Genomic DNA, 72089 nt, shown 5'->3' with positions numbered 1-72089 from the left:
TGTGTCTAGCCTCCTCTATAACTGTGTCTATCCTCATCTATAACTGTGTCTAGCCTCCTCTATAACTGTGTCTATCCTCATCTATAACTGTGTCTAGCCTCCTCTATAACTGTGTCTATCCTCTATAACTGTGTCTATCCTCCTCTATAACTGTGTCTAGCCTCCTCTATAACTGTGTCTATCCTCATAACTGTGTCTATAAACTGTGTCTATCCTCCTCTATAACTGTGTCTATCCTCCTCTATAACTGTGTCTATCCTCCTCTATAACTGTGTCTATCCTCCTCTATAACTGTGTCTATCCTCCTCTATAACTGTGTCTATCCTCCTCTATAACTGTGTCTATCCTCCTCTATAACTGTGTCTATCCTCCTCTATAACTGTGTCTATCCTCCTCTATAACTGTGTCTATCCTCCTCTATAACTAACCTGTGTCTATCCTCTATAACTGTGTCTATCCTCCTCTATAATGATGTCTATCCTCCTCTATAACTGTATCCTCCTTAACTGTGTCTAGCCTCCTCTATAACTGTGTCTATCCTCCTCTATAACTGTGTCTAGCCTCCTCTATAACTGTGTCTATCCTCCTCTATAACTGTGTCTATCCTCCTCTATAACTGTGTCTAGCCTCCTCTATAACTGTGTCTAACGGTGAAGATTCACTTGAACTACTGTGTAATAATGATACAAAGTAGCTTGTTCCTTTGCTGATGTCGGGAGCCGGTCTGCAGTCAACATGATGTCCGGTCTGCTGTTACGGAGAATATTCCTGACTGTGGCCGACGCCAGCAGCCGGGGTTTGCTCAATACGAAAGGACCATGGTCTGGTTTCATGTCAACAGCCAGATTCAGTGAGTCCTCCTCGCCCAACCCTGGTAGGCAAAGCTGCCACCTGACACGGTCACCAGTCCTCTTGCGGCCTATCAATTTGGTTCATTATTGTTCAACCTGAATCAAACTTAGTTGTTGTTCAGTGTGACTGCTCTAATTTTTTTATATTTGAATTGAACCTTTATTTAACTTGGCAAGTCAGTTCTTATTTAAATTCTTATTTACAATGACGGCCTAACCCGGTCAAACCCCGGACGATGCTGAGCCAATTGTGCGCTGCCCTATGGGACTCCCAATCACGGCCGGATGTGATACAGCCTGGATTCGAACCAGGGACTGTAGTGGCACTTCTTGCACTGAGATGCAGTGCCTTAGACCCCTGTATTAACTAATTAACATATGTGCTACCACCATATAGCCCATAGCACATTTTGAATATGAAAAAGGAAACTAATGAAAGGCTATATAATTGTAGTGTTTTTGCTGGAGCCATATGGTGGCATGCTCCATAACATGCTCCATAACATTCTCCATATGGCTCCATAACATGCTCCATAACATTCTCCATATGGCTCCATAACATGCTCCATAACATTCTCCATAGGGCTCTATACAATGCTCCATAACATTCTCCATAGGGCTCTATACAATGCTCCATAACATGCTCCATAATATGCTCCATAACATTCTCCATATGGCTCCATAACATGCTCCATAACATTCTCCATATGGCTCTATAACTCCATAACATGCTCCATAACATTCTCCATATGGCTCCATAACATTCTCGATATCGCTCCATAACATTCTCCATATGGCTCCATAACACTCTCCATATGGCTCCATAACATTCTCCATAATGCTCCATAACATTCTCCATATGGCTCCATAACATGCTACATAACATTCTCCACATGGCTCCATAACATGCATCATACCATTCTCTTGGTTTTAAATGCTCACATAGAATAGCAAAAATTATAACATAGGCTGATGAAGATTGGCTGGTTAGCCTAATTGTTATGACTGACTTAAACAAAGGTCACCAGCACCTTCCATCAAAATGTACTGTGTGTGTGTGTGTGTGTGTGTGTGTGTGTGTGTGTGTGTGTGTGTGTGTGTGTGTGTGTGTGTGTGTGTGTGTGTGTGTGTGTGTGTGTGTGTGTGTGTGTGTGTGTGTGTGTGTGTGTGTGTGTGTGAAAGTGTGTGTGTGTGAAAGTGTGCGTTTTCGTTTTTACTTGTCTTCCTTGTGGGGACCAGAAGTGCTCACTAGGATAGTTAAAGAAGGAGAGCATGGCGCCGAAGGAGATGGCCGCCGTTTTACGATCCCGTAACCAATTGTACTCTTGTGTATGTTTCTTTGCGTTATTTGTAACTTACTTTGTACGTAATGTTTCTGCCACCATGTCTTATGACCGAAAAGAGCTTCTAGATATCAGGACAGTGATTACTCATCCCGTACTGGATGAATACTTTTTCTTTAACGAGTAGGAAGGGAAGGATTTACTTCAGATGACCAACAAGGCCCTCATCCCCGTCATTCGCAGTAGAAAGAGACGGAGATATCGGGGACGAAGTTCGGGGTGCCTTGTAAGGATCCGTCGCCGAGAGGATAATCTACCTTTACCATCGGTCCTATTAGCCATCGTACAATCAATAGATAATAAAATAGACAAACTACGGTCACGTATATACTACCAACGGGACATTAAAAACTGTAATGTCTTATGTTTCACCGAGTCGTGGCTGAACGATGACATGAATAACATACAGCAGGCAGGTTTGAAGCTTTTTTGGCAGGATAGAACAGCAGCATCTGGTAAGACAAGGGGTGTCTATGTATATTAGTAAACAACAGCTGGTAAACAAAATCTAAGGAAGTCTCAAGGTTTTGCTCACCTGAGGTAGAGTATCTCATGATAAGCTGTAGAACACACTATTTACCAAGAGTTTTCATTTGTATATTTTGTAGCTGTCTATATACCACCACAAACCAATGCTGGCACTAAGACCTCACTCAATGAGATGTATACGGCCATAAACAAACAGGAAAACGCTCATCCAGAGGAGGCGCTACTAGTGGCTGGGGACTTTAATGCAGGGAAAATCAAATCCATTTTACCTCATTTCTACCAGCATGTTAATTTTGCAACCAGAGGAAAAAAACTCTAGACCATCTTTACTCCACACACAGAGACGCATAAATGAGTACACCACTCATAAATGAGTACATCATTGATGAGTACACCACTCACTGGCTACATCTATAAGTGCATCGATGACGTCGTCCCCACAGTGACTGTACGTAATACCCCAACCAGAAGCCATGGATTACAGGCAACATCCGCACTGAGCTAAAGGGTAGAGCTGCCACTTTCAAGGAGCGGGACTCTAACCTAGAAGCTTACTAGGAATCTCGCTATGTCCTCTGACAAACCATCAAACAGGCAAAGCGTCAATACAGGACTAAAATTGAATCGTACTACACCTGCTCCAACGCTCGTAGGATGTACCAGGGCCTGCAAACTATTACAGTCTACAAAGGGAAGCACAGCCGAGAGCTGCCCAGTGACATGAGCCTACCAAACGATCTAAATTACTTCTATGCTCGTTCCGAGGCAAGTTACACTGAAGCCTGCATGTAAGCATCAGCTGTTCCGAATGACTGTGTGATCATCCTCTCTGTAGCCAATGTGAGTAAGACCTGTAAACAGGTCAATATTCACAAGGCCTCAGGGCCAGACGGATTACCAGGATGTGTACTCTGAGCATGCGCTGACCAACTGGCAAAGTGTCTTCACTGACATTTTCAACCTGTCCCTGACTGAGTCTATAATAGTAATATGTTTCAAGCAGACCACCATAGTTCCTGTGCCCAAGAACACTAAGGTAATCTGCCTAAATGACTACCTACCCGTAGCACTCACATCTGTAGCCATGAATTGCTTTGAAAGGCTGGTCATGGCTCACATCAACACCATTATCCCAGAAACCCTAGACCCACTCCAATTTGTATACCACCCCAACATATCCACAGATGATGCAATCTCTATTGCACTCAACACTGCCCTTTCCCACCTGGACAAAAGGAACACCTATGAGAGAATGCTATTCATTAACTGCAGCTCAGCGTTCAACACCATAGTGCCCTCAAAACTCATCACTAAGCTAAGGACCCTGGGACTAAACACCTCCCTCTACAACTGAATCCTGGACTTCCTGACGGGCCGCCCCCAGTGGTAAGGGTAGGTAACGACACATCCGCTACACTGATCCTCAACACGGGGGCCCCTCAGGGGTGCGTGCTCAGTCCCCTCCTGTACTCCCGGTTCACTCAAGACTGCATGGCCAGGCATGACTCCAACACCATCATCAACAGTGGTAGGCCTGATCACCAGTAACGATGACACAGCCTATACGGAGGAGGTCAGTGACCTGGCCGTGTGGTGCCAGGACAACAACCTCTCCCTCAACGTGATCAAGACAAAGGAGATGATTGTGGACTACAGGAAAAGGAGGACCGAGCATGCCCCCATTCTCATCCATGGGGCTGTAGTGGAGCAGGTTGAGAGCTTCAAGTTCCTTGGTGTCCACATCACCAACAAACTATCATGGTTCAAACACACTAAGACAGTCGTGAAGAGGGCACGACAAAGTCTATTCCCCCTCAGGAGACTGAAAAGATTTGGCATGGGTCCTCAGATCCTTAAAAGGTTCTACAGCCACACCATCGAAGGCTGTATGGCAACTGATCAGCCTCCAACAGCACGGCACTACAGAGGGTAGTGAGTACGGCCCAGTACATCACTGGGGCCAAGCTTCCTGCCATCCAGGATCTCTATACCAGGCAGTGTCAGAGGAAGGCCTTAAAAATTGTCAAAGACCCCAGCCACCCTAGTCATGGACTATTCTCTCTGCTACCGCATGCAAGCGGTACCGGAGCGCCAAGTCTAGGTCCAAAAGGCTTCTTAACAGCTTCTACCCCCAAGCTATAAGACTCCTGAACAGCTAATCAAAGGGCTACCCACATCCCTCTTTTACGCTGCTGCTAATCTCTGTTTATTATCTATGTATAGTCACTTTAACTCTCCCTACATGTACATATTACCTCAATTATTTCGCACGTTGACTCTGTACCGGTACCCCCTGTATATAGCCTCACTCCTGTTATTTTACTGCTGCTTTTTAATTATTTGATACTTAAATTTTATATTTTTTACTTAACACTTTTTTTCTTAAAACTTCTTCAAGCTTTGTTGGTTAAGGGCTTGCAAGTAAGCATTTCACTGTAATGCTTCATGGTTGTATTCTGAGCATGTGACAAATTTGATTTGAATTGACAATTCATACAAGTTGGGACATTTCACTGGTTCTTTTAAGGAAAAATACTATTTTAGGCTTGGGGGTTAGGTTAAGGGTTCAATTTAAGGTTAGGTTTAGAATTAGGGTTAACGTTAAGGTTGAGGTGTTTGGGGTTATGGTTACGGTTAAGGGTTAAGGTTATGTTTAGCCCTGGCCATCGTCCGACAATTGAGCTTCAACATGTATAACACACCTCCACCTACCTGGTTTACCTTAATGGGGTACATTAATGTGGACATATTCTCATGTACACACTGAAAGACACCTGAAAGATCCCCATCTCCCTCTCTCACCTCCATTTTTATCTCCCCCTCCCTCGCTCCTCCTCCCTCTCTCCTCCTCCACTCTCTCCTAGGGCTCAGACCTACCAAGGGGGAGGGGGGTACAGTGATTGGGCCGCACATGAGGGAAAGTGAGTCGTTTCACATCCATAACATGAAGCCTCAATCTGAGTTCTGATATAGCCCCCTATAACTCCTCAAGTCTGAGTACAGTACCAGAAAACCAAAAGGCATATGGAAACACATCTACACAGAAATATTATTTTGAGTATTCCATTACTGTTCCTGAATGATTGACCTCAGTTATCTATGAAATTCACTTACTTGAAATTGTTTTTTCAGTATCCATACCTCATATCGGCTGAAATAGAAGTGAAATATTTGGTTGAAATGCACTCTGGTTTCACAGACCTGTGATAGGCATGATCATGAGACTTTTAATTAAATATGAATTATTTTTATGGTTGTATTACCATTTTTTTATTATAGGCTTTTTACACTTGATACGCAACATAAACAATTAACAGTGGCGCAGGTGCACAAATATAGTGTGCACCTACCATCATCAAAACAATGAAGTGAAACGGTTTGCAATTCACCTGTTCAGCCACAAGATGGCAGCAGTGTTTTATGTAGCCCATAGCTTTTAGCATACTACATGGCCAAAAGTATGTGGACACCTGCTCGTCAAACATTTCATTCCAAAATCATGAGCATTAATATGAACTTGATCCTACCCCTTTTCTACTATAACAGCCTCCACTCTTATGGGAAGGCTTTCCACTAGATATTGGCGCATTGCTGCAGGGACTTGCTTCCATTAAAATTTCCCTTCACTGGAACTAAGGGGCCTAGCCTGAAGCATGAAAACAGCCCTAGACCATTATTCCTCCTGTACCAAACTTTACAGTTGGCACTATACATTCGGGCAGGTAGCGTTCTCCGGGCATCCGGCAAACCCACATTCGTCCATCGGACTGCCAGATGGTGAAGCGTGATTCTTCACTCTAAAGAACGGATTTCCACTGCTCCACTAAAGAACGTATTTCCACTGGATTTCCACTGCTGTTGTTGGGGTATGCCCACACCATTAATTCTGTTGTTGGGGTACGCCCACACCATTAATTCTGTTGTTGGGGTATGCCCACACCATTAATTCTGTTGTTGGGGTACGCCCACACCATTAATTCGGTTGTTGGGGTATGCCCACACCATTAATTCTGTTGTTGGGGTACGCCCACACCATTAATTCGGTTGTTGGGGTATGCCCACACCATTAATTCTGTTGTTGGGGTACGGCCCACACCATTCTGTTGTTGGGGTATGCCCACACCATTAATTATGTTGTTGGGGTACGCCCACACCATTAATTATATTGTTGGGGTACGCCCCCACACCATTCTGTTGTTGGGGTATGCCCACACCATTCTGTTGTTGGGGTATGCCCACACCATTCTGTTGTTGGGGTATGCCCACACCATTAATTCTGTTGTTGGGGTACGGCCCACACCATTCTGTTGTTGGGGTACGCCCACACCATTGATTCTGTTGTTGGGGTACGCCCACACCATTAATTATGTTGTTTGGGTACGCCCACACCATTAATTCTGGTGTTGGGGTACGCCCACACCATTCATTCTGGTGTTGGGGTATGCCCACACCATTAATTATGTTGTTGGGGTACGCCCACACCATTCATTCTGTTGTTGGGGTACGCCCACACCATTAATTCTGTTGTTGGGGTATGCCCACACCATTAATTCTGTTGTTGGGGTATGCCCACACCATTAAATATGTTGTTGGGGTATGCCCACACCATGAATTCTGTTGTTGGGGTATGCCCACACCATTAATTCTGTTGTTGGGGTACGCCCACGCCATTAATTCTGTTGTTGGGGTATGCCCACACCATTAATTCTGTTGTTGGAGTATGCCCACACCATTAATTCTGTTGTTGGGGTATGCCCACACCATTAAATATGTTGTTGGGGCATGCCCACACCATTCATTCTGTTGTTGGGGTATGCCCACACCATTAATTATGTTGTTGGGGTATGCCTACACCATTAAATATGTTGTTGGGGTACGTCCACACCATTAATTATGTTGTTGGGGTATGCCCACACCATTAATTCTGTAGTTGGGGTATGCCCACACCATTAGTTCTGTTGTTGGGGTACACCCACACCATTAATTCTGTTGTTGGGGTATGCCCACACCATTAATTCTGTTGTTGGGGTACGGCCCACATCATTCTGTTGTTGGGGTACGCCCACACCATTAATTATGTTGTTGGGGTATGCCCACACCATTAATTATGTTGTTGGGGTACGCCCACACCATTAATTATGTTGTTGAGGTACGCCCACACCATTGATTCTGTTGTTGGGGTACGCCCACACCATTAATTCTGGTGTTGGGGTACGCCCACACCATTCATTATGGTGTTGGGGTATGCCCACACCATTAATTATGTTGTTGGGGTACGCCCACACCATTCATTCTGTTGTTGGGGTACGCCCACACCATTAAATATGTTGTTGGGGTACGCCCACACCATTAATTCTGTTGTTGAGGTACGCCCACACCATTAATTCTGTTGTTGGGGTACGCCCACACCATTAATTTGGTTGTTGGGGTACGCCCACACCATTAATTCTGTTGTTGGGGTATGCCCACACCATTAATTCTGTTGTTGGGGTATGCCCACACCATTAATTCTGTTGTTGGGGTACGCCCACACCATTAATTCTGTTGTTGGGGTATGCCCACACCATTAATTATGTTGTTGGGGTATGCCCACACTATTAATTATGTTGTTGGGGTATGCCCACACCATTAATTCTGTTGTTGGGGTATGCCCACACCATTAAATATGTTGTTGGGGTATGCCCACACCATTAATTCTGTTGTTGGGGTATGCCCACACCATTAATTCTGTTGTTGGGGTACGCCCACACCATTAATTCTGTTGTTGGGGTACGCCCACACCATTAATTCTGTTGTTGGGGTATGCCCACACCATTAATTCTGTTGTTGGGGTATGCCCACACCATTAAATATGTTGTTGGGGTACGTCCACACCATTAATTATGTTGTTGGGGTATGCCCACACCATTAATTCTGTAGTTGGGGTATGCCCACACCATTAGTTCTGTTGTTGGGGTACGCCCACACCATTAATTCTGTTGTTGGGGTACGCCCACACCATTAATTATGTTGTTGGGGTATGCCCACACCATTAATTCTGTTGTTGGGGTACGCCCACACCATTAATTCTGTTGTTGGGGTACGCCCACACCATTAATTCTGTTGTTGGGGTACGCCCACACCATTAATTCTGTTGTTGGGGTACGCCCACACCATTAATTCTGTTGTTGGGGTACGCCCACACCATTAATTCTGTTGTTGGGGTATGCCCACACCATTAATTCTGTAGTTGGGGTATGCCCACACCATTAGTTCTGTTGTTGGGGTACGCCCACACCATTAATTCTGTTGTTGGGGTACGCCCACACCATTAATTATGTTGTTGGGGTATGCCCACACCATTAATTCTGTTGTTGGGGTACGCCCACACCATTAATTCTGTTGTTGGGGTACGCCCACACCATTAATTCTGTTGTTGGGGTACGCCCACACCATTAATTCTGTTGTTGGGGTACGCCCACACCATTCCAACACAGAAAAGCTGCTTTAAAAAAAAAATCATTCCCCATTTGTGGAGGGGAAAAGTATTTAACATATTGTAATGAATTATAGCTCATATTTGATAGAAATCTGGAAAGACTGGACAGTTACTTTATCATCTCCACTAATAACAATGTTCTTCTTAATGAATTATATTGTTGCTGTTTATGATGGTCCCTGAGGTGAGTGTTTTACGGCCATTGATGCTGTTCAAACTTACATTATGTTGACAGGCATGGCGCCTGTGAGTAACAGCCAGATATCTAAACAGCTGCCAAGCACAGGGTCAGCTCAAGGTCTCTGCATCCCTCATTCAGTAGGAAAGCTGCTCCCAGCTCTTTCTCTCTCTCCCCCATATAATTTCATGTCTGCCAGCCAGTGACAGTACAGTAGAAAGTATGACCCCCCTCCCCTTATAATGTTTACTAACTACACTGCTGAAAAAGAGAGTTGAGTGTGATTTTTACTGGGGGGCTAGAACAGGGTGTATAGGGAGGTCATAATCCACCATTTCAAGGGCATGGTAGTAGTCTGTCCCCGCTGGAAGGGGCTGGTGACAGTTCTGTCTGTGGATTGAGCCTTTCATTCCCACACAGTCCCCTGCTAATCTGTACAAGTGCTAGTTGACACAGAGCTGCTGCAATGGTCCACAGTTCCACAGAGTCTATAACACAATGTTTGAGGAGATCCTCTCTCTCTTTGCCTCTCTTTCTCTCTCTTTGCATTGGGAGCTGATAGTCTACAGTACGTGTCTTGGATTTTAATAAGGTGCAAATCAGTGGTGGCTGGTGGCACATTAAATGGGGAGGACAGGCTCAGTAATGGCTGGAACAGAATGAACGGAATGGTATCAAACACATCAAACACCTGGTTTTCCACGTGTTGGATACCATTCCATCCATGATTATGAGCTTTCCACACCTCACCAGCCTCTTCTGGTGCAAATATCAATACTTTCTCTTTCCAAGTGTGTATATGGCTCTAGACCCTAAAATGCCTTTTCCAATTATCTCTCTCCTCCTTTCCTTTGCTCCTTTTTCTCTCACATTGCCTCCCCCTCATAGACCACTGGTGTGCAGCAGGAGGCTATAGAAGAGTACATCTGGAGTAAGACAAACGGCCTCTGAAAATAATTACATTCTGCCAATCTTTCCCATTAATTTGTGTTTAAAGCCTGCTGATTTTTTACAATGCATAGCGAGATTTACTGGACAGATGGTGTGTATTAAGGAATCTGGTTCGATTGAGATCATTGACTGTAAGAGCCATGGAAACATCTGACATACTTATGATAAAAGCGGTTTTGGGGTGAGTTATCTGCTCCATAAAGTAATACTGTTGCTAGGTACTTTGTTCTGTATGACCTGAACAGACCTTGGCCTTTACACACTGGGACTGTCTGGTCATATTAATGGGTTGGCCACTTCTCTCTCGTGTTCCCAGCGCTGACAGTCGGGAAGCAAGTTCAAGGAGTTTCAATAAATAAAAGAAACAATGAACACGAAACACAAACAATGCACCCACATGAAAAGTCAATAACACCTGAAGAAAGAGCCAAGGGGAGGGACAGATATAGGGGAGATAATCAAGGAGGTGATGGAGTCCAGGTGAGTGTCATAAGACGATGGCGATAGGTGTGCGGGATAATCAGCAGCCTGATGACCTAGAGGCCGGAGAGGGAGTATACGTGACACCGTTGCCTATATGGATCAGGTATTATCCTAAATGTATGGTTATGGTAGGCAGGGGTGTAGTGCTCTTGCAGCACTTTTTCAATTTGAGAACACACAAAGCTGATAAAAAATATTTCCGGAAAATGATTTCTGAAGGTGAATCAATGTCCTGCACGATCACATAATGACTAATCAGTATATACAAAGTAGTGACCCGTCAATGTCCTACACGATCACATAATGACTAATCAGTATATACAAAGTAGCGACCCGTCATTTTGAGCCCCACATTTCTTGCAAAAAAAACAACATGCCTGTTTTGCATGTTATTTTGCCATTAATAGGTGTCACATATCAGTTTGCAAACAATGTAAAAAAAAGTTATATCATTGAGATAATAAAGCTGCATACAAACATGGTCTCTTTTTTGATTTCTTCGGTAAGGGAGCTCCAAAATGCAGGTGTTTCAGCCTAGCTCAGTGCTTTCTGTGGTGGTGGGGCAAGCCAGCAGAAAATTGCATTGCGCTGTGATTGGCTCAGTGTTCTGTCACTCATGGGGACACTACGTCACCGCCAAGTCTTAGGGTAGAGCTAGAAAATTCAAGCCCCTTTGGTGATGTCATAGAGTTACATTGGAACTTCCCATCCAAGAAGGTTCAAAACGTATTTTCCCAGTCGTAGCTCGTTTTCCCAGAGTTCCCACTTGTCTTGAACTCACTAAAGTCAGATCTACAGTAGCTTTGATTGGACTGATCATGTCAAAATCAGACTTTCAAAATCTTAGCTAGCAGTCATCATCATGAATCAGAGTCGACAATCTACTGGCAAATCCTTTTTAATCCTTGCCATATGAAGAGAAATAATGAAAATAAATTATAGATAAAACGTATTGGTGCTCATTGGCCATTGGACAAAAACATTAAACAACAAGTTGGAAATCATAAATTCTACAATGAGTGGTTTGTAGGGAATTAGTGGCTAACTGCAAGCATTGAAAAGCAATCATTAGCCTGCTATTCTGTGGAGTGGCAATGTGGTCCCAAGTCTAAGATGAAGGGTCTCTTTTCCTAGTTTAAAATGATAAACATTCAAGATTGGCCATGCTGTCAATGAAGCATGATTTGTGCCACGCTCAAAACAACTGTTAACTCAGAACTGCAAACGTTGACTTTTGTGAGTTCAAGACAACTGGGAACTCTGGAAAAAGAGCTACAACTGGGAACTCTGGAAAAAGAGCTACAACTGGGAACTCTGGAAAAAGAGCTACAACTGGGAACTCTGGAAAAAGAGCTACAACTGGGAACTCTGGAAAAAGAGCTACAACTGGGAACTCTGGAAAAAGAGCTACAACTGGGAAAATAAGTTTTGAACTTTCATCCAACTTGGAATTGTAAATCCGGAACTCGAGGACTCTTTCTAGAGCTACCACCTCAAGATCACTGACATCTTCATGATTCAACCTGTAAAAAGTAAAGAATTATTCACGATTGACAGTGATGATAGCTTATTTTGAAATTAGGTATGCATAATTATCTGTCTGAGGTTATTAAACATACACAATTTATTTGAGGCAATATGTGTGGGCATAGGCAAATGTTGCAATTGGAGGATGTATTTTATGCATATTTTATAATCTAATAATAAACTACATCTGTCGGTACTGTAACGGTTTTCTAGTGGTGATGAAGGAGAGTCGGACCAAACTGCAGCGTGTCGATTGCGATCCATATTTATTAAACAAAACGTAAACACGACTAAACACTAAACACGACTAAACACTAAACACGACAAAACAATAAACGTAATGAAAACCGAAAACAGCCTATCTAGTGCAAACTAACAGAGAGTACAAGTAAGACACTAAGGACAATCACCCACGACAAACTCAAAGAATATGGCTGCCTAAATATGGTTCCCAATCAGAGACAACGATAAGCACCTGCCTCTGATTGAGAACCACTCCAGACAGCCATAGACCTTGCTAGACAACCCACTAAGCTACAATCCCAATACCACCACCAAAACCCCAAGACAAACACACCACAATTACAAAAACCCCATGCCACACCCTGGCCTGACCAAATACATAAAGATAAACACAAAATACTTTGACCAGGGCGTGACAGAACCCCCCTAAGGTGCGGACTCCCGAACGCACCTCAAAACAATAGGGAGGGTCCGGGTGGGCGTCTGTCCATGGTGGCGGCTCCGGCGCGGGACGTGGACCCCACTCCTTTAATGTCTTAGTCCCCTCTCCCTTCGTCCCTGGATAGTCCACCCTGCCGCCGACCATGGCCTAGTAGTCCCCACCCAGAATCCCACTGGACTGAGGAGCAGATCGGGACTGAAGGACAGCTCGGGACCGAGGCAGCTCGGGAGTGAGAGAAAGCTCGGGAGTGAGAGAAAGCTCGGGAGTGAGAGGAAGCTCGGGAGTGAGAGAAAGCTCAGGAGTGAGAGGAAGCTCAGGAGTGAGAGGAAGCTCAGGAGTGAGAGGAAGCTCAGGAGTGAGAGGAAGCTCAGGAGTGAGAGGAAGCTCAGGAGTGAGAGGAAGCTCAGGAGTGAGAGGAAGCTCAGGAGTGAGAGGAAGCTCAGGCAGGTAGATAGATCTACCAGCTCCTGGCTGGCTGGTGGTTTCAGCAGATCCTGGCTGACTGGCAGATCCTGGCTGACTGGCAGATCCTGGCTGACTGGCAGATCTGGAAGAGTCTTGTTGACTGGCAGATCTGGAAGAGTCTGGTTGACTGGCAGATCTGGAAGAGTCTGGTTGACTGGCAGATCTGGAAGAGTCTGGTTGACTGGCAGATCTGGAAGAGTCTGGTTGACTGGCAGATCTGGAAGAGTCTGGTTGACTGGCAGATCTGGAAGAGTCTGGCTGACTGGCGGCGCTGGGCAGACTGGCGGCGCTGGGCAGACTGGCGGCGCTGGGCAGACTGGCGTTGCTGGGCAGACTGGCGGCGCTGGGCATACTGGCGGTGCTGGGCAGACTGGCGGTGCTGGGCAGACTGGTCTGGGCAGACTGAAGACTGACGACGCTGGGCAGACTGGCGATGCTGGGCAGACTGGCGATGCTGGGCAGACTGACGGCGCTGGGCAGACTGGCGACGCTGGGCAGACTGGCGATGCTGGGCAGACTGGCGATGCTGGGCAAACTGACGGCGCTGGGCAGACTGGCGACGCTGGGCAGACTGGGGGCACTGGCGGCGCTGGGCAGACTGGCGGCACTAGCTGCTCCATATAGGCTGACAGCTCTGGCGGCTTCTTACAGACTGACCGCTCTGGCGGCTCCGGGCTGACTGGCAGCTCCTTGCAGACTGGCAGCTCCTTACAGACTGGCAGCTCCGTGCAGACTGACAGCTCCGTGCAGACTGACAGCTCCTTGCAGACTGGCAGCTCCATGCAGACTGGCAGCTCCATGCAGACTGGCAGCTCCATGCAGACTGGCTGCTCTATGCAGACTGACAGCTCTGGCTGCTTCATGCAGACTGACATCTCTGGCTGCTCCATGTAGACTGGCTGCTTCATGCAGACTGGCAGCTCGGGCTGCTTCATGTAGACTGACAGCTCTGGCTGCTCCATGCGGACTGACAGCTCTGGCTGCTCCATGTAGACTGACTGCTTCATGCAGACTGGCAGCTCGGGCTGCTTCATGTAGACTGACAGCTCTGGCTGCTCCATGCAGACTGACAGCTCTGACTGTTCCATGCAGACTGACAGCTCTGGCTGCTTCATGCAGACTGGCAGCTCTGGCTGCTCCATGTAGACTGGCTGCTTCATGCAGACTGGCAGCTCAACTGCTCCATGCAGACTGACAGCTCTGGCTGCTCCATGTAGACTGGCTGCTTCATGCAGACTGGCAGCTCGGGCTGCTTCATGTAGACTGACAGCTCTGGCTGCTCCATGCGGACTGACAGCTCTGGCTGCTCCATGTAGACTGACTGCTTCATGCAGACTAGCAGCTCGGGCTGCTTCATGTAGACTGACAGCTCTGGCTGCTCCATGCAGACTGACAGCTCTGACTGTTCCATGCAGACTGACAGCTCTGGCTGCTTCATGCAGACTGGCAGCTCTGGCTGCTCCATGTAGACTGGCAGCTCTGGCTGCGCTGAACAGGCGGGAGATTCCGGCAGCGTAGGAGAGGAGAAAGGCTCTGGCTGCGCTGAACAGGCGGGAGACTCCGGCAGCGTAGGAGAGGAGAAAGGCTCTGGCTGCGCTAAACAGGCGGGAGGCTCCGGCAGCGCTGTAGAGGAGGAAGGCTCTGGCTGCGCTAAACAGGCGGGAGACTCTGGCAGCGCTGGAGATGAGGAAGGCTCTAACAGCGCTAGAGAGGCGAGGCGCACTGTAGGCCTGATGCGTGGTGCTGGTACTGGTGGTACTGGACCGAGGACACGCACAGGAAGCCTGGAGCGGGGAGCTGCTACCGGAGGACTGGAGTGTGGAGGTGGCACAGGATGGGCTAGACCGTGAAGGCGTACTGGAGATCTTGAGAGCAGTGTTGGCACAGGATGTGCAAGGCTAGGGATGTGCACAGGAGGCCTGGTGCGTGAGGCTGGCACCAACTTCACCAGCCGACTCACACGCACCTCAGGACGAGTATGGAGCGCTAACCCAGGTGCCATCAAATCCCCAACACGTTCCGTCGGGCGATTCCATGCAAAAAGCACCAACACAGCAACTCCCTCATTTCTCTCTCCTCCAATTTCCCCATTAACTCCTTCACAGTCTCTGGTTCTGGTCTCCTCCTTGGCTCCTCACGATAAACAGGGAGAGTTGGCTCAGGTCTGACTCCTGACTCTGCCACACTCTCCCTGAGCCCCCCAAGAAATTTTGGGGCTGATTCTCAGGCTTCCATCCGCTACGCCGTGCTGCCTCCTCATATCTGCGCCTCTCAGCTTTCGCCGCCTCCAGTTCTTCCTTGGGGCGGCGATATTCTCCAGGCTGAGCCCAGGGTCCTTTACCGTCCAGTTCTTCCTCCCATGTCCATTTCTCCAGGTGGTGCAGCCTCTCCCACTGCAGCTGCTGCTGCTCCTGCTGCTGCCTCTGTTGCCTCTCCTGTGGTTCCTGCCTGTTAACACGCTGCTTGGTCCGTTGGTGGTGGGTGATTCTGTAACGGTTTTCTAGTGGTGATGAAGGAGAGTCGGACCAAACTGCAATTGCGATCCATATTTATTAAACAAAACGTAAACACGACTAAACACTAAACACGACTAAACACTAAACACGACAAAACAATAAACGTAATGAAAACCGAAAACAGCCTATCTAGTGCAAACTAACAGAGAGTACAAGTAAGACACTAAGGACAATCACCCACGACAAACTCAAAGAATATGGCTGCCTAAATATGGTTCCCAATCAGAGACAACGATAAGCACCTGCCTCTGATTGAGAACCACTCCAGGCTAGACAACCCACTAAGCTACAATCCCAATACCACCACCAAAACCCCAAGACAAACACACCACAATTACAAAAACCCCATGCCACACCCTGGCCTGACCAAATACATAAAGATAAACACAAAATACTTTGACCAGGGCGTGACAGGTACAAACTTTGTTTGAGAAATGATGACTTCATTAACTTATTTTTTGCGACCTGGCACCTAAAAAAATGGCACTAAAGGAAGTATTCACTCCATCCCTGTGTGTAAGACAGGTATGGATGCACCTTAACAGAGACGCACAGGCGCAAATTGTTTTCCTCTGATAAATCATGGTCAAATGGGCAATAATCCTCAAGAACACATAGACAATTATACCACTGTAAATTAACTCACCGACTTGTAATTTTTCGTAAGGAATGACGAGTTGAAGTTATTACTTAGTCAGCTTCATCCTAATATGAAACGGATTTCCTCTCTGCGCAGTTACTACTCACAGCCTGTGAAGATTTATTTGGGTGTTTTAAATTAATCTGCACGCTGGAGGGCGATTTTTTTTTAAATATAAAAATACCATAACAACTTATAGCTCACGCACAACCAACTTCTCACCTTGTCGACTACACGTTGTTATTGACGGAGTCTGTCTCAGAAGGGTGTATTTTAAGACCTGCTCGTTAATGCGCAGCACCACCGGTGTCGCGCGGTGCAATAAATATCCTCCGACCTCGTCACTAGATTTTACTGTCCTCAATTGCTCTTCCCCTAAAAAATAACAGAGTCTCGGTAATTGAAAATTCGGACCTGCATCCTGATATAGGCTAGGCTATGTCATACATTTTCCATCTAATAACACACGGGCATTTGACCGATAATTATGAATGTAGGCCACTTTGGTTTATGCCCATAGGCCTTTGTAAATGTATAACTTTTCTCTTCACTCCCACTAGCCAAACAAAATGTATATCAATTGTAAATCTGCTTGAACATATAGGCCTTGTATGACAAGGTAGATGCACCACCACCACGCATAGTGTAATCGTTACACTTGACGCTCATTTTCATCGAGACTAGATGGCTCTATCACGTTCCGAGATGCTTCAGCGCAACTCAAGTCAAGTGAACCAGTGGTTTTGCTAGAATAACTCAAGGAAGGGAAAAACGGAGTATGTGAGTATCTCTAGTCTTGTGCATTAATGAGTTTCGCGGCTCTGACTCAGAGCGCGTGGACAATGGGCGCCCCACAGCTCTGGGTGCAGTTAGAGCGGATAAAAACAGTCCGGACAACTTTTACCTTCCAACGGACGGATTCCACGATGGCACCTCATGCATCCTGCGCTGAAACAGCCTAACAGGTAGGACTGTCTGTTTGTGGCGCACACATAAGAAACATGACAGGTTTAAATACAAGTTGGAACTGTTATTGTCGCCTGCCGAGTTTTATTCTGATGCATGTAACCGTTTTACATCCAGCATTTATTTAGGTGTTTATTTATTCTAGCCCAGCCTGCTTGATGTATGACTTTCATGATTTGTTTCACTTTATGCCGACTATTACCTATGTTTTATTAAGTATGGTCCATTTGACCATATCCTTTGGCCATGCATGTTGGCTCGTCACATGTGGTTTAGGTGTCAGGGACTGACCCCAATCTCAAGAGAGACATATCGAAGGTGTAGGTAGGCAACCTTTCGCGCGGAATTTTATGGGTTCGACTTTAATTTATCCTATGAGGAGTGCATAAGAGGCTTCCACATGCAAATGAGGATCTCCTAACAGCAGGGAGGATTTATCAGAACTGCATGTGTAAGATAGCATCTCCAAATTGATTTGGACAGCCAAAGCGATTAGAAATGATAACTGCACATTTCAGTGATAATTGTGATAGGCTATCTGGATAAATAGTAGCACTGTTGTTTTTAATTACCTGCTTACATATGGAATGCCTATTAGCAATGCAATCATGGATGAATACATTTGTTGTCAGTCCAGTTATTTTTCTCATGTGAAAATATTTATGTAAATGTGTGTTTTGGTAGTTTGTTTTGGCGGTGTGTGGGGGTTGTCTGAGGGAGCTGTTTTTTAAATTTCATGTTCAAGTACATTGGCATCTTCAGCACAACCTGAGCCATCAACAGGACAAACAAGCACTGCCTGTTCCAAAGCACGTACATGTGTGTGTGTGTGTGTGTGTGTGTGTGTGTGTGTGTGTGTGTGTGTGTGTGTGTGTGTGTGTGTGTGTGTGTTGTGTGTGTGTGTGAGTGAGAGAAAGAGACACAGTCACACTCTGCCAAAACATTTGTGTCTTTTTTCCCTGTCTTCAACGCATGCAGACCCACGCTGCATTGTCGTTCCCGGGTCCAGTGATAGAGGTGTTTATTATCTGAGGGCAGCAAGTGTGCAGCACCAGTCACCACGATCACTCTTAATTCATCATGTCTCCATGCAGATGGAAGATATCTCTCCCTGTAGACTCTGTTTGGGTCTGTTCTATCACTGCATAGGCTCAATAACTAGACATGATCAAGGACTAGACTGAGTCAAGGACTAGATCGGGTCAAGGACTAGACAGGGGGACTAGACAGGATCCAGGACCAGGCATGATCAATGACTAGACAGGATCAATGACTATACAGGATCCAGTAATAGACAGGGTCAAGGACTTGACAGGGTCAAGGACTAGACAGGAGGACTTGACAGGATCAAGGACTAGACAGGATCAAGGAATAAACAGGGATAGAGAGAAGATAGAGCATGAGAGAATCAAGAATATACAGTGCCTTCGGAAAATATTCACACGCCTTTACTTTTTCCACATTTTGTTGTGTTATTAAAATTGATTCAATGAGATTGTTTGTCACTGATCTACACACAACACCCCATAATGTAAAAGTGGTATTTTGTTTGTAGAATCTTTTTGAAATGAATAGAAAAATAAAAACAGAAAGTTCTTGAGTCAATAAGTATTCAGCCTCTTTGTTACGGCAAGCCTAAATAAGTTCAGGTGTAAAAATTTGCTGAACAAATCACATAATGAATTGCATGGACTCATTCCGTGTTCAATAACAGTGGTTAACATTCTTTTTTAATAACTACCCCATCTCTGTACCACACACATACGGTTATCTGTAAGGTCCCTCAATTGAGTACTGAATTTCAAACACAGTTTCAACCACAAACACCAGGGAGTTTTTTCAATACCTTGCAAAGAAGGGCACCGATTGGTAGATGTGCAAAAAAATAAGCAACAGACGCTGAGTATCTCTTGGAGCATGGTGAAGTTATTAATTAGGCTTTGAATGGTGTATCAATACACTCAGTTACTACAAAGTTACAGGCGACCTTCCTAACTAGTAGCCGGAGAGGAAGGAAACCCCTCAAGGATTTCATCATGAGGCTAATTGTCACGTTCTGACCTTAGTTCCTTTTTTATGTCTCTATTTTTGGTTTGGTCAGGGCGTGAGTTGGGGTAGGCATTCTATGTTTTTGTTCTATGTTTTGTATTTCTGTGTTTGGCCTGGTATGGTTCCCAATCAGAGGCAGCTGTCTATCATTGTCTCTGATTGAGAACCATACTTAGGTAGCCTGTTCCCACCTGTGTTGGTGGGTAGTTGTTTTCTGTTTTGTGTGTCTTCACCTTACAGAACTGTTTCGTTTCGGTCACTCTCTCTCTTTGTTGTTTTTTGGTTATTGCAGTGTTCCGTTTATTTTTTTAAATTAACATTGATACTTACCACGCTGCGTTTTGGTCTGATCCTTCCTATTCCTCATCCGAGGAGGACAACGATCGTTACACCAATGGGGATTTTAAAACAGTTACAGAGTTTAACGGTCGTCATATGACAAAAATGAGGATGTATCAACAGCATTGTAGTTGCTCCACAATACTGACCTAAATTACATGTTGAAAAGAAGGAAGCCTGTGTAGAATAAAAATATTAAAAAACTTGCATCCTGTTTGCAACAAGGGACTTAAGAAATACTGCAAATAATGTGGTAAAGAAATGTACTTTTGGTCCTGAATACATAGCTTTATGTTTGAGGCAAATCCAACACAACACATCACTTCGTAACTCTGTTCATATTTCCAAGCATGGTGGTGGCTGCATTATGTTATGGATATGCTTGTCATCGGCAAGGACTAAGCTCAGGCAAAATCCTAGAGGAAAACCTGGTTCATTTTCTTTCCAACAGACACTAGGAGACAAATTGTCACGTCCTGACCATAGAAAGCCTGTATTTTCTATGGTAGAGTAGTTCAGGGCGTGACTAGGGGTGTTTGGTCTAGTTTATTATTTCTGTGTGGGGTTCTAAGTTTATTTTTCTATGTTGGTGTTTGTGTATGATTCCCAATTATAGGCAGCTGGTAATCGTTGTCTCTAATTGGGGATCATACTTAAGTTGCATTTTTTCCACCTGTGGGTTATGGGATATTGTTTATGTTAAGTTGCCTATTCGCACTACATTGTCATCACGGTTAGTTTATTCTTTATTTTGTTTTGTATTAGCTTAAGTTTCACTTTCTTTACATGTGGAACTCTATGCACGCTGTGCCTTGGTCCGATCACCACTTATTATAACGATTGTGACAGAATATCCCATCTACAAAGGACCAAGCAGCGTGCCCGGGAGGTAATGGCATCCTGGTTTTTGGAGGAGATTAGGGAGAGAACATCCTGGACTTGGGATGACATAATGGCAGGAGAGAAGAGCCTGCCGTGGAAGCAGGCGGAAGCAGCGAAGGAGGGACAGTGACGAAGTCGGGGAAGAAGGCCACAGAAACCCCAAGATTTTTTGGGGGGAGCACATGGAGCAGTCGGCGGAGCCGAGGTGTGAACAAGAGCCAGTCTGGGAGAAGGAGAATTTGGAGGAGAGAGAAATGGGATAGTTGTTGAGTTGGTGGAGGATGCACGGATTTGGACTAAAGGAACGTGTTGTCAGTTTGGTGCCACCTGAGTCAGCTCCCCGTACTTGTCCTGAGAAGTGTGTTAAAGTTCCAGAACAATTGATGCCGGCTATACGCACCAGGTCTCCAGTGCACCTTCACAACCCAGTATATCCTGTGCCAGCTCCTCGCACTTGCTGTGCGAAGTGTGTTAAAGTTCGGGAACAATTGATGCCGGCTATACGCACCAGGTCTTCAGTGCACCTTCACAGCCCAGTACGTCCTGTGCCAGTTCCTCGCACTTGCCGTGCGAAGTGTGTTAAAGTTCGGGAACAATTGATGCCGGCTATACGCACCAGGTCTTCAGTGCACCTTCACAGCCCAGTACGTCCTGTGCCTGCTCCTTGCACTCTCCCTCAAGTGCGCTTTCCCAGTCAGGTGCGTCCTGTTCCTGCTCCTCGCATTCGCCCTGAGGTGTGTCTCCCAGTCCAGTACGTTCTGTGCCTCCTCCCCGCACTCGCCCTGAAGTGCGTGTCACTAATCCGGTGCCACCTGTACTAGCCCCACGTATCAGGCCTCCAGTGCGCCTCCTCAGTCCTGTGCCTGCTCCTCGCGCTCGCCCTGAGGTGCGTGTCACCAGCCCGGTACCACCAGTGCCGGCCCCACGCACCAGGCTGCCTGCGACGAGCCCCAGTCCAGAGCTTCCGGCGACAGTGCCCAGTCCAGAGCTTCCGGCAACAGTTCCCAGTCCAGAGCTTCCGGCGACAGTGCCCAGTCCAGGGCTTCCGGCGACAGTTCCCAGTCCAGAGCTTCCGGGGACAGTTCCCAGTCCGGAACCTCCAATGACGTTCCACAGTCCAGAACCTCCAACGACGGTCCACAGTCCGGAACCTCCAACGACGGTCCACGGTCGAGAACCTCCTGAGACGGTCCACGGTCCGGAACCTCCTGAGACGGTCCACGGTTCGGATCCTCCTGCGACGGTCAACGGTTCGAAACCTCCAGCTCCATGGCCGGAGACTTCCCCTGCGCTGATGCCCAGTCTAAGCATGGCGTCCAGTCCAGCTCCAAGGCCAGAGTCTTCTTCTGCGTTGGTGCCCAGTCTAGGCACAGCGTCCAGTCCCGCTCCATGGCAGGAGCTTTCCCCTGCGCCTAGGTCCAATCCAGGCACAGTGTCCAGCCTGGGTCCATGGCTGGAGCTTTCCCCTGCGCCTAGGTCCAGACCAGGCACAGTGTCCAGCCTGGGTCCATGGCTGGATCCGCAGGATGAGCGGGTACTTCGCCCCGCACCAGAGCCGCCACCAACACTAGACACCCCCCCAGCCCTCCCTTTTTGTTTCAGGTTTTGCGGTCGGAGTCCGCACCTTTTTTTGGGGGGGTACTGTCACATCCTGACCATAGGAAGCCTGTATTTTCTATGGTAGAGTAGGTCATGGCATGACTAGGGGTGTTTAGTCTAGTTTATTATTTCTATGTGGGGTTCTAGGTTTATTTTTCAATGTGTTTGTGTATGATTCCCAATTAGATGCAGCTGGTAATCGTTGTCTCTAATTGGGGATCATACTTAAGTTGCATTTTTTCCACCTGTGGGTTATGGGATATTGTTTATGTTTAGTTGCCTGTTCGCACTACATTGTCATCACAGTTAGTTTATTCTTTATTTTGTTTTGTATTAGCTTAAGTTTCACTTTCTTTACATGTGGAACTCTATGCACGCTGTGCCTTGGTCCGATCATCATTATTACGAGCAACGTGACACAAATTCACCTTTCAGCAGGACAATAAACTAAAATACAGGGCCAAATGTACACTGGAGTTGCTTACCAAGACGACATGGAATGTTCCTGAGTGGCCTAGTTACAGTTTTGACTTAAATCAGATTGAAAATCTATGGCAAGACTTGAAAATGATTGTCTAGCAATGATCAACAATAAACTTGACGGAGTTTGAAGAAAGAAAACTATTATAATTAGCAAATGTTGTATAATCAAGGTGTGCAAAGCTCTTAGAGACTTACCCCAAAAGGGTCACAGTTGTAATCGCCACCAAAGGTGCTTCTGCAATAAATTTTGTCTCAGGGGTGTGAATACTTACAGTACTCATCTACTCATTCTAGGGTTTTTCTTTATTTTTACTATTTTCTACATTGTAGAATAATAGTGAAGACATCAAAAGTATGAAATAACACATATGGAATCATGCAGTAAGCAAAAAAGTGTTAAACAAATCAAGATATATTTGAGATTCTTCAAAATAGCCACCCTTTGCCAACTTTGCATAATCTTGGCATTCTCTCAACCAGCTTCATGAGGTAGTCACCTGAAATGCATTTCAATGAACAGGTGTGCCATGTTAAAATGTTCATTTGTGGAATTTATTTTCTTCTTAATGCTTTTGAGCTAATCAGTTGTGTTGTGACAAGGTAGGGCTGAAGCTGAACAGAAGCTGGCCCTATTTGGTAAAAGACCAAGTCCATATTATGGTAAGAACAGCTCAAATAAGCAAAGAGAAACAACAGTCCATCATTACTTTAAGACATGAAGGTCAGTCAATTCGGAAAATTTCAAGAACTTTGAAAGTTTCTTCAAGTGCAGTCACAAAAACCATCAAGCGCTATGATGGAACTGGTCCTCATGAGGACCGCCACAGGAAAGGAAGACCCAGAGTTACCTCTGATGCAAAGGATAAGTTCATTGGAGTTACCAGCCTCAGAAATTGCAGCCCAAATAAATGCTTCACAGCGTTCAAGTAACAGACACATCTCAACATCAACTGTTCAGAGGAGACTATGTGAATCAGGCCTAAATGGTTGAATTGCTGCAAAGAAACCACAACTAAAGGACACCAATAATAAGAAGAGACTTGCTTGGGCCAAGAAATACAAGGAATAGACAATAGACCGGTGGAAAACTGTCCTTTGGTCTGATGAGTCCAAATTTCAGACTTTTGGTTCCAACCTCCATGTCTTTGTGAGACGCAGAGTAGGTGAACGTATGATCTCCGATGTGATGTTCCCACCGTGAAGCATGGAGGAGGAGGTGCGATGGTGTGGGGGTGCTTTGGTGGTGACACTTTTGGTGATTTATTTAGAATTCAAAGCACACTTAACCAGCATGGCTATCACAGCATTCTGCAGAGATATACCATCCTATCTGGTTTGTGCTTAGTGGGACTATCATTTGTTTTTCAACAGGACAATGACCCAACACACCTCCAGGCTGTGTAAGGGCAATTTGACCAAGAAGGAGAGTGATGCAATGCTGCATCAGATGACCTGGCTTCCACAATAACCCAACCTCAACCCAATTGAGATGGTTTGGGATGAGTTGGACCGCAGAGTGAAGGAAAAGCAGCCAACAAGTGCTCAGCATATGTGGGAACACGTTCAAGACTGTTGGAAAAGCATTCCAGGTGAAGCTGGTTGAGAGAATGCCAAGAGTGTGCGAAGCTGTCATCAAGGCTGTAAGGTTCTGTATTTATTTTCTTAGTCAACCTTGAGTTCTGTTTCGTTGTGTTCTTGGACGTAGCCCTGTTTCTTTGTGTTCTTGAACGTAGCCCTGTCTTTCATTTTTGTTCATTGATTTCACCTGTGTTAGTTACTCACCTGGTCTCATCAGCTCCTTATTTAGTTCAGTTCATTCTGTTTGTGCCTTGGTGATGTATTGTTTGTTTTGACTCTACTAAACTTTTTCCTAGCCCGTTTGTGAGAAGCAGTTATAGCCTTCAGTCCTAGCTTTGATTCACCTGCCTGTTTGCCTACCTGTGTATGACCATTGCCTGTCTGTGACCACGATTCCTGCCTTCTGCGAAATAAGCAGCTGCCGCGCCCAGCGAGTGAATCTACACCTTTTCCTCCCTGAGTATTCACTACAAAGGCAAAGGGTGGCTACTTTGAAGAATTTAAAATATAAAATGTACTTTGATTTATTGAACACTTTTTTAGTTGCTAGATGATTCCATTTGTGTTGTAGTTGTCATAGTTTTGATGTCTTCACTATTATTCTACAATGTAGAAAATATATTTTTTTAAATTAAAAAACTTGAATGAGTAGGTATGTCCAATGAAATATTTCTGTATTTAATTTTCAATACCTTTGCACAAAAACATGTTTTCACTTTGTCATTATGGGGTATCTATCGTGTGTAGATGGGTGAGTAAAAAAACAACAAATTGAATCAATTTTGAATTCAGGCTGTAACACAACAAAATGTGGAGTTAAGGGGTGTGAATACTTTCTGAAGGTACTGTGTATGTGTAGCATCAGGAAGTAGAACATAGATATAGAGGGATAGAGAGTAAATGTTGAGGGAATACAGAGGGATTGAGAATAGAGCTGAGTCCATCATTACAGCTATAGAGAGGAGGAGACACAGGAGGGAGTCTGGAACAACCAGGTTAGTATTGTGGGGAGTAGTGGGAGCTCTGTGGGACAGTGAAACATGAGGAGAAGAGGGAATGTGAAAGGAGGCGAGGGAAGGAGGGGAGACAAGAGAAGGTGAGAGGAGTGGCCCTTGTACACTCCCCCTGCTGATCTGAAAGGTCTGGATAGGTTAAATTAATGTAGCTGGAAGGTATTTGTAGGTTAGTATAATCTACCTACCACAGGGCCAGGTACAAGTGTCAACCATTGCATAACAAAGGTATGTTATGCATGGAGCGGGGATTTGGACTGCACAGGTATAGGCATTACCATGTTGCTGATACCTGGAGTCCAGCCATGAATAGGAGAAGGGAAGGGGGAATTGATGGAGAGAAGTGGGTGAAGGGATGAAGATAGGGAGGGATGATGACAAGGACCATAGCCAGAGAGAGCTAGAGAGAGTAAGAGAGAGAGTGAGTGAGAGAGATAGGACCCAGACCACTCAAAACAGCAGCTTGGGAGTTATTAGCACTCTCTGATGGAGAGGGTTTACCGTAACAGGCCAAAGGCAATAATCAATGACATGACTGCATTAGATTAACATGTTTCAATTTAGCGTTGTAGCCATTTAATACAAGCAATAATCCACAGCTATTTACTGTGAGGGAATGACTAGGAAATCCTCATATTAAAGAGGGAATACTGTTGCAGTAAGATTAAATTGATGATTGTGCCAACAGTTTGGGTCTGCTGTAGTTCTCTCTGTTACAGTGCTCTTTGCAGCAGTGTTCTCTGTTGCCGTGCGCCCTATGGGCTCCCAAGTGGTGCAGCGCTCTGAGGCACTGCATCTCAGTGCAAGAGGCGTCACTGCAGTCCCTGGTTTGAATCCAGGCTGCATCACATCCGGCTGTGATTGGGCGTCCCATAGGGCGGCACACAATTGGCCCAGTGCCGTCTGGGTTAGGCCAGGGTAGGCCATCATTGTAAATAAGAATTAGTTCTTAACTGACTTTCCTAGTTAAATCAAATGTTTTATTAAATTCAGTGCTCTGTGTTTCAGTGCTCTTTGCTGCAGTGCTCATTGCTGCAGTGTACTCTGTTGCAGTGCTCTCTGCTGCAGTGCTCTCTGCTGCTGTGCTCTCTGTTGCAGTGCTCTCTGCTGCAGTGCTCTTTGTTGCAGTGCTCTCTGCTGCAGTGCTCTCTGCTACAGTGCTCTCTGTTGCAGTGCTCTCTGTTGCAGTGCTCTCTGTTGCAGTGCTCTCTGCTGCAGTGCTCTCTGCTACAGTGCTCTCTGTTGCAGTGCTCTCTGTTGCAGTGCTCTCTGCTGCAGTGCTCTCTGCTACAGTGCTCTCTGTTGCAGTGCTCTCTGTTGCAGTGCTCTCTGTTGCAGTGCTCCAGCAGAAAACATTAACCTCTAGCAGCCTTCCTCAGATTCACATCTATGACATTAAGCTGTAAAACCTCTCATGTCGATGTGATTATTTTGAATTGGTCAAGAGGGAGGATGTGAGGGATGATCGTTGGTCATGATTCCATTCAGGGTCGGGCAAGAGGCACAGGGTGCTATTGCAAACTCACCTCACAACGTTGCACCTAAGGCCTGAACCAGGGTCAGATTTCCCTATAACCGAGAAAATATACATGCTTTAAGAGAGTTAAGTGAAAATAGTGCACAGTGACAGCTGTTTGGGTTCCATGACAATCAACAATGTCATAGTGAGAAGCAGACACAAGCCTGGCCTATAGAGAGTATTGAATCATAATTACCTCAGTAGCTAACCTACTGCTTTGGCCAAGTGCCAATTATTCAATGCAAAGTAGATAATCAGATTCTAATAACATGTCCTCGACTTTATTTGTCCACTTATTAGTATTAAGGCTAAAACATGCCATCATTAGATACATCCCACATACATCCAGTACGTCACACTGCAGACACAGATGCTGGTCCTGTCTGTCTTGTACATAGAGGTCACATTAGTGATGATATGCAGAGAGCAGACAGCTCTGAACCATACAGTATGGTCATGTCTGGAAGAGGGAGCCTGATGTATAGTGTCTCACTGGAACCCAGAGGATAGGAAGGGTGCAATATTGTATATTGGTCATGGTCATGGGGATGTATCAGATTAGATGTGCATGTGACTCAGGGTTTCCCTATGAGGATTACATCTTATATCACATGTACAGTATGGAAGGTTTTTTGTCTTAGTAGTTGTCATGTGATAGATATCAGCTCAAGTTATGTCCCTCTCTCCCATGCAGGTCTCTCACCCAGCCCTTCTCTCATGTCACCGGGACGTCACCATGGCGATGTTTAGCGGCTCTGAACGCTTCTTCTGGAATGACTCGGAACAGGTTCCGGAAGACCTCCGCCTCCATGGGAATTCCTCTGGTGGTTGGGAGGAGGATACGGAGCGTAACTACTACGCCATGCTGTACTCCCTGCTCATCCTGGCCATCGTGTTTGGCAACGTGCTGGTGTGTCTGGCTGTGGTGCGGGAGAGGTCCCTACAGACCACCACCAACTACCTAGTGGTGAGCCTGGCTGTAGCTGACCTGCTGGTGGCCTCGCTTGTCATGCCCTGGGCCGTATACCTGGAGGTGAGGGTCCACTGGGTGGGGGTGACAGGGATAAGTTGGGGAGGGAGGGTATTTGGAGGTGAGGGTCGACCTGTGTGGGTGGACCAGGGATAGGTTGGGGAGGGAGGGTATTAGAAGATAAAGCAGGTTCGGAGCAGGGATGGTGGTGGTCTTGCCAACTCCTATTGTAATTGGCGTGACAATGTCCATAGGACCATAGGAGTTGGCCAGCATAACAATATCTGTTTGTTGGGAATGTCCGTTGGGAATGTCCGTTGGGAATGTCTGTTGGGAATGTTTAGGGCTGGGATGTTTAGGGCTGGGATGTTTAGGGCTGGGATGTTTAGGACTGGGATGTTTAGGACTGGGATGTTTAGGGCTGGGATGTTTAGGGCTGGGATGTTTAGGGCTGGGATGTTTAGGGATGGGATGTTTAGGGCTGGGATGTTTAGGGCCGGGATGTTTAGGGCCGGGATGTTTAGGGCTGGGATGTTTAGGGCCGGGATGTTTAGGGCCAGGATGTTTAGGGCCGGGATGTATGGGATGTTTAGGGCTGGGATGTTTAGGCTGGGATGTTTAGGGATGTTTTTCTTGGTCAGGTCCCAAGGTTAGAAACACTCCCCAGACCTACTCATCTTATATAAACTACTGAAAGAGAGACAGTTTGTGACACAGGATGGCTTTGGGATTGAGAGGAAGGGGATGGAGGAAGGATAGGACAGGGAGATGGGGGAAGGATAGGACAGGGAGATGGAGGAAGGATAGGACAGGGAGATGGAGGAAGGATAGGGCATGGAGATGGAGGAAGGATAGGAAAGGGAGATGGTGGAAGGATAGGACAGGGAGATGGAGAAAGGATAGGACAGAGAGATGGAGGAAGGATAGGACAGGGAGATGGAGGAAGGATAGGGCAGGGAGATGGAGGAAGGATAGGGCAGGGAGATGGAGGAAGGATAGGGCAGGGAGATGGAGGAAGGATAGGACAGGGAGATGGAGGAAGGATAGGACAGAGAGATGGAGGAAGGATAGGACAGGGAGATGGAGGAAGGATAGGACAGGGAGATGGAGGAAGGATAGGACAGGGAGATGGAGGAAGGATAGGACAGGGAGATGGAGGAAGGATAGGATCAGGGAGATGGTGGAAGGATAGGATAGGGAGATGGAGGAAGGATAGGACAGGGAGATGGAGGAAGGATAGGACAGGGAGATGGAGGAAGGATAGGACAGGGAGATGGAGGAAGGATAGGACAGGGAGATGGAGGAAGGATAGGATCAGGGAGATGGTGGAAGGATAGGATCAGGGAGATGGTGGAAGGATAGAAAGGGAGATGGAGGAAGGATAGGAAAGGGAGATGGAGGAAGGATAGGACAGGGAGATGGAGGAAGGATAGGACAGGCAGATGGAGGAAGGATAGGACAGGGAGCTGGAGGAAGGATAGGACAGGGAGATGGAGGAAGGATAGGACAGGGAGATGGAGGAAGGATAGGACAGGGAGATGGTCATGTTATTACTTTGAGTTTCTCCCTTATAGGGTGTGAGGGGTGTGGTGATACATTCAGTGACTGTGAGTGGCTGGAAGATATTGATGCCTATTGCTTCTAAGAATGTTTTATCTTCTATATGCTCCACATAATTGTCCCCTGTTAGGAGTGTTACTGAAATGAATTTAGAGATGTATAGTCAGTGGGGGTTGTTTCGTCCATTAGATATAATTCTTGGCTTGGGGGACTGGAGGAAGATAAAGTGTTGATGTGTTCATTTTGAATTGGTCAAGAGGGAGGACGTGAGGGATAATCGTTGGTCATGATTCAATTCAGGGTCGGGCGAGAGGCACAGGGTGCTATTGCAAACTCACCTCACAACGTTGCACCTAAGGCCTGAACCAGGGTCAGATTTCTCTATAACCTCAACCATGTGAAGTTGAGAAAATATACATTATTTAAGAGAGTTAAGTGAAAATAGTGCACTGTAACAGCTGTTTGGGTTCCATGACAATCAACAGTGTCATAGTGAGAAGCAGACACAAGCCTGGCCTATAGAGAGTCTTGAATCATAATTACCTCAGTAGTTAACTTACTGCTTGATGACGAGTTTCTCACACTACTGGCCTATCTGGGTGATGCTTTTTCTCTCGCCTGAATGATCTGAATCTAGGATTACAGGGACTCTCCGCAACTATATTCAATGTGCGGGACAAAATTGAGGCTATGATTAAGAAGTTGGAGCTCTTCTCTGTCTGCATCAACAAGGACAACACACAGGTCTTTCCATCAAGTTTACGGACAATGTCAAATGTGATATAGCAAAGCACCTGAGTGAGTTGGGTGTGCAATTACGCAGGTACTTTCCCGAAACGGATGACACAAACAACTGGATTCGTTATCCCTTTCATGCCCTGCCTCCATTCCACTTACCAATAACTGAACAAGAGAGACTCATCGAAATTGCAATAAGCGGTTCTGTGAAAATGTAATTTAATCAGAAGCCACTGCCAGATTTCTGGATTGGGCTGTGCTCAGAGTATCCTGCCTTGGAAAATCGCACTGTTAAGACACTGATGTCCTTTGCAGCCACGTACGTATGTGAGAGTGGATTCTCTGCCCTCACTAGCATGAAAACTAAATACAGGCACAGACTGTGTGTGGAAAATGATTTAAGACTGAGACTCTCTCCAATACAACCCACCCTTCTCATTAACCTGTGGTGAGTTATTCACAATTTTTGACAGCAGGAAGAATTAAGTCCACCACAATAGTATGGTGCTTGCCTGTCCTAGCCACTTGGTAGCTCACCATATAAGACGCTTCTAGCCTCTTCTTATTAATGGTATCTGTTGCTTTTATACATGTCTTACTACTCGTAATTCATCTTAATTCTCACTCAAAAAACTCCCGGGGCTTATTTTTCAAATTGGAATGTTTTGTTTCTAAATGTCTGAGCAAGAGTGAAGGTTTCATCGAGTTGTGAGATACTACTTTTGGACATATAACACATTGTGGCTGAGGAAAGACACTACTCCCAATATAAGTGAACTCCAAACAAATGTAGTTCTCATCATATTTGTGCCTCTTCGATGGTCCAACGTCCCTGTTTATTGTTCGGTGCTTTCCCGGGTAGCCGAAGGGCTGCAACTGATTCACAACTGTCAGTGTCCATGCTAGCTGGGCTAACCACAAATGTAAAATTACTGATGCTAGCATTGGATGTGCTCGTGGAAGCAGACCAACTTGTGTCGTCGACAGGTGCAGGTGTAGAACTGCTGGTAGTAGCAGTACTATCTGTAGAGCTGGTATGTGTTTCTATCGACACGGGCCTTACTTTTTAAAATATTTATCATAAACGGAATGAGCAGCAGCTACGTTTGGTTACATAAGGACCGTTAGTGGAATTCCCACGAGAGAGTAACGGTTAATGTGATTGGATATTCATTATTTGACTTGGCTACCTGTTTTGGATTTGAACTTGCAACCTTTCGTTTACTAGTCCAATGCTCTAACCACTAGGCTACACTGCCGCCCCATAATAGTGAAGACATCTAAACTATGAAACCAAAAAAGTATTAAACACATCTTCAAATAGCCACCCTTTGCCTTGATGACAGGTTTGCACACTCTTGGCATTCTCTCATCAAGCATCACCTGGAATGCTTTTCCAACAGTCTTGAAGGAGTTCCCACATATGTTGAGCATTTGTTGGCTGCTTTTCCTTCACTCTGCAGTCTGACTCACCCCAAACCATCTCAATGTGGTTGAGGTCGGGGGATTGTGCAGACAAGGTCTTCTGATGCAGCATTCCATCACTCTCCCTCTTGGTAAAATAGCCCTTACGCAGCCTGGAGGTGTGTTGGGTCATTGTCCTGTTGAAAAACAAATGATAGTCCCACTAAGGACAAACCAGATGGGATGGTGTATTGATGCAGAATGCTGTGGTACCCATACTGGTTACCACACCTCCTTCTCCATGCTTCACGGTGGGAAATACACATGCAGATTTCATCCGTTCACCCACAACGTGTCTCACGAAGACACAGCGGTTGGAACCAAAAATCTCAAATTTGGACTCCAGACCAAAGGATACATTTCCACTGGTTTAATGTGGTTTAATGCTCGTGTTGCTTGTCCCAAGCAAGTCTCTTCTTCTTATTGGTGTCCTTTAGTTGTGTTTTCTTTGCAACAATTCGACCATGAAGGACGGATTCACACAGTTTCCTCTGAACAGTTGATGTTGAGATGTGTCTGTTACTTGAACTCTGTGAAGCATTTATTTGGGCTGCAATTTCTGAGGCTGGTAACTCTAATGAATTTATCCTCTGCAGCAGAGGTAACTCTGGGTCTTCCATTCCTGTGGCCGTCCTCATGAGAGCCAGTTTCATCATATCGCTTGATGGTTTTTGCATTCATGTCTTAAAGTAATGATGGACTGTCATTTTTCTTTGCTTATTTGAGCTGTTCTTGCCATAATATGGACTTGGTCTTTATCAAATAGGGCAGTCTTCTGTATACCCCCCCACCTTGTCATAACACAACTGATTGGCTCAAACGAATTAAGAAGTAAAGAAATTCCACAAATAAACGTTTAACAAGGCACACCTGTTAATTGAAATGCATTCCAGGTGACTACCGCATGAAGCTGGTTGAGAGAATTCCAAGCGGGTGCAAATCTGTCATCAAGGCAAAGGGTGGCTATTTGATGAATCTCAAATATAACATATATCTTGATTTGTTTAACACTTTTTTGGTTACTACATGATTCCATATGTGTTATTTCATAGTTTTGATGTCTTCACTATTATTCTACAATGTAGAAAATAGTAAAAAAAAATAAAGATAAACCCTTGAATGAGTAGGTGTTCTAAAACTTCTGACCGGTAGTGTATTTTTTATTAAAAAAAAAAAACTTGAATCACATTTTTATTTGGCGTACCCCCGACAGAATTGCGCGTACCCCTGGGGGTTCGCGTACCCCCGTTCGGGAATACCTGAATTAGAGGATAGGAAGGATGCATGTGGATGGGGGGGGGATATGTCAGGCGCTGCAGCTCAGAACACATTTATCTCTGTCAGACAGTTGTTATCACGTATTATAGCACCTAAGGGAAGGCCTGTCTGAGCAGCACTATCTATCTGGGTGAGGCAGGCTGGAACTGGGACTGTGTAATTGTACTTTCAAGGGTTTGAACGTGGGTGGCATAATTGGACAGAGAAAGAGAGAGGGAGAGAGGGAGGGAGCAAAAGAGAGAGGGCGGAAAAGAGAGAGATAGAATAATTTATTTGATGTGTGTTGTTGATTATGAAGAATGATGATTGATATGGATAATGATGATGATCATGATGATACTGATGAAGCTGTGTGAATGTGTGTGTCATGTGACCCTGCGTTACCTGTCCAGGTGGTCGGAGGGGCGTGGCTCTTCAGCAGGATGTACTGTAACATCTTTGTCACCTTGGATGTCATGATGTGTACCGCCAGCATTCTCAACCTGTGTGCTATCAGCATTGACAGGTAAGACGCTCTGCGTGCGTGTGTGTGCCTGTTTCTTTGTGTCCGTGTGTGTGAGAGTGTGCACGTGTCTGAGTTTCTTTTTGAAAGAGAAAGTGGGCATATACTATACGAGTGACTTAGTGTGTGTGCGTGCGTGCGTGCGTGTGTGTGTGCGTGCGTGCGCGTGCGTGCGCATGTGTGTGTGTGTGTGTGTGTGTGTGTGGTAGACTTTATATATAGTACTATTTGTCATTACTGCACCTCCAGTTGGCTTGATGTTCAGTTGTCAGGTGCAGAGAGCAGGTCTACTTTCTTCAAATGAGCCTTAAATATTTGTGCTGGAGGGATGTGCCTGTACCCTCTAGGTTAGCAAATTGTATAATGTTGTAAACTACTTCCTATGTTTACTGTTGATGTGCATTGGGCATGTGCATTATTTATTTGCTTAGTTTTCCAGCTCATGTATAAGTTAATATTTAATAGCTCTTTGTGGGTTGAACCCAAACGACCATTGGGCACAACGTGCTTTTAACCATCAAAGAAATAGGAACACAGGGGGCTGAACACTGTGTGTGTGTGGAGAGTGAAAGCGTATGGTTATTCTCTGTTTATGTGCATCTTTATACTGAAAATCACTCATTAGCAGGTTACCCTGACAGGTGATTCATTAAGCCCTTCACCTGGGTGTGAAGTCTGTGTGTGTGTGTGTGTGTGTGTGTGCGTGCGTATGTGTTTGCGTTTGTGTATGAGTGAGTGAGCGAGTGAGAGAGAGAGAGAGAGAGAGAGAGAGAAAGAAAGAGCGATAAAGAGAGAGACAGAGAGAAAGACAGAGAGCTGATCTGTTTAAAGGTCCAGTTTACAGCCTGTGTGTTACACTGTACGGATGCAATTACATTAGCTGTCCCAATGATGTATCACTGCTCTCCCAAGCAGACATCACATCTGTATTATTATCATCTATGTTTTCCAGAAACACCTGGGGCATATATGTTTTTGATAGAATGCTTTCACCAATATGGTCCCGCTTTAAATGACGTGCAGCTTATAAAAGCTTCATAAAGCCTTCATAAAGCCTTCATAAACACTACATAAATGTGTCACATATCATCTATAACCGTATGTCATGCTCTATAAAGGGTTTATAAATGTGGCATAACTGATTGACATAACCACCAATGTCAAATGTGACATAACCCACTATGTAAAATATGACATAAACTTGTGCTTAATAAAAGGGTGGCATAAGCACTGTTTAATAAAGTCTTTATAAAGTATATTGAATTGAGGCTTCACAAAGCATTTATAACCTTGTCATGCATCTAGGTATAGCATTGCAACACCAGGATAGTGGACCACCCATACGTATAAATGTATGCACGCATGGCTGTAAGTCGCTTTGCATGAAAGCGTCTGCTAAATGGCATATATTTGAGATTTTATATTATATTATTCTAAAACATTTCTAGGATGGCCCAACCTCTTTTCCCCCTTGGGTGCATAGACAATATTGGACCTGACCTCAACTTTACCCAAAATGCTGTGCTGTGTGATGACACATGCTCTTAAGTGAAATCATGGGCCTTTTAAAATCTGTTTTTATTTTTTGTTTAATTTTTTTTCCTTCCCAAATTCCGTTTTCTCGTTTCCCCACAGTTTGTTTCACACATTTTTCATAGAAAAACAACTAAATTGGATTTTCTGTGTTCACAGCAATCCATAAAACACACCAGGGGATAACTTTTGAGGTCTGGGAAAAATCAAATAAACTTTTGAGAGTAGTTACCCTTTCATTCATGTGGTGTTTCTGTAGAGCAACTCAAATGCCCACTTGTGCTACCACTGGACAGCGAAAAACAAGTAAGTTAACCTTTATTTATTGTAATTGAAATTAGTTTGTAGTAGTTAAGTGTTGAGTTAGATTATATAAATCAAATCAAATGTTATATTTGATACATAGATAGCTACCAAAGCTACCGCAATCGTTATTTCAAATAATTTGTGACTAAATAGCCATTTCTAGCTAATGTTAGCAGCATAAGCTAGCTAGTTAGCTATACCAATACAGCATTTAGCTCGCGAGCAGGCTCAGCTAAATACAAATCATACAAATGCATTTCTTATCAGACCTGCTACCCTTACCCAGATGGTGAGACAAATGCATTTCTTATCAGACCTGCTACCCTTACCCAGATGGTGAGACAAATGCATTTCTTAACAGACCTGCTACCCTTACCCAGATGGTGAGACAAATGCATTTCTTAACAGACCTGCTACCAAATGCATTTCTTAACAGACCAGATGGTTAGACAAATGCATTTCTTAACAGACCTGCTACCCTTACCCAGATGGTGAGACAAATGCATTTCTTATCAGACCTGCTACCCTTACTCAGATGGTTAGACAAATGCATTTCTTAACAGACCTGCTACCCTTACCCAGATGGTGAGACAAATGCATTTCTTAACAGATCTGCTACCCTTACCCAGATGGTTAGACAAATGCATTTCCTAACAAAAATGCCCTTACCCAGATGGTGAGACAAATTAATTTCTTAACAGACCTGCTACCCTTACCCAGATGGTGAGACAAATGCATTTCTTAACAGACCTGCTACCCTTACCCAGATGGTTAGACAAATGCATTTCTTAACAGGACTGCTACCCTTACCCAGATGGTTAGACAAATGCATTTCCTAACAAAAATGCCCTTACCCAGATGGTGAGACAAATGAATTTCTTAACAGACCTGCTACCCTTACCCAGATGGTGAGACAAATGCATTTCTTAACAGATCTGCTACCCTTACCCAGATGGTTAGACAAATGCATTTCCTAACAAAAATGCCCTTACCCAGATGGTGAGACAAATGAATTTCTTAACAGACCTGCTACCCTTACCCAGATGGTGAGACAAATGCATTTCTTAACAGACCTGCTACCCTTACCCAGATGGTTAGACAAATGCATTTCTTAACAGGCCTGCTACCCTTACCCAGATGGTTAGACAAATGCATTTCCTAACAAAAATGCCCTTACCCAGATGGTGAGACAAATGAATTTCTTAACAGACCTGCTACCCTTACCCAGATGGTGGGACAAATACATTTCTTAACAGATCTGCTACCCTTACCCAGATGGTGAGACAAATGCATTTCTTAACAGATCTGCTACCCTTACCCAGATGGTGAGACAAATGCATTTCTTAACAGATCTGCTACCCTTACACAGATGGTTAGACAAATGCATTTCCTAACAAAAATGCCCTTACCCAGATGGTGTGACAAATGCATTTCCTAACAGACCTTCTAACTTTCTTTGTTGTTAGGTTGGAACCAACATGCACTACCTCCAGCAGAGGCAAGAACCATTTGTCCGCCAGCTCAGGAACAAGATACACTATTCACTGCCCTGTGTAATGTTTAGTAATTACATTGCTGGACTTTTTTAAATAACGTATTTGCATTGTTTAAAAAATGTAAAAATAAGAGGAAATGTATGGTTTAAACTTGTTGTCACACCCTGACCATAGTTTGCTTTGTATGTTTCTATGTTTTGGTTGGTCAGGGTGTGATCTGGTTGGGCATTCTATGTTAATTGTCTAGTTTGTCTAGTTCTATGTTTGGCCTGATATGGTTCTCAATCAGAGGCAGGTGTTCGTCATTGTCTCTGATTGGGAACCATATTTAGGTAGCCTGTTTGGTGTTGGGTTTTGTGGGTGATTGTTCCTGTCTCTGTGTTTTGCACCAGATAGGGCTGTTTTGGGTTTTCACATTTCATTGTTTTGTAGTTTATTCATGTATAGTTTTCCTTTATTAAACAAACATGAATCATCACCACGCTGCGTTTTGGTCCGCCTCTACTTCACCACAAGAAAGCCGTTACACTTGTCTTTAATATTAATTTGTTTTAGCTGTAGCCTAGTGGTTAGAGCGTTGGACTAGTAACCGGAAGGTTGCGAGTTCAAACCCCCGAGCTGACAAGGTACAAATCTGTCGTTCTGCCCCTGAACAGGCAGTTAACCCATTGTTCCCAGGCCGTCATTGAAAGTAAGAATGTGTTCTTAACTGACTTGCCTGGTTAAATAAAGGTCAAATTAAAAAATAAAAAATTCCCTAGGTGTTAATACATTTAGCCTTTTGGTATGTGTTATGAATGAATGAAGGTCTGAATTTATAATAAGTACAGCGTCATATGATATAAGGCATTTATGAATGCGTTATAAGTTATCAGAGCGGTCTGACTTTAAAGCAAGTACATCGTCATGCAATGTAGAGTCTTTATGGATGTGTTATGAATAGGGCTGTGGCGGTCACATATTTCCATCAGCCGGTGATCGTCAAGCAAATAACTGTCAGTCTCACGGTAATTTACCATTAATTAACATAAACACATTTAGCATCTCCTGGCTTCCACACATAGACTACAAGCTAATACTGAACATCTACATTTTAAAAAGTATAATAAATCAATGTAGTATATCAATGTAGCCTACACTTTCACAATAAATCCATTATTTATTTTAGACTGGTCTAAAGAAGCATGATATGGAGAAAATGTAGTCTATTTCAGAAGAAAAGAATAGCATACTCCGAGTTATCATTATGTTAGATCCTGATCTTGCTATGCCATATGGCTGTGGGCTACACTAGTTCATTTAGCAGACAAGATGTGCTTAGAATTCCAGGGCATTATTTTATAATATGAAGAATACAATTGAGCAAAGCTGAATAAAATATAAATGATATTTTCTCCAAACAATTTGGAGTGCGAACATGCAGCTATTCTGTGTTGCGAGGTTAACAAAGAAATAGGTACTCCTATATGCTTCATTTAGAGTTGTTAATATAACTTTAGTTGTTCTACAAATGTTGGGCTATACGTTTTGATGTGTAATACATTGTTACGGACGACACTACAGTGGTAGGCTTGATTACCAACAACGACGAGACGGCCTACAGGGAGGAGGTGAGGGCCCTCGGAGTGTGGTGTCAGGAAAATAACCTCACACTCAACGTCAACAAAACTAAGGAGATGATTGTGGACTTCAGGAAACAGCAGAGGGAGCACCCCCCTATCCACATCGATGGGACAGTAGTGGAGAGGGTAGTAAGTTTTAAGTTCCTCGGCGTACACATCATAGACAAACTGAATTGGTCCACCCACACAGACAGCATCGTGAAGAAGGCGCAGCAGTGCCTCTTCAACCTCAGGAGGCTGAAGAAATTTGGCTTGTCACCAAAAGCACTCACAAAATTCTACAGATGCACAATCGAGAGCATCCTGTCGGGCTGTATCACCGCCTGGTACGACAACTGCTCCGCCCACACCCGTAAGGCTCTCCAGAGGGTAGTGAGGTCTGCACAACGCATCACCGGGGGCAAACTACCTGCCCTCCAGGACACCTACACCACCCGATGTCACAGGAAGGCCATAAAGATCAACAACCACCTGAGCCACTGCCTGTTCACCCCGCTATCATCCAGAAGGCGAGGTCAGTACAGGTGCATCAAAGCAGGGACCAAGAGACTGAAAAACAGCTTCTATCTCAAGGCCATCAGACTGTTAAACAGCCACCACTAACATTGAGTGGCTGCTGCCAACACACTGACTCAACTCCAGCCACTTTAATAATGGGAATTGATGGAAATTGATGGAAAATATATCACTAGCCACTTTAAACAATGCTATGTACTCTATATCATCTACTGCATCTTTATGTAATACATGTATCACTAGCCACTTTAAACTATGCCACTTTGTTTACATACCCTACATTACTCAACTCATATGTATATACTGTACTCGATACCATCTACTGCATCTTGCCTATGCCGTTCTGTACCATCACTCATTCGTATCTTTATGTACATATTCTTTATCCCTTTACACTTGTGTGTATAAGGTGGTAGTTTTGGAATTGTTAGGTTAGATTACTCGTTGGTTATTACTGCATTGTCGGAACTAGAAGCACAAGCATTTCGCTACACTCGCATTAACATCTGCTAACCACGTGTATGTGACAAATACATTTGATTTGATTTGATTGATTTGATTTGATGGGACTCTAATGATGATTTGAAAAAAGTTGCTTGAAAGACATGTTTTCTTTGTGCAGGCTGTACACACTATATCCTTCACTCATTCACAATTTGACAAGCACTTGATAATGTCTAGAATGTCTAAATGTCTAAAAAAACATGCCTTTTGCAGCCAGTGGCCATTGTGCCCTTCTCCATGCACTCCAGTACCTCTCACTCACATGGCTCTCCGTCAGTGATCGGGTGTTTCTCACAGGCTACGAGTGAAGACAGACATCGGGGACGCAACTGCGCTTGTCTTATCCAATTCTGAGATGCATATTGAAGATATTGGAAGAACTGTCCACATTTCCTGTTCATCAGCCAACATGATGAGTAGACCTAACGAACAGCAAAAGCACTAGCCTATGTCAATCTACTATCCCCCATAGTACAAAAGTCAACCTATTCTATTCTGTGCGAGAAATAAATATTCCAAAGTGATCACAAATGCAATTATGCATGGAATATTTTTATTATAAAGGTGCATTTGTATGATGAAAATTGTTTTCCCCAAATTTGAAATTTAGGCGCTGCTTATTTATGCCAGTTAAGTGCTTAATTTTGAGATGTTATTTGGCCACTTTAGTTGTGATACAAACCTTATTAAAACATATAGACCTATGGGCTAGGCCTACAATGAGGTGTGCGACTTTGATTAGAAAAAGTCGCAAAAAAAGGAATTGTTTCTTATGCTGGGCATCATTCACAGCTGATAATATATAATTCACACGTGATAGGCTAATATTGTCACCCATCAGACTGTTCTTGATTTAATCTTGTCTTTACATATACTAAATAGAGACCCTGGATCATTGTTACTCTAACTTCCGCGACGCATATAAGGCCCTGCCCCGCCCCCCTTTCGGAAAAGCTGACCACGACTCCATTTTGTTGATCCCTGCCTACAGACAGAAACTAAAACAAGAAGCTCCCACGCTGAGGTCTGTCCAACGCTGGTCCGACCAAGCTGACTCCACACTCCAAGACTCCAAGACACGGCCTGGATCACACCTACACCACCCGATGCTACAGGAAGGCCATAAAGATCATCAAGGACATCAACCACCCGAGCCACTGCCTGTTCACCCCGCTGTCATCCAGAAGGCGAGGTCAGTACAGGTGCATCAAAGCTGGGACCGAGAGACTGAAAAACAGCTTCTATCTCAAGGCCATCAGACTGTTAAACAGCCACCACTAACATTGAGTGGCTACTGCCAACACACTGTCAATGACACTGACTCTACTCCAGCCACTTTAATCATGGGAATTGATGGGAAATGATGTAAATATATCACTAGCCACTTTAAACAATGCTACCTTATATAATGTTACTTACCCTACATTGTTCATCTCATATGCATACGTTGATACTGTACTCTATATCATTGACTGCATCCTTATGCAATACATGTATCACTAGCCACTTTAACTATGCCACTTGGTTTACATACTTATCTCATATGTATATACTGTACTCGATATCATCTACTGTATCTTGCCTATGCTGCTCTGTACCATCACTCAGTCATATATCCTTATGTACATATTCTTTATCCCCTTATACTGTGTATAAGACAGTAGTTTTTTTGGAATTGTTAGTTAGATTACTTGTTCGTTATTACTGCATTGTCGGAACTAGAAGCACAAGCATTTCGCTACACTCGCATTAACATCTGCTAACCATGTGTATGTGACAAATAAAATTTGATTTGATTTGATTTGATTTAGAGTGATTAGAGGGACAATAGAGTGCTGAGTACCAGGCAGTTAGCAAGTTTGGTAGGCTACTAATGACCAGCAGCAGCATCAGAGCTTGGAGAAGCCTAATTATGTGACTGAACGGTCACATGGAAATGAACTGCCTTCATGACTCGTGACCGCGGGTGCGGCGGTAATACGGTCACCACAACAGCCCTAGTTATGAGTATTACAGGATAATACATAAAGTGTCAATAAATAGGTTATAAACGTTCTGCTGATTTATGAAGGTTCTCTCATGATCCACAGGTTACTGGGGTGTGAGAGGTGTTTAGATAGGTTGATGGACCTGCAAAGCTTGTGTTTGTGTGTATGTGTGTGTCTCAGAGCCAATATGATTTGGAGTAGTCCTACAGTAACTGAGACTACCCCAGCAGGTATTCCTCTTCTGTTTACATGCTGGAGACCAGGGCTTGATTACAACCTGTTACAATGGTGCCAACATTTTGTGGCTGATCTTTCAGTGGGGGACTGGGTTGAATGTGTCAAAGATCTGACTGGGTCCAGCACCCCACGGTATGGCTTGTTATATTGTTGTATCAGAGACCTGACTGGGCCCAGCACCCACGGTATGGCTTGTTATATTGTTGTATCAGAGACCTGACTGGGTCCAGCACCCCACTGTATGGCTCATTATATTGTTGTATCAGAGATCTGACTGGGTCCAGCGCCCCACTGTATGGCTCGTTATGCCCAGCGCCCCACTGTATGGCTTGTTATATTGTTGTATTAAAGACCTGACTGGGCCCAGCACCCACTGTATGGCTCGTTATATTGTTGTATCAGAGACCTGACTGGGCCCAGCACCCACGGTATGGCTTGTTATATTGTTGTATCAGAAACCTGACTGGGCACAGCACCCACGGTATGGCTTGTTATATTGTTGTATCAGAGACCTGACTGGGTCCAGCACCCCACTGTATGGCTCGTTATGCCCAGCGCCCCACTGTATGGCTTGTTATATTGTTGTATTAAAGACCTGACTGGGCCCAGCACCCACTGTATGGCTCGTTATATTGTTGTATCAGAGACCTGACTGGGCCCAGCACCCACAGTATGGCTTGTTATATTGTTGTATCAGAGACCTGACTGGGCACAGCACCCACTGTATGGCTTGTTATATTGTTGTATCAGAGACCTGAATGGGCCCAGCACCCACAGTATGGCTTGTTATATTGTTGTATCAGAGACCTGACTGGGTCCAGCACCCCACTGTATGGCTCGTTATATTGTTGTATCAGAGACCTGACTGGGTCCAGCGCCCCACTGTATGGCTCGTTATGCCCAGCGCCCCACTGTATGGCTTGTTATATTGTTGTATTAAAGACCTGACTGGGCCCAGCACCCACTGTATGGCTCGTTATATTGTTGTATCAGAGACCTGACTGGGCCCAGCACCCACGGTATGGCTTGTTATATTGTTGTATCAGAGACCTTATATATTGTTGTATCAGAGACCTGACTGGGCACAGCACCCACGGTATGGCTTGTTATATTGTTGTATCAGAGACCTGACTGGGCCCAGCACCCACGGTATGGCTTGTTATATTGTTGTATCAGAAACCTGACTGGGCCCAGCACCCCACTGTATGGCTTGTTATATTGTTGTATTAAAGACCTGACTGGGCCCAACACCAACTGTATGGCTCGTTATATTGTTGTGTTTGTGTACTGAGGAACATGTCAATAAAGACACTTTCTTTAGGTTGGGGTCTTTCATCAAGGTAAATGTATCCATTTAAAGTTGGCCTAAGTGGGAGTGACCATAGAATTATATGGGAGTGACCTGACTGAGTATTTGTCATCAGACTATGTCTTTTGCTAGCAAAAAATATTTCCCCTTGTCCTCACTAGTAAATGTTTAGATTTTTTTTACCCTTTTTTTTACCAGGTAAGTTGACTGATAACACATTCTCATTTACAACAACTACCTGGGGAATATTTACAGGGGAAGAGCTAACACAGCCGCAAAGTATAATTATGGCTAAACCCCACCCATTTCCACAATTTATCTTCTTAAAATGTTATTTAAACCTGACCTTAACCTTAACCCTAACCTTAACCACAATGATAACATTATGCCTAACCCTAACCTTAAATTAACACCAATACATTTTTATGATATAGACAATTTTGAATTTGTAGCTGCGCTATCTAGTGGAAACCATTCCCCTTGGCCTCAAGGGAGAAAAAGACAACAGCTCCTACCTTCCAGCTAGCTAATTAGCAAAGGACATAGTTAGCAAGCGAACAACAGGTCCTACCTTCCAGCTAGCTAATTAGCAAAGGACATAGCTAGCAAGCTAAATGCTCCACCAAGAAGAAGAAAGACTACATCCTTAAAATCTGTGGTCGATATGTGTTGCGCTTGTGTGGAATACTATCCCAGTGAGAGTTACAAACACAATCTCTTTATTGCCAAGACTCATTGGGGAAGGTGTTTTGGGAGATTAAGGTTATGATTAGGTAAGAGTTATGATTATGGTCAAGGTTAGGGTAAGGGCAGGGGTTAAATCAAATCACATTTGAATGGTCACATACACATATTTAGCAGATGTTATTGCGGGTGTAGCGAAATGCTTGTGTTCCTAGCTCCAACAGTGCAGCAGTATCTAACAGTGCAGTAGTATCTAAACATTATTCACAACAATACATACATCTAAAAGTAAAAGAATGAAATTATGAAATATATAAATATTACATTGAGCAGTGTTTGAGATGCATTGCCTAAATACAGTAGAATATGACACAGTATATACAGTACATATGAGATGAGAAAAGCAGTATGTAAACATTATTTAAACATTATTAAAGTGACTAGTGATTCCATGTCTATGTATATAGGGCAGCAGCTTCTAAGGTGCAGGCTTGTGTAACCAGGTGGAAGGCAGCTAGTAATGGCTATTTAACAGTCTGATGGCCTTGAAATAGAAACTGTTTTTCAGTCTCTCGGTCCCAGCTTTGATGCCCCTGTACTGACCTCGCCTTCTGGATGATAGCAGGGTGAACAGGCTCCAGCTCGGGTGGTTGGTGTCCTTAATGATCTTTTTGGCCTTCCTGTGATATTGGGTGCTGGAGGTGGCTCCCCTAAACCCTAACCCTAAGGTTAAGGTTAGGGTTTAGGGAAGGGACGTACCAAGGATTCCAGATAGCACAACAGAAAAACGATTAGGGGTAATGTGAATAACGTGACTTCACTAAACCATTAGAACGTTTCTGCAACTTACTCCCCCTAACAAGCAACGTTTGAAATATGTTCTACCCTCTTGTGACTTTGAGTCAGTGACTCTTATCACGAAGCACGTCTATATCATATTCAACATAGTGGGTATGTCACACTTGACATTGGCGATTATGACACACAGTTATGCCACATTAATGAACACTTTATAAAGCATGACATATGGTTATGGATGCTTTGTAATACATTTATGTAGTACTTATGAAGGTATTATGAAGGATCTATGAAGCCTTTATAAGCTGAATGTTATTGAAAGCGGGACCCAAAACACATAAATGCAGTGGTATTACGCTACATTTGCAGTAAATTAAGTACATTCATGATGTCCTATAGTTTATGCTGTTTGTTACAATTTTTGCCGATTGCTTACTCTCTGAAGGTGAACGCTTAGACAAAAGCATCATACCCTTAACTTTTGTAACCATGCCTTAAACAAAGGCACCAAAAGTACAAACACATTTTATGCTTTCCACTTTTTTTTGCAGTTCTGCAACACACTTTGCACTTTGTTTGCACTTAGTTTACAATTCTGCAAAACACTTGCAAAACACTACATACTGTTTCTTACATTAGACACTTCGATCAAGAATGAAATCTCTCGCAATCATTGGAAAACACTTCTATTCAAAATACGAAACATACCTGAAATTGGCAACACCCACACACACACATGCAAACATTTATACAGTAATTGAACACCAATTAGTCTGAGCCTTAGCACTGCAAATAGACCTCCGGTAAATTCACCTCTTTTGTGAGAACTTTCCAAACATGGAGGCAGTGAGAGCGAGAGGAAGAGGAAGAGAAAGAGAGAGTAGTAGGAGGAGCAGGACAAGAACAATGAAGGGGACCAGGCAACGGAGACATATTTCCGATGACATTAGGGCCACTTTGGTGGACCATGTCATAAATCATGGCCTGACGATGAGGGATGCAGAGAGTCCAGCCCAACCTGAGTCGCTACACGGTAGCATCCATAATACGGACATTTAGACTGGAGAACAGGTATGTCTTCAACTTTCTACACTAGACTGTGTGTATGTAATCGTTGCACATCATTCTGCATCACAATACAATACAATGTATGTCTTACAATATTAGGTCTATGCTCCCCAGTGAACAAGGCACCTGCCTTGCCTGTAGCTTGTAGTTTTGACTGAATGTGTCTGACCCATGCCTCCCCATCCTTGTGTGAAAATGTAGACATTATAGTTCTGTGTTTTGAGTTACACCATATTCAAGGTACAGTGTATGCATTTTCTGTTACAGAGTCCTGGACTTTGATGCAGCTGCACAGCCTCATGAGTTCATTTTCATTGATGAAGCTGGATTCAATCCAGCTAAAACCAGGCGTCGGGGCCTAAATGTTATTGGACAAAGAGGCGTTGTGAATGTCCCTGGGCAGCGCGGGGGAAATATCACCTTGTGAACCGCCATTAGTCTGCAAGGAGTTCTCCATCACCATGCCACCCTAGGTCCCTACAGTACTGCACACATAATCATATTTCTGGGTGGACTATATAATGCAGTTGTACAGGACGGACCAGAGCAGCCCAGGTTTGTGGTCATCTGGGATAATGTTGGTTTCCACCGGGCTGCTCTGGTCAGGGACTGGTTCACCAACCACAATAACTTCACAGTTGTATACTTGCCCCCTTACTCCCCATTTCTCAATCCGATTGAGGAATAATTTTTGTCTTGGAGTTGGAAAGTGTATGACCGCCAACCACATGCACGCCTACCTCTTCTGCAAGCAACGGAAGAGGCATGCGGAGACATTGAGGTGGGGTCAGTCCAAGGATGGATATGGGGCAAGGAAATATTTTCCCTGTTGCCTGGCCAGGGTTGACACTGCTTGTGATATGGATGAGGTGATGTGGCCAGACCCTAACAGAAGGCGGGATCCATAAACCATCCACCCCATCCCTTACAATCCCTTACAATTATATTTTTTGTTTACCATTGCACTGTAATTTTACGGTAATTAATATATTAATATTAATATAGTTTCCGTGAATTTACAGTAACATATTGTATTGATTACTGTACTGTAATTCTACTTTTTAAAGTTGTTTTGTTGTTGTAATAACCTGCAATGGCAAAAAAATAAGCTGTATATTTTTTTTTCTGAAGCCTTTCTACTTTTGTGTTCATTGAAATGTGATGGACAATCTTTCACAGAAGCCTGTATGAGAACATTAAAAAGGTATACAAAGTACTAAAGACAGCAGTGTTTTGTATGGAGTACATCAATGTGTTGTTGCTGCTTTGAAAGAGTCATTTACAGTTTTTTACAATCCCTTTGGCACTAATTTCAGAACCTTGTGATCATTTTTCAATACTCTAGACACAAAACTCAAAACAGTCATCACTTGTAACACAGGCTGTCCAATGTTCAAAACATTGCATTGTTCATTCATATCTTTAAACAATCCTTGCACTTGCAGAATCATTGGTTCAAATAACAAATGTATCATGAAATACCATAGTTTCACTGTGTAGTTGTTCGTTCAATTATTAAATATTATAGTACAAAATATGTGATACATGTTTCATTGTGGTACTACCTGTAAATACATCACTGTAAAAGGACTAGTAAAGAGAATACTACAGACACAGTGGAATCATTAAGCAAAATCTGAAATGTATTGATGAAATACAATAAAATCACTCATAGGTTTCTTTGAATCAAAGCAAAAATAATTAGCTACAATTTTTTTTTTTAAACTATAGTAAAACATCAACTGCAGTGTTCCTCACCTGGCTTACTGTAAAAAGCAAAACAAAGGATTGATTACTGTACTTCTATATTTCCATCAACCCTGTCTTGTGGATTTGGCCGTAGGTTTTCATTTATAATGGATGTTTTCATTAGCAAAACATCTTGGGAAGAATCTTCGGGCATGGCGAATCCAGGCCTGACACTGGTCTGCCGTGATGTCATTGCATGCATCATCTATGTAATTTTTATCATAGGTACACTTCAACTGTGAGAGACGGAATCTAAAACAAAAATCCAGAAAATCACATTGTATGATTTTTAAGTAATTAATTTGCATTTTATTGCATGACATAAGTGTTTGATCACCTACCAACCAGTAAGAATTCCAGCTCTCACAGACCTGTTAGTTATTCTTTAAGAAGCCCTCCTGTTCTCCACTCATTACCTGTATTAACTGCACCTGTTTGAACTCGTTATCTGTATAAAAGACACCTGTCCACACACTCAATCAAACAGACTCCAACCTCTCCACAATGGCCAAGACCAGAGAGCTGTGTAAGGACATCAGGGATGAAATTATGACCTGCACAAGGCTGGGAAGGGCAACAGGACAGTAGGCAAGCAGCTTGGTGAGAAGGCAACAACTGTTGGCGCAATTATTAGAAAATTATAAATTAAAAAATGTTGGCGCAATTATTAAAGATGACGGTCAATCACCCTCGGTCTGGGGCTCCATGCAAGATCTCACCTTGTGAGATGTGATTTTCTGGATTTTTGTTTTAGATTCCGTCTCTCACATTTGAATTGTACCTATAATAAAAATGACAGACCTCTACATGCTTTGTAAGTAGGAAAACCTGCAAAATCGGCAGTGTATCAAATACTTGTTCTCCCCACTGTACCTTCCACCTCCACGTGGAGAAAAAATCCTAAATCGGGTTTTAGGAAAGGAGAGTATGGGGTAAGTACAGGGTGGTAAATTGTGGATGGGCCTGAAACCATGCTTGCACCATTTGAACATGGTGGAACCTGACATTATTCCACACAATGACATAGGTCATGCCATCAGCTCTACAGACCTGATTTAGCCCATCAAGGAAGGTTACATTCGAACAGCGAATCATGTGGCTGCCTGCAACTCAATACATAGAGTAGAGAGCTGTAGTTAGAACGGGCAAGATGCGTAATCTAAGCAACTTTGACCGTGGTATGATTGTTGATGCCACACATAGTGATTCCAGCATCTCAGAAACAGCTGCCCTCCTGGGATTCTTATGGACTATAGTCTCTAGAGTTTACAGAGAATGGTGTGATAAACAAAACACATTCAGTGAGCGGCAGTTCTGTCGGCAAAAACACCTTGTTAATGAGAGAGGTCAGAGGAGAATGTCCAGACTCATTCAAGCTAACAGAAAGGCCACAAATACTCAAATAACAGCTGTTTAAAACAGTGGTGTGCAGAAGGGCATCTCTTAACGTACAACAACATGAATAATTCAGGCTGTTGTGGAGGCAAAAGGGGGTCCTACCCAGTACTAGATAGGTGTACCTAATAAAGTGGCCGGTGAGTGTACAGTAATGTCAAATCTGAAAACATGGTCCGGAAAAGTGGTACATGAGACCATAGAAACAGTGTGAAAAAGAATGATGATGAAATATTACATACATAGTGGTTCAGTCAAAGTGGTTCATGTTCCACGGTAATTTGTGTCAATGGATCTTGTTATCCTGAAACTTTCATGATCTAAACATGGAATATTGTTTGTCAGTTTCCATAAAACTATGCATTAAGAGTAATGCAACAGTTACTTATCATTTGGTAGCAGGCCGTGTCAGTGGCACTGTATTGTCCTCAGAGCAGGCAAAGAAGTTGTTTAGTCTGTCTGGGAGCAAGACATCCTGGTCTGCGACTGACTGTAGACCCTGCCACATACCTCTTGTGCCTGAGCCGTTGAATTGCGACTCTACTTTGTCTCTATACTGACTATTAGCTTGTTTGATTGCCTTGCAGAGGGAATAGCTACACTGTTTGTATTCGGTCATGTTACCGGTCACCTTGCCCTGATTAAAAGCAGTGGTTCGCGCTATCAGTTTCGTGCGAATACTGCCATCAATCCACTGTTTCTGGTTTGGGAATGTTGTTAGAGCCGATTTGGACATATTTGCATAAAAGACTGAACATACCGAGCTCCATGTACATTTGTGTAAATATAGTAAATATTAATGTACATGATGAAATATTAGGTACGTACCGTTATGATTTATATTTACCTGATTGAGATATATTCATTTGTTATTGTAATTCAGTTTTTGTCCCTTCCCTCTTGCCCATTCATTGTATTGTGGTAAGTGTGTTAGGATAAAGGCAGGAAGTCCTTGCTAGATGCGGGAGCGGTAAAAAAATTTAACCATACAGACATGCATACAGACAGGTCATATTATGTATTTTCCATATCAAGTAATCTATGCTTTAAGTTGATTGGAGAATCATTTCTTTGTTAGATATAAGAAGAATGAATATCCCTGGATGTCAATTAATGTTTGGCCGTTTGGAAACCCTGAGTGTGGACTGTATGCTTACCAAACAACCCCTCTTCAGGCCTGGGCAGTGGCTATGGTAAATAGGAAAGGAAGCCATTACAAATGTTTTAATAGTTGCTGTGGGTACGACATCGCCGATGCACTTGCTAATAAACTCACTCACCGAATCAGCGTACTCGTCAATGTTGTTGTTTGACGCAATGCAGAATATATCCCAGTCCACATGATTGAAGTAATCTTGAAGCGTGGAATCAGATTGGTCGGACCAGCGTTGAAAAGACCTGAGCGTGGGAGCTTCCTTTAGTTTCTGTCTATAGGCTGGAGGCAACAAAATTACAATTTTGCAGATTAACACTGGAGTGATAAATGATCAGATGGTCATGTACAGGTAGAGATATTGGTGTGCAAAAGAGCAGAAAAGTAAATAAATAAAAACAGTATGGGATGAGGTAGGTAAAAATGGGTGGGCTATTTACCGATAGACTATGTACAGCTGCAGCGATCGGTTAGCTGCTCAGATAGCAGATGTTTAAAGTTGGTGAGGGAGATAAAAGTCTCCAACTTCAGCGATTTTTGCAATTCGTTCCAGTCACAGGCAGCAGAGAACTGGAACGAAAGGCGGCCAAATGAGGTGTTGGCTTTAGGGATGATCAGTGAGATACACCTGCTGGAGCGCGTGCTACGGATGGGTGTTGCCATCGTGACCAGTGAACTGAGATAAGGCGGAGCTTTACCTAGCATGGACTTGTAGATGACCTGGAGCCAGTGGGTCTGGCGACAAATATGTAGCGAGGGCCAGCCGACTAGAGCATACAAGTCGCAGTGGTGGGTGGTATAAGGTGCTTTAGTGACAAAACGGATGGCACTGTGATAAACTGCATCCAGTTTGCTGAGTAGAGTGTTGGAAGCAATTTTGTAGATGACATCGCCGAAGTCGAGGATCGGTAGGATAGTCAGTTTTACTAGGGTAAGTTTGGCGGCGTGAGTGAAGGAGGCTTTGTTGCGGAATAGAAAGCCGACTCTTGATTTGATTTTCGATTGGAGATGTTTGATATGAGTCTGGAAGGAGAGTTTACAGTCTAGCCATATGTGTCGCGGAAGTTAGAATAACAATGATCCAGGGTTTTACCAGCCCTGGTTGCACAATCGATATACTGATAGAATTTAGGGAGTCTTGTTTTCAGATTGGCCTTGTTAAAATCCCCAGCTACAATGAATGCAGCCTCAGAATATGTGGTTTCCAGTTTACATAGAGTCAAATGAAGTTCGTTCAGAGCCATTGATGTGTCTGCTTAGGGGGGAATATATGCGGCTGTGATTATAATCGAAGAGAATTCACTTGGTAGATAATGTTTTCGACATTTGATTGTGAGGAATTATCTGTCAGGTGAGCAGAAGGACTTGAATTCCTGTATGTTGTTATGATCACACCACGTCTCGTTAATCATAAGGCATATCCCCCAGCCCTTCTTCTTACCAGAAAGATGCTTGTTTCTGTCAACGCGATGCGTGAAGAAACCAGCTGGCTGTACCGACTCCAATAGCGTGTCTCGAGTGAGCCATGTTTCCGTGAAGCAAAGAACGTTACAGTCTCTTATGTCTCTCTGGAATGCTACCCTTGCTCGGATTTCATCTACCTTGTTGTCAAGAGACTGGACATTGGCGAGTAGTATGCTAGGGAGTGGTGCGTGATGTGCCCGTCTCCGGGGCCTTACCAGAAGACCGCTTCCTCTGCCTCTTTTACGGCATCGTTGTTTTGGTTCGCCGGCTGGGATCCGATCCATTGCCCTGCGTGTTAGGCAAAACAGAGGATCCGCTTTGGGAAAGTCGTATTCATGGTCGTAATGATGGTGAGTTGACGTTGCTCTTATATCCAATAGTTCTTCCCGACTGTATATAATAAAACCTAAGATTACCTGGGGTACCAATCATTGGTTGTGAGTTTTGTGTCTAGAGTTATGTCTAGAGTTTTGTAAAATGACATCAAGGTTCCGAAATTAGTGCCAGAGTGATTGTAAAAAACTGTAAATGGTACATGTATGTATCATGTTGTTGCAAAAATGCCATTTTGAAAAAGGATTGTTAGGTTTTGATTGCAGTTTCATTTTGACATAGAAATAAAATGTTTATCTCCAAGTGTTGTGTCTTATTTGGCTTGTGTGTAGAGTTTTGACACAATGAGCCAAATTCCGCAACAAGTGTGTAAGCAATCGCAAAAAACTGTAATAGAATATATTAGGATAAATATATCTAGATAGAAAGTGATTGATAATGTGATGATGCAGGACCAGGGGTCGGACTGACTCATACGGTTTGGCTCATGAGAAACACCCACATTTTTTTAATTACGTTTCACATTTTCTGAGGTCAACGCTGAAGTGATCTGAAGTGATCCGAAATGACCCGAAGTGATCTGAAGTGTTCTGAAGTGATCCGAAGTGTTCTGAAGTAATCAGCCGTGTTCTGAAGTGATCCGAAGTGTTCTGAAGTGATCAGCCGTGATCCGAAGTGTTCTGAAGTGATCTGAAGTGATCTGCCATGTTTTGAAGTGTTCTGAAGTCATTGCAGGCAATCTCAACGCTCAACGCTGTCCCTCATGTGGTACCCTTCCTGCAGGCTCATCCTGACATGACCCTCCCTCATGTGGTACCCTTCCTGCAGGCTCATCCTGACATGACCCTCCCTCATGTGGTACCCTTCCTGCAGGCTCATCCTGACATGACCCTCCCTCATGTGGTACCCTTCCTGCAGGCTCATCCTGACATGACCCTCCCTCATGTGGTACCCTTCCTGCAGGCTCATCCTGACATGACCCTCCCTCATGTGGTACCCTTCCTGCAGGCTCATCCTGACATGACCCTCCCTCATATGGTACCCTTCCTACAGGCTCATCCTGACATGACCCTCCCTCATGTGGTACCCTTCCTGCAGGCTCATCCTGACATGACCCTCCCTCATGTGGTACCCTTCCTGCAGGCTCATCCTGACATGACCCTCCCTCATGTGGTACCCTTCCTGCAGGCTCATCCTGACATGACCCTCCAGCATGACAATGCCACCAGCCATTATGCATTCTTGGCATACAACACAAAGTTTATGAATTTTATCAAAGCTTTCCTGGCCTTATTGCTGAATAGCCAAATTGAGTAATTGTGAAACAATTTCAAAATAGAAGCGCTTCATTTGCTGTTCCATTGTGGAACTTGATATCACGCTCATTGGAATTTAATTTGCTTCTTTCTCTTTCTGTTAATTTCTCATTTTTCTGACTTAATTGACCTCTCCCTTTTACAAATTCTCTCTCTCTCTCCCCCTCTGTCTCTTTCTATCTCTCTCTGTCTCTTTCTCAAACACAAACTTTCTCTCTCAGAGTGAGAGATCTTGTCGCAGATCACAGATATAACCTGACTGATCAATTTCCAGGGTTAGTTAGCATAACCAGTCTGTTTGTGGTGACTGATGCATTTCCAGGGAAACGGTTAGGGTTAGTTAGTATAACCCGTTTGTCTGTGTGATCCATCTCCAGGTACACAGCGGTGGTGATGCCTGTCCTCTACAACACCACACACAGCTCCAGGAAGCGGGTTTCGGTCATGATCGCGACAGTGTGGATCCTGGCCTTTGCTGTATCCTGCCCCCTGCTGTTCGGATTTAACACATCAGGTGAGACACGTGAGTACAGGTGAGACACACCCACACCCCCTCGCGCCAACACAGTTTGAAATTAACCACTATCCAGTGAGCCCCTATACCCTTGGAAAACTGCCTCCCTAGCCAGTGAGTAAGTTCTTGATTGTAGTGAATTACCTCTATTACTCAGTGTGTGTTGTTTTTCTCCATATGTCAATTAAGTCCAGGCTTTTTCAGAAATTCACCAATTTGTTCACACCAATGTTAGGTCCATGGGGTAATCTATCAGTATCATTATAATAAAATCCCCACCAACTATAATCTGACTGGATGGATATTTTCTCAGAGTGATTTGTGATAAGTGATTTGGAGGACTAGAACAGGATCCATACACATTACACAACACAAATCTGTCCATGTGGTTGATGACCGCTACTAGCCAATGTCCATTGGTGTCCATGTGAGTAAACAAAAATGTCCCTTTGAAATTGTGTGCTAAAATTGCAACCCCAGCTGCATGATTAATCCCGAGGACAAAAATGTCACTGCCCCGCTGATTTTTATTCATCTAAATTTCGTATTAGTATTTTTTTGTAGGTATAATTTAAACAAAATAATTGAACTGCATTGTTGGTTAAGGGCTTGTAAGTAAGCATTTCACTGTAAGACACCTGTCGTATTCAGCGCATGTGACACATTTTATTTGATTGCATTTTTCCCAAAATTAAAGTCCTCTTTGCATGAATGTGTTTCTTGAACGAATATAAGATCTGCGTTGCAGTCCTTAAAAAAAAAAGCTTTCCTCTTCAACCGGTTTCGTATCCCCCTGGCATTGATTGACATAAACTTCATGTCCATATACACAAAATAGAAAGGAAAATCCTATACTATCTCAACTCTCCCCTCTCTATAAAAAGTTGCTTCATATACAGTACCATTCAAAAGTTTGGACACACCTACTCATTCCAGGGTTTTTCTTTATTTTTACTACTTTTTACATTGTAGATTAATAGTGAAGACATCAAAATGATTAAATAACACATATGTAATCATGTAGTAACCAAAAAAGTGTTAAACAAATCAAAATATATTTTATATTTGAGATTCTTCAAAGTAGCCACTCTTTGCCTTGATGACAGCTTTGCACACTATTGGCATTCTCTCAATCATTTTCATGAGGTAGTCACCTGGAATGCATTTCATTTAACAGGTGTGCCTTATTAAAAGTTAATTTGTGGAATTTCCTTCCTTCTTAATGAGTTTGAGCCAATCAGTTGTGTTGTGATAAGGTAGGGGCGGTATACAGAAGATAGCCCTATTTGGTAAAAGATCAAGTCCATATTATGGCAAAAACAGCAAAAATAAGCAAAGACAAACGACAATACATCATTACTTGAAGACAAGAAGGTCAGTCAATTCGGAAGGTGTCAAGAACTTTGAAAGTTTCTTCAAGTGCAGTAGCAAAAACCATCAGGCGCCATGATGAAACTGTTTCTCATGAGGATCGCCACAGGAATGGCAAACTTAAAGTTACCTCTGCTGCAGAGGATAAATTCATTAGTTAACTGCACCTCAGATTGCAGCCCAAATAAATGCTTCACAGAGTTCAAGTAACAGACACATCTCAACATCAACTGTTCAGAGGAGACTGCATGAATCAGGCGTTCATGATCGAATTGCTGCAAAGAAACCACTACTAAAGGACACCAATAATAAGAAGAGACTTGCTTGTGCCAAGAAACATGAGCAATGGACTTTAGACCACTGGAAATCTGTCCTTCGTTCTGATGAGTCTAAATTTGCCATCAGCCGTGTCTTTGTGAGACGCAGATTAGGTGAACGGATGATCTCCGCATGTGTGGTTCGCACCGTGAAGCTTGGAGGAGGAGGTATGATGGTGTGGGGATGCTTTGCTGGTGGCACTGTCAGTGATTTATTTAGAATTCAAGGCACACAACCAGCATGGCTACCACAGCATTCTGCAGCAATACACCATCCCATCTGGTTTGCGCTTATTGGGACTATCATTTGTTTTTCAACTGGACAATGACCCAACACACCTCCAGGCTGTGTAAGGGCTATTTGACCAAGATGGAGAGTGATGGAGTGCTGCATCAGATGACCTGGGCTCTACAATCACCTGACCTCAACCCAATTGAGATGATTTGGGATGAGTTGGACCGCAGAGTGAAGGAAAAACAGCCAACAAGTGCTCAGCATATGTGGGAACTCCTTCAAGACTGTTGGAAAAGCATTCCAGGTGAAGCCGGTTGAGAGAATGCCAATAGTGTGCAAAGTTGTCATCAAGGCAAAGGGTGGCTACTTTGAAGAATCTCAATTATAAAATATAATTTGACCTGTTTAATGGTTCTTTGAGTTTGAGTTTATTTTTACAGGGACAGTGCACATTAATCAACGTTTCAGTAAAAGTGCCTGTTTTAGCCAGCCGGCTAATTTTCAACCATAGTCCCTGGGCAGGTTATTAAAAACAATTACAATATAGACAATAGCAACATAGGACAAGCAAGACATAGCATACAGACAGAGCAACATAGGACAAGCAAGACGTAGCATACAGACAGAGCAACATAGAACAAAAAGACAGCAAGACAAAAACAGCAAGAAAAGGTGTTTTTCTTTAAGGGAACTATACAGTCACCTCTCATGGCAGACCTTGTGGATCTGCTGCCATATGTTTGGGTTTTCTGTTTAACAAAAATACTGAGTGGAGGGGGAGCCAGTCTATTTAGGATCTTGAATACAAGACATCGGTGTATTGCACAAGATTTTCCCAACTCAGGAGCTCATGCTTTCTGAGGATGTAACAGTGATGATGGCTATTGGGCTTCCTATCAAGCACTTTGAGAGCCTGTTTGTAGACAGACTGAATAGGTCTTAATGTTGTACAGCAAGCTTGGGCCCAACTAGTCAAGCAGTATCATAGATTTGAAGTACAGTTTTGCTACCTCTGTAGTCAAACAATTTTGTATAAATCGGAAATTAGCTAGGTTGAATTTGGTTATTTGAATGACCTTTTGCACATGCTTTTTAAAAGAGAGGTTAGAATCAAGTATGATGCCAAGGTACTTCAAATTAGATACCACCTGGAGCTTATCAACCTGACACATATACATCTGGCTCAGTAGCATCTGTTGCCCTCTTTGTGAAGAACATGCAAACAGTTTTTTTCACATTGAGATGCAAACACGAGTCACTGAGCCACTTTCTAACCTGGACCATTACAGTAGTGAGTTCTTGTGCAGCACATATATCACTGTATCATCTGCATACATTTGAACTTCAGACCCAGTACAGACAGAAGGCAGATCATTAATGTACAGGCTGAACAGGAGGGGCCCCAGTATTGACCCTTGGGGCACGCCCACATCATAACTAAGAGTGGGCGACAGCTCATTGCTCACTCTGACACACTGAGTTCTGCCTTCAAGGTATGATTTCATCCATCTCAAGGCATCAGGGGAAAAGTTGAACTTGGACAATTTTGTGATGAGAATCTCATGGTTAACAGTATCAAAAGCCTTCCTTAGGTCCAGAAACACAGCCCCAACAATGCCCCCTTTGTCCATCTTGGACTTCACATTTTCCAGAAGAAAGCAGTTGGCCGTTTCTGTGGAGTGTTTCGCTCTGAAGCCAAACTGCATGGAGTGTAATGTGAAGGGGCTGTTGTTGAGGTGGGCAATCAGTTGTTCTGCTACATACTTTTCAACAACCTTTGACAGGTAGTATACTAATGGGCCTGTAGTTACTCACGTCAACAGGGTCGCCTGATTTAAAGATGGCCGTTATTATGGCCGACTTCCATACCCTTGGAAACACCCCGAGACCAATAGATGTGTTGGTGACCTTAGTAATGGGGCCAATGGGTGACTCTTTGTAGTTTTTAAGAAAGGTAGAGTCCAGCCCAAACACATCTTTGGCTTTAGAGTTCTTTAGTGAGCTAATCACCTTGTTCACCTTTGACTCAGAAACCTCCCTTATGATGAAGACAGGTTGAGCATCATTTACTAGCATCATTTACTACATTATTGCATTTGTGTTATTTTATAGTTTTGATGTCTTCACTATTGTTTTATAATGTAGAAAATAGCAAAAATAAAGGAAAACCCTTGAATGAGTAGGTGTTCTAAACTTTTGATTGGTACTGTAGGTCCATTATCTTTTCTATATATGTTCTATTTGGTTTAAGTTGTTTAAGTTTACACTGAAAGCGTTTCTCCATCCCTGTAACACTGGTATAAATGATTCGGGAGACAGACGCAGGAATGGGTCATAGGGTTTGTTATTGTACCAAAATTACGGCGTGCCGTATAAAGGCACGGGAAAGAATGTCACGCCCTGACCTTAGAGCTTTTTATGTCTCTATTTTGGTTTGGTCAGTGTGTGATTTGGGTGGGCATTCTATGTTCTTTTTTCTATGTTTTTGTATTTCTTTGTTTTGGCCGGGTATGGTTCTCAATCAGGGACAGCTGTCTATCGTTGTCTCTGATTGGGAACCATACTTAGGTAGCTTTTTCCCACATATGTTTTGTGGGTAGTTGTTTTCTGTCTTGTGTCTGCACCAGACAGAACTGTTTTGTTTTGTTCCATTTTGTTATTTTGTCTCAGTGTTCAGTTTAAATAAATTATCATGAACACGTACCATGCTGCGCTTTGGTCCACTCCTTCTTCATGCAACGACGAGCGTTACAACGAAGACGAAACAAACACTATACAAAAACACAGGGTTGAAACCCAAACAAAAGAGCGAGGAGTACCTTGAATAAATAACACAAGTGCACAATGATTAACACAGGGTACGAGATCCGTAATCATCATCTGCCCAAAACACACAGCACAGGTACTTACATGCACCAATGGACATTGTAACAATATCGGACAGACCATTCCTGCTGTCTTCCTCAATGGTCCATTATTATGTCACGCTGGTATGAAGAGATTTGGGAGACAGGCGCAAGAATGCGTAATCGTGTTTTTATTCAACTCAAATTACGGCACGGGGACGAAGACCAAACAAACACGTAACAAAACCCAGGGTAGAAAACCAAAACAAAAGAGTGAGGACTACCTCGAATAAATAACACACGCGCACAATGATTAACACATGGGATGAGGCCCGTAATCATCTGCGCAATCCACAATGGCACGGAAGCCAAAACAAACAGCACAGGTACTCACACGCACCAACGGACATTGTAACAGTAATGTACAGCCCAATGGACACCAAAGGGCACACTTATACGAGTACTAATTAGTGGGAAGTAATGAATGTTCCGGAGGGATCCGAAACCTTGCAGCTTGGGTTCCGACCCACAGCTTGGGAACCACTGGACTAGACGTTCAGCTCAGATCAGGATCAGGGGCGTACTGTAAGTGTTTAGTAATTAGACCATGGTTGTTTTCTTCTTCCTCAGGCGACCCGACAGTGTGCTCCATCTCCAACCCTGACTTTGTGATCTACTCGTCGGTGGTGTCCTTCTACCTGCCCTTCACTGTCACCCTGCTGGTGTACGTCCGCATCTATGTCTTCCTACGGAAAAGGAGGAAGAGGATCGCCTTCCGCCAGGCCAGAAGTGGAAAGGTCCAGCCAGGCTCGGCCCTGCCCTCAGTGGTGAGAACACATCCAAATGGTCCCACAGTGATAGTGCAAATGTACATTGAAGTGAGTTCATACCCTCATACATCTGCACATAGGTCTGTAAGGATTTCCTTACAGAAGAGATGGCAATCTCAATGGGACTCACATAGATAAATGAATGATAAAGCACTACACGCTCACGTCAACATTTCACTCATGAATAGCCAATGTCACAAGTGGCATCTGTCATGTGACACAACCATAAGGAAATGTTTACCACCATCATACAGATATCTTGGAGATATCTGATATAGAGAGGAGGTCATCCAGCTATTAGGCTTGTCGTTGTTGCAGGAGGAGAGATGATGATATAACCACTCCATGGAGTTGTGCTGATGTCCGTGCTGCTCTCTAGGTGGCCAGCTCCATATGATGTGTAGAAAGGAGCGTATCTGTGACGTGAGAGCTGGGCAAACAGGCTCAGTTCTACTCATTTGTCAGTTCATGTTATACGATCATGTGGGATCTGAGGATCCGTGGGCTTGTTTGAGTTCCTTTGATCATTACATTCACGTTCAGGCAGGTTTCAGGGTCATTTCCATCATACTAGAGGTGACTGTAAGGTCATGCCCATAATGTGACGGTAGCAGGTGGAAGGATAGTTTATGTTACAGTCCACTCTTTACCGGCTTAGAAATCACAATGTCAAATAAATGGTAATTACATGGTAATTATAAACTAATTACTGTTTTGTTTAATTGGGATTCATTAAAATAGGAGCCATTATGTTGTATTTAGTTCCAAAGGTTGCCAATTGTTACCACATAATGTCTTAGTAAATACCAAGCAACACCATCTGGAGGGGAAGTCAAATAAAGAGAATTGAATCAGTGACATTGGGACTGGTTGTAAGATCAGACCCTTCATTTGAGCGGCGGGTTGCAGGATCATTTCCAGTCATTGAGCCCAGGTTTGATCATATCCATTATGGGTTGTTTGTGTTATCAAATCACGTCCTAGGAGACATCTGGGATGAGGGAACTAACGGTGCTGTTTGGGAATGTTGGAACAGGATTTAGTTCCAGCTAACTGGAGAAAAATGTGATATGGAAAAGCTTTCAATGCTGCCCTGATTTATTTTTATTTTGATATAAATGGAATGCAATTTTTTTCTCCCCATCCAATTTCAATAGAGTCAATCAGAGATTAGAGCAAGATTATCTGCAACACAGCAGGCAAAGACGTTAAGAACTTGAGGAATCTGGTTTAAGGTGTTCGAGGGCCCTGTGCTACGTGGTTTAGTTAACAGCTACTATATTGACAGATGGATGGATGGGGGAATGGGTGCTAAGATAGATTTGTTTACCTTTTGAAGGATGAGTCAGGTGTGATATTTCCTCTCTGCCAATCCTCTCTCCCTCCTTCTCTCCCTCCCTCCGTCTTGCCCCTGTGTGTTTAGGGACAGTTTGAAATTTACTGGGGTGGGGGGGTTAGGGGTCTAAAATAGGGGAGGGTTGACTAACTTTTGTTTTGCTTTGGTGAGGGTTGTGTATTGTTTCATTGGGCAAAGAGGATGGTAGTGCATTTTTTTCCCTTGTTAACCTGTCTAGGACTGGGGTTCAACAGCCAATGAAATTGCAGGGCGCCAAATACAAACCAAAATAAATCAAATTTCTCAAACATACAAGTATTAGGCACCATTTTAAAGATAAAATTCTCGTTAATCCAGCCAAAGTGTCTGATTTCAAAAATGCTTTACAGCGAAAGCTCCACAAACGATTATGTTAGGTCATCACCAACTCACAGAAAACCCAGCCATTTTTCCAGCCAAAGAGAGGAGTCACAAAAAGCACAAATAGAGATCAAATTAATCACTAACCTTTGATGATCTTCATCAGATGACACTCATGGGACTTCATGTTACACAATACATGTATGTTTTGTTCGGTAATGTTCATATTTATATCCAAAAATCTTATTTTACATTGGCGTGTTACGTTCAGTAGTTCCAAAACATGCAGTGATATTGCAGAGAGCCACATGAATTCACATAAATATTTATAAATGTCAATGAAAATAACATTTTTAGACATGGAAATATAGATACACTTCTCCTTAATGCAACCGCTGTGTCAAAAAACTTTACGGAAAAAGCATCATCTGAGAACGGCGCTCAGAGCCCAAACCAGCCAGAGAAAAATCTGCCATGTTGGTCAACATTATTCATAAACAGCATTATAAATATTCACTTACCTTTGATGATCTTCATCAGAATGCACTCCCAGGAATCGCAGTTCCACAATAAATGCTTGTTTTGTTCAATAATGTCCATCATTTATGTCCATTTATGTCCAATAGCTTCTCTTGCTAGGCCGTTTGGTAAACAAATCCAAATACGCGATCTGGTCCATTCGGACGAAACGTTCAAAAAGTTATATTACAGGTCAAAGAAACTTGTCAAACTAAGCATAGAATCAATCTTTAGGATGTTTTTATCATAAAAGTTCAATAATGTTCCAACCGGAGAATTCCATTGTGTGTTGAAAAGCAATGGAACGACAGCTACCTCTCAAGTGAAAGTGCGTAACTGAGAACGAGGCTGTAGGCAAAACACTGACTCAAAGAGCTCCTATCCGGTCCCACATCACATGAGAAGCCTAAAACAACGTTCTAAATACGGTTGACATCTAGTGGAAGCCTTAGGAAGTGCAACATAACCAATATCCCACTGTGTATTCAAGACGGGTGAGTTAAAAAACTACAAACCTCAGATTTCCCACTTCCTGTTTGAGTTCTGTTATACTCACAGACATCATTCAAGCCGTTTTAGACACTTCAGATTGTTTTCTATCCAATACAAATAATAATATGTATATATTAGCATCTAAGACTGAGTAGGAGGCAGTTCACTCTGGGCATGCTAATCATCCAGAAGTGAAAATGCTGCCCCCTATCCCAAAGAAGTTAACATTCGCTTTTTTGCAGGTTTACTATATAATTTATCCATATAGCCAAGTTTCCTCATCTGCTTGCATGCACCTCCACTAATATCAAGGTGTTTTGGTACTTCCTTTATGCACTACACTTTTCTGTGTGCTAATTTTTACTATACCACAGGTCAATATGGTCTAGCAGTCTGTCTATCCTGCCCTCTATTCACCATTAATAGTGACAATAGGAGTTGGTGGCTCATTTGTCCAGATCTGCAATAGGCGAACTAGCAATCATACCACAGGTAAAAGCATTCAAAGCTGCATACATTTTCAATATGAATCCACAAGAACAAATAGGAATAGCTGATAGGCAGCGGAGAGGCCAGTTGCATCATTGCGCATGAAAGAACAGTGAAGACATGAGACACACAGCTGAAAAAGCTCCCCTATTGATCTTGTTTAGGGACAATGCAATTCTCCTAACAAAACTAGCCTACAACACCACAATGCAATTAATAATTGCAATATTGTTTTTAAGTGAGTACAAAATTCTACTCTAGTGAAAGTGAAAATACCTTATTTACATAAGTATTCAGACCCTTTGCTACGAGACTCGAAATTGAGCTCAGGTGCATCCTGTTTCCATGGATCATCCTTGAGATGTTTCTACAACTTGATTGGTGTCCACCTGTGTTAAATTAAATTGATTGGACATGATTTGGAAAGGCATACGCCTTTTGTCCCACAGCTGACAGCGCATGTCAGAGCAAAAACCAAGCCATGAGGTTGAAGGAATTGTCCGTAGAGCTCCGAGACAGGATTGTGTCGAGGCACAGATCTGGGGAAGGGTACCAAAACATTTCTGCAGCATTGAAGGTCCCGAAGAAGGAGGTGGCCTCCATCATTCTTAAATGGAAGAAGTTTGGAACCACCAAGACTCTTCCTAAAGCTGGCCGACCGGTCAAAACGGGGCAATCAGGGGAGAAGGGCCTCGGTCAGGGAGGTCACCAAGAACCCGATGGACACTGACAGAGCTCCAGAGTTCCTCTGTGGAGATGGGAGAACCTTCCAGAAGGACAACCATCTCTGCAGCACTTCACCAATCAGGCCTTTATGGTAGAGTAGCCAGACGGAAGCCACTCCTCAGTTAAAGGCACATGACAGCCCACTAGGAGTTTGCCAAAAGGAACCTAAAGGACTCTCAGATCACGAGAAACAAGTTCCTCTAGTCCGATGAAACCAAGATTGAGCTCTTTCGCCTGAATGCCAAGTGTCACGTCTGGAGGAAACCTGGCACCATACCTACGATGAAGCATGGTGATGGCAGCATCATGCTGTGGGGATTTTCAGTGGCAGGGACTGGGAGAATAGTCAGGATTGAGGGAATGAGAAACAGAGCAAAGTACAGAGAGATCCTTGATGAAAACCTGCTCCAGAGCGCTCAGTCAAGGGGTCTGAATACTTTCCCAATGCACTGTATATACAGTATGTATATATTTTGTAACTGACAAATAAAATCAATCCAAACTTTGCAGCGGCCATTTGATAAATGGAAACAGACCTCGGTTACTGGGTAGGCCTACAAGGCAGGGAGGGATGTATTTTCTGTTTGTCGAGATTGACGTAGTCTATCATGGTATTGAAAACGCATACCATGATTTTGAAGAACCTGAAGTCGGTATGCTTTGTGTGGTGCATTGGCACAGAAACATGTTGGTGGAAAATTAGTTGTTTATATTATTCTAAATATGGCATCATAATTGTGATAATCTGATATCCCCATAGCTGATCATTGTCTGGCTCTGATCGTAGTGTATGACTAATGAAACAGGCAGGGAGATTGAACTCATCCTTGGTGGTGGGCGAACCCTCAACCTCCTGGCCCGTATCCCTTTGCGGCTTGGACTATGCCACAAAAGCATGCTGAAGTGGCAAAGTCGATATATCCACGACTATAAACACAGGGTCGCTAGGATTATTATTTGTGGTCGTAAACATTATTTTGAGTTAATTCTATGAGGGTAAATTTCAAACTGTCCCTTACATGTTGCAAGATGAGTCAGTCATCATGTGTATCCCTCTCTCCATCCCTCTCTCCATCTCTCTCTCGCCCCATTCATCCCTCTCTCGTTCCATTCATCCCTTTCTCTCTCCCTTCATTCCCCTCTCCCAGGAGACGTGTCTGCAGGAGGAAACCCCCAAGGAGAAGAGAGACCTGTCTCCCATCAGGATCAAAGTGGTAAGAGTAGTGTGTATATGTGTGTGTGTATATATATGTGTGTGTCTGAGTGCGTGTGTGTGTGTATATCTGAGTCCATGCGTGTATGTCTTTATGCGGTCTGCATGTAGGTGTTTGTTTATGCTGGAAAGTATGAGAGGGTAAAGTACACTTTTAGAAGTAAAGGAGCCTGGGAGAACCTTTTGGGGTTCTAAAAATTGCCACACAGGGAACCTTTCCAGTTCAAAAAGGTTCCTCGAGGAACCTCTCGGAAAGGAGGAATCCCTGTGTAAAGGTTGAAACTGGAACCTTTTTGTGATGGGAGGGGTTCCATTTTTTACCTTTTTATTAATATATTGTAGAGGTGGCAGCCTATCAGAAGGTATGGCTTTCAAATAGTTATTTTTGGCCAAACGTTAGAGTAAATCTCATTCCTGTTTATCATGTTAAGTTCGAACATATTCTCCTTGAATATTTATGCATATTACGTATTCTAATATAATATTAATAATATTAACATTGCTGATTATATATAGTAATAAAGTGTTAACTATTCCAACTTTGGGATTTGAGTAGACTCTTGAAGAACTGAGGGTATGTTTACACAGGCAGCCCAATTCTGATTATTTAAATTGGCTTTTTGACCAACCAAAGGTGCAAATATGAACAATTGACTAGCAACTAGCAATGGTTCCTTTAGGAACTACAGGGGTTCCTTGAGGACCTCCAGGGTTTCTTGAGTCACCACTAATACTAAGAGTGTATGTGAGATAGACAGCTTCGAGGCAGATAGATGGATGGATGGGTGGGTATTCAAGCTGCACTGTTGTTGGTTTAAACAGAATCTAAATAACTCACCGACTTTCAATGAATCAGGTGGCATATTCAGATATTCTTGGCTGTGAGTGTCTGTTCTCTTTTTAGCACTGTGTGTGTGTGTGTGTGTGTGTGTGTGTGTGTGTGTGTGTGTGTGTGTGTGTGTGTGTGTGTGTGTGTGTGTGTGTGTGTGTGTGTGTGTGTGTGTGTGTGTGTGTGTGTGTGTGTGTGTGTGTGTGTGTGTGTGTGTTAGTTTGTCTTAGCCCCAGGGCTGTGAGGAAGCTGAAAATCTGAATTATGAAGCTCCTCTTCTCGCCTACTGCCTCTAAACTCCGATCCCAATCTTAAAGTTTTGCGCTTTATTTGTCACACCAGCTCGCGCATAATCAACAAATTACTTCAAAGATGGAGAAAATGACAAGCTTTAATTTCCTACTGAGAACAGGGCTGCGAGGCTCGGCTGTTAGACGTGTGTTCAGACTGACGGGGTGGAGATCAGGGACACGTCCAGAATCAGGAATAAATGTCAGGGAATCCTGTCACCTGGTGTCCCAGGTCTGAAAAAGTCCCTGATTAGAGGGGAAATATGAAAGCAAACAGTGTTGCAGACCTTAATCTGCATAACCCCATCCCCTCCCTCTGGAATCAGACAAGGGGTTGTTTTTGGACCAGATCAACAGTAGGGTCATTGGTCAGCATCTTCAGATATGACTGACTGTGTGTTCCTTCCAGGAGAGTGTGGAGCCGGGAGTGCCCCCTAAAACTCACCTCCTGTCGGGGTGCCTGAGGCGGAAGCGTACCCGGACTGCCCCCGTGGAGAACACTCTGCTGCCCCCAGTGGACATCCAGAACTACTGCAGCATCAGCCACGCCTCCTGCGGCCACACCGAGCACGAACAGGACCGTGCCGAAGAAGAGGAGGAGTTGGCCAAAGAGAGAGCGCGTAGACCCGTGAGGAGGAGCTGTGAGGTCAAGGAGTTGTCCAATGGACGCATTCACACGGCCCTCCGCCCCACCCCCTGCTCCCAGTCCCTGGCCGGCCAACAACAACAACAATATGGAATCAGGAGCATGCAGAACAGGGAGAAGAAGGCTACGCAGATGCTGGCCATTGTTCTTGGTAAGAAGTAGTACTCTCTCTATTAGGACTATCACCATGTATATTATTCATTCATCTCTATGAATTCTACCACGTGATTTGATTGAGAACACATGGACCACATGGGGAAGAGTGGAAAGGAGAGGAGAGACAAAGTAGTCAAATGGGTCAATCAGAAGCTTGGGATGATAGACTGTGAATACTGTTGTAGAGTACTGGGGTTATGGACATGGGGGTCAGAGGTCAGAATCACTCTCCCTCCCAGATCTATTCCCGCCATTATAACACCATTTTACTCTGCAGAATGATAGAACAATGTCTCCAGAACCATACAATACCATTGTATTGCCTATGTAGGATATCAGTTACAATTCATTACCTTCACTGCTGGGTGCCTAACACTAGTTTGTCTTCAGTTCTAGTGAGACTTTATTAAATCAGAACAGACCATGGTAAAGCTGAAATGTAAATTGCATGGATGGATCTAAAGATAGATATGTAAATTGGGTGGGTGGATCTAAAGATACATATCCACTTTATGAGGTGAAACACCTGCAGTAGCACCTTACCATTCTATTTTTCTTTCACACACACGCAAGCGCACATGCACAGACACATGTATACACACCTGCACACACGCATGCACCGCACACACATACACACACAAACATACACACTGTAATGATTAGCGGATGGTGTTAGCCTCCATTGGTCCAGGCTGTTCATTGTGAGAGCTGGCATGTTGGCGAGTCCATGCCCTACTGAGTGAGACTGAAGCTAATCAGAGGTGTCTGCTTAATTAGACAGAAGAGTCACGTACGCACACATACCACACAAACACACACACACAGAGAGAGCAGATGTCCCCAGCCTGACACACTCCCTAGCTTCTCTGGCCTAGAGAGAATTGGATCGGTCAGCCATGTCACATGACTTGGACGACTTTGAACTGTGGGGGAGCCACTTTCTGAATTCCAAATCGACACCTAGCCCGCGGTATCTTAATTTGATCACTCTGTTGTCGGTGAGAATTTTTCTGCGTCGTCAAATGAGCCCGTGATTTACATAAATTCACTGAAACCCTGCAGTTCTCATTCTCAATCACTCGCTTAACACTAAAGCACCAGAAGAATATCCTACTACTAGGTCCTACTGTAGGTCCTACTACTGCGACATTCAAATGTACAGTATCTTAAATGCAGCCATACACATCAACAACCACTGTTTTATAAGGCTTAAAGAGATTGAAGGGAATCTTAAGCACTTACAAATCCGTAAGATATTGTTGAATTGGAATTCATAACATACAGTGCCTTCAGAAAGTATTCACACCTGTTGACTTTTTCCACATGTTGTTGTCTTACGGCCTGCATTTAACATTTATTAAATTGAGACTTTGTGTCACTGGGCTACACGCAAAATACCCCATCATGTCAAAGTGGAATTATGTTTTTAGACATTTTTACAAATTCATTAAAAATGAAAAGCTGAAATGTCTTGAGTCAATAAGTATTCAACCCCTTTGATATGGCAAACCTAAACAATATCAGGAGTAGAAATGGGCTTAACAAGGCACATAATAAATTGCTCTGTGTGCAATAATAGTGTTTACCTCATCACTGTACCCCACACGTATAATTATCTGTAAGGTCCCTCTTTCGAGCAGTGAATTTCAAACACAGATATTGAATATCCAATGAGCATGTTGAAGTCAGTGGAGGCTGCTGAGGGCAGGAGGGCTCATAAGAATGACTGGAAAGGAGCAAATGAAATGGCATCAAACACATGGTTTCCATGTGTTTAATGTATTTGATACCTTTCCACCTATTCTGCTCCAGTCATTACCACGAGCCTGTCCTCCCCAATTAAGGTACCACCAATCTCCTGAAGTTAAAGTTGAAGTTATTAATTTGGATGGTGTATCAATACACCCAATCACTACAAAGATACAGTTGTCCTTCCTAACTCAGTTGCCAGAGAGGAAGGAAACCCCTCAAGGATTTTACCACAAGGCCAATGGTGACTTTAAAACAGTTACAGAGTCTAATGGCTGTGATAGGAGAAAACTGAGGATGGATCAACAACATTGTAGTTACTCCACAATACTAACTGAAATGACAAAGTGAAAAGAAGAAAGCCTGTAATGAATAAAAATATTCCAAAACATGCGTTCGGTTTGCAATAAGGCACTAAAGTAATAATGCAAAAAATGTGGCAAATGTATGTCCTTAATACAAAGTGTTATGTTTGGGCCAAATCCAATATAGCACATCACTGAGTACCACTCTTCATATTTTCAGGCATGGTTGTGGCTGCATCATGTTATAGATGTGCTTGTCATCGGCAAGGACTAGGCAGTTTTTTATGATACAAAGAAACAGAATAGAGCTAAGCACATGCAAAATCCTAAAGGAAAACCTGGTTCAGTCTGCTTTCCAACAGACACTGGGATATGAATTCACCTTTCAGCAGGACAATAACCTGAAACACAATGCCAAATCTACATTGAATGTTCCTGAGTGGTCTAGTTACAGTTTTGACTTAAATTGGCTTGAAGATCTATGGCAATATTTAAAAATGGCTGTCTAGCAATGATTAACAACTAACTTGACAGTGCTTGAAGAATGTTTTAAGGAATAATATTGTACAAATATTGTACAATCCAGGTGTGCAAAGCTCTTAGAGACTTACCCAGAAAGACTCAAAGCGCTAAATCGCTGCTAAAGGTGATTCTAACATGTATTGACTCAGGGGTGTGAATACTTATGTAAATTAGATATTTCTCTATTTCATCTTCATAAATGAGCAAAAATGTTTTAAAAAAAACATGTTTTCACTTTGTTGCTATGGGGTATTGTGTATAGATGGGTGAGATGTATTTTATTTTTTATCCGTTTTGAATTCAGGCTGTAACACAACAAAATATGGAAGAAGTAGAGAGGTAAGAACACTTTCTGAAGGCACTGTATTTTTTTTGCAGGGCTTATTACAGTATATCATATGAAATTGTTTACAAAACTTTCAAAACTACTGGTAGAAATGATACGAAACCTTTATAACGCATCTTTAATGACACAAGAGCGATATTTGTCTCTCCACTATGACGTACAAGTGTATCTGAAATGCAATTGGACTCTAAACAACTAGTTTCCCGTTAGAAATGATCACTTTTATGATAATAATCAAATCTTCCTGCTGCAGGGTTATTTTAATCCTTCAACGAAACCGGTCAAATTAAGATCCTACATAAAGGAACATCCTACATTAAGATCTGTACATAAAGTGTCTATGGGGGTATGGGTCTACTTGGAATTCTGTCAGTGTGTTGAAGTTGCTGTGTGTTAACTTGCTAGAGGATGTTTGTATAGGAGCATAAGTTAAACCCATTAACCCTGTAGACCAGGCTTGCTCTCTGTGGCTGCTGTAGCATGCGTTAGCTGACCGTAAGGCTAATGTATACACCACACACTGTACAGGTTCATGAGAAATGAAAGTGTTTGAAGTCATAATTCTGACTCCCTCTCTTTTACTTTTTCACTCCTTCCTCTTTATCTCGCTTTCCGCTGTCTCGTTCGATCTCTCGTTCAATCTCTCGTTCTGTCCCCCCCCCTCTCTCTCTCCATCCCTTTCTCTCTCTCTCTCTCTCTCTCTCCGTCCATCATGCTCTCCCTCTTCCTCATACATATCTCCTCATCCCTCCCCCTCTTTCTCCATCCCTTTCTCTCTCTCCATCGCTCCATCTCTCACTTCCCTCCCTCTCTCTCTCATCACTCTCTCTCTCTCTCTCTCCATCTTCCAGGAGTGTTCCTGATCTGCTGGCTGCCGTTCTTCGTGACTCACATCCTGAACACCCACTGCAGGACGTGTCGTATTCCCCCGGAGCTCTACAGCGCCTTCACCTGGCTGGGCTATGTCAACAGCGCCCTCAACCCTGTCATCTACACCACCTTCAACATTGAGTTCAGACGCGCCTTCATCAAGATCCTCAGCTGCTGAGAACAGAGTTGGTCCAGCATGACGATGTCAGGCTAATGGCCAGGCACCTAAACTGTACTGGACCTTGGGCCCGGCATACCTGAGTATGAATAAGACGCATGAGTCATGGCCTGAGCCTGACTGCATATTATCAGGGGCAATGACTCTACTTCAATAAGATCATCTACTGCTGAGAGGCCAATAGGTCCACCATAACCATGTCAGGCAAGGCTTATGACCTGTACTGGACCTTAGGCCCGGCACACCTGATGTGCACACCTGAGCATGGATAATGGATACAGTACCTGAGCCATGGATACATGAGCCATGACCCGTCCATCTTTAGGGTCAATGACTCGTCTTCATTGAAATCATCTCCAGCTGATAGGACAGATCCATAAAGACCATGTCTGACCATGCTCTTCCACTGAACCTCTCAGCACACTATAGCACACCTGGAGGACTCTCTGACGGTAACACAGGCCCTGCACACCTGAGCTGAACTACAGGTACCGTATCAGACTTGGCTGCTAGTTAGCTGGGCAAGGACCTGCTCTACCTGTGTTATACTGTACACAGCGGGCAGAGGACATGAAGGGAGGGTATGGGAGTTAAATTCAAACCATACAAATCACTGCTACAATACTGGTGATTCAGAGGTGGGGGAAATACTTGTATAGAGAAAAGAAGGCAAATGCAACAAAGGAAATGAAGAGAAGTTGAGTTCCACACATCCATATGACACAATGTACAGCCATCAAAAGACACTGAATGCCCTTTCCCTGCTGCCTAATGCAGGGGAATTCAACCGGAGGTACTACAGGGGCTCCATGACAATAAATACAAAATAAAGTGGAAGAAAAAATAAAGTGGAAGAAATACAATTTTTATTTAAATATTGTTGTGACTATCCCTAGCAACAACAGATGAAGCCATTTTTTTATGACATACTTCTTCCACATTTTGTTGTGTTACAGCTTGAATTTAAAATGGATTCAATTTAGATTTTTTTTTTGTCAATGACCTACACACAATACCCCATAATGGCAAAGTGGAATTATGTTTTTAGAAATTTGTACACATTAATAAAAAATGAAAATCTGAAATGTCTTGAGTCAATAGGTGTTCAACCCTTTTGTTATGGCAAGCCAAAATAAGTTCAGGAGTACGAATTTGCCTAACAAGGATTTTTGAATGACTACCTCATCTTTGTACCCCAGCCGAGCAGTGAATTTCGAACACGGATTCAACCACAAAGACCAGGGAGGTTTTCCAATACCTCACAAAGAAGGAAACCTATTGGTAGATAGGTAAAAAAAAAAAGCAGACACTGAATATCTCTTTGAGCATGTTGAATTTATTAATGACACTTTGGATGGTGTATCAATACACCCAGTCACTACACAGATACAGGCGTCCTTTCTAACTCAGTTGCCGGAGAGGAAGGAAACCGCTCAGGGATTTCACCATGAGGCCAATGATGATTTTAAAACAGTTACATAGTTGAATGGCTCTGATAGGAGAAAACTGAGGATGGATCAACAACATTGTAGTTACTCCACAATGCTAACCTAAATGACAGAGTGAAAAGAAGTAAGCCTGTACACAATACATATATTCCAAAACACGCATCCTGTTTGCAATAGGGCACTAAAGTAAAACTGAAAAAAATGTGGCATAGAAATTAACTTTATGTCCTGAATACAAAGCGTTATGTTTGGGGCAAATCCAACCCAACACATCACTGAGTACCACTCTCCATATTCCCTGGCATGGTGGTGGCTGCATCATGTTATGGGTATACTTGTCATCGGCAAGGACATGAGAGGTTTTATTAGGATAAAAAGAAATGGAATAGTACTAAGCACAGGCAAAATCCTGAACCTGATTCAGTCTGCTTTCCAACAGACACTGGGACACAAATTCACCTTTCAGCAGGACAATAACCTATAAC

At 43.6% G+C, this 72089-nt stretch overlaps 1 protein-coding gene across 1 annotated transcript; it reads left to right on the top strand.

Annotated features, from left to right (window-relative positions):
- Positions 1–17378: 17378 nt before the first annotated feature.
- LOC112216544 (D(3) dopamine receptor-like) lies at positions 17379–71143 on the top strand. Its single transcript, XM_024376524.2, has 8 exons — positions 17379–17571; positions 27729–28067; positions 33437–33549; positions 53395–53531; positions 58931–59127; positions 64201–64266; positions 65794–66181; positions 69960–71143. Exons 2-8 carry the CDS (start codon positions 27771–27773, stop codon positions 70154–70156), a joined length of 1395 nt encoding a protein of 464 aa, XP_024232292.2. The 5' UTR covers positions 17379–17571; positions 27729–27770; the 3' UTR covers positions 70157–71143.
- Positions 71144–72089: the final 946 nt, after the last annotated feature.

Source organism: Oncorhynchus tshawytscha, linkage group LG16 (assembly GCF_018296145.1).
Source record: "Oncorhynchus tshawytscha isolate Ot180627B linkage group LG16, Otsh_v2.0, whole genome shotgun sequence".
In the NCBI taxonomy this organism is placed as follows: Eukaryota; Metazoa; Chordata; class Actinopteri; order Salmoniformes; family Salmonidae; genus Oncorhynchus; species Oncorhynchus tshawytscha.
The sequence above is the reverse complement of the archived record's forward strand: the minus strand, read 5'-3'. Positions and strand labels throughout refer to the sequence as shown.

What these genes read in the sequence shown, in the direction of transcription:
- LOC112216544 (XM_024376524.2), top strand. Translation starts at nt 27,771, where the DNA reads ATGGCGATGTTTAGCGGCTCTGAACGCTTCTTCTGGAATGACTCGGAA. An exon ending in GTTCGGATTTAACACATCAG is followed by an intron (nt 53,532 to 58,930) that starts GTGAGACACGTG and finishes CTTCTTCCTCAG; the next exon opens with GCGACCCGACAGTGTGCTCC. An exon ending in GCTCGGCCCTGCCCTCAGTG is followed by an intron (nt 59,128 to 64,200) that starts GTGAGAACACAT and finishes CCCCTCTCCCAG; the next exon opens with GAGACGTGTCTGCAGGAGGA.